Genomic DNA, 72,089 nt, shown 5'->3' on the forward strand with positions numbered 1-72,089 from the left:
GTGATCACAATGTTTAATAAAGCTTGAGAATCACTGATCTGAATTTTGGGGATAATGTTTGAAATCAGAGAGCTGATTCAATTTGAAAGCTTGGTTTGATTGTGACTTTTTTGTGGCCTTCTAATCCTGCCCTTGCCCTCCATAGTAGGCGTTGAATCCAGGGTCTGGAATACCTTAGGCAAGCGTTCTACCTGAGCTTCATCCCCAGCCCTTTCTATTTTGAAGCAGGGTTTCACTAATTTTCCCCAGGCTGGTCTCCAATTTGCAATCGTCCTGCCTCAGCCTCCCAAGTAGCTGGGATCACAGACACCGGGACTGGCTTGTTTGTGTGGACTTCCAAAAATTATTTTTGTTTTATTTTACAATTCTAGAGTTAGCATGGCAGTGAAAAATGGCTTACTCACAAAGGAAGCAGAAGCGAAAACTGTTAAAAGCTTCCTATTTCTTCTTAGCCAGAGCATAAAGACAGACCTTAATACTGACACACATCATAGAGGGTGCTGACACAGCTTAGAGGAAAACGCAAACCCCAGGATGCTGCTAGGGTTACCAGTTTACGTCGGTCCGTTAACGGTATAGAGACAGTAACTTTCTCATGATTGTCATGACATAACGTTAGACAAAAGCAAGGCAAATACTAGGGCTACATTTGAGGGAGGTCCAAGGAAATGTTGAAGGCTTTATTGTTTTGGGATCGGATTAGGTCAGGATGACTCTGCAGTTTGGAGATTCTCTCGTGTTTAGTTTAGTCACACTGGAAGGACGCAAAAGGCCAGACTTCACTTTTACACACCATCAATCCCCAACCTGTCAGCCCCCGGGCGTCAGGTCGCTGACCTGACTTCTGCGCACGCTCCGGCCAGGCCCCGGGGGCGTGGCGAGGGCCCGCGGGGCCTTGTGGGAAGGTCCAGGGAGGCGGGGTGGCGCGAGTGGCGGCGCGTCTGAGGGGCTGCTGTTAGGTGAGTACGGCCTGGCAGGTGAGCGGACACTGCTGTCACTGCGGGACCCTCTGGAATCTCCTAGCGCGAGGAGGGGCGCGCTGTGGGTCTGGGCGAGGCGAAGCGGCCGACCGCCGCGCGGCGTAGGGGCAGCGCGGCGCGGCGGTGTCCGGGGTAGCGGCGTCCCTGGGAGTGCGTTCCCGGGAGGGGCTCCTTGCGCGCGACCCGGGATGGGCGTTCCGTTTTGCTGCGGGTCCTGCCCAGCCCCGCCCCGGCATTGGGAGATTTGCAGGGGTCGGAACGTCAGGGGCATCCTCCCGACAAGACCACGGAGGGGCCTGACTTCTTTTGGCAGGTGTGCAGGGTTCGCCCAGTTACTAGGTGTGAAAGTGATACCCGGAGCGCTGGAAGTTTCTGGTTGCCTGCTGGAACCCAGCTCCGCCTCAGGTTCGGTGTGAGTAGTTGTGCTTGCGGAAGCAGCAAGGGCAGATAGGCCTCCCCTCTACAGCATCTCAGGGGCTTGCTGCGCTTGACATTTTTTGAGTCCCCAGCAAAATATTGTACTAGTTTGCTTTTGAGTGAGGTGCACCTGTATAACCAAACATGGACACTGCTTGAAAGTTTAGGCTTAGTTTAGTTGTTGAGGCTAGGGTCAGAAGACCCATCTGAATCTGTAACTCTTCCTCTTTCCCTATAAAGTGAAATATTTTTTTTAAGTGTTCAAAATTCCTTTCCAATCCCATTTTCTTTCTCCAACCTTAGTTCCTTCTCCTGCCCCTTAAGTTTTGACTCTCCCTTCACCTTTTGGAAGACTTTCCCTATCACTCATCCTCTCTCCTCTGTGTTCTTGTTCCTTGTACTTCCAGTGCCCGGATAGTACTTAAGAGCAGTTCTTCATTAAAGGCAAATTTACTCTAATCCCCAATAATCATTTATTTAACTCATTTCCACCCTTTAAAAATCCCATTAAAATTCTCAGCAATTTTATACAACTAACTGTAATGTACTTTCTTTTTCTTTGTATGCCTTTTGTACATTGGGCACTGCTAATCTCTTCCATTTTCTTGAGCTTATTTTCTTTGGTCTTCTGTGACAGTACTATTTTCCTTCCAGCTCTCCAGGTGCTCTACCTGGTTTTCCTATGTTGTCACCTCTTTCTCTGTTCCTTAGGGAACAGTCTCCTCCCAATCTCCTGGTTGTCACAGTGGCTAAATGTGTTCAAATCTATAATTCTAGTTTTCACCTTTGTGCTGGTGACATCCATATTTATCCCTAGTGCTTTATTGCTATCTACTGGATTTTTCTTTCTTTCTTTCTTTAATACCAGTGATTGAACTCAGGGGTACTCAACCACTGAGCCACACCCCCTGCCCTATTTTGTATTTTATTTAGAAACAAGGTTAGTGCCTAAGTTGCTGAGGCTGGCTTTGAACTAATGATCCTCCTGTCTCAGCTTCCTGCGCCACTGGGATTACAGGAGTGCGCCACCTCGCCTGGCTCATATCTACTGTGTATTTTCTTCTGATATCCTTTGAGCACTCAAAATTAGCGTATCTCAAACTGAAATAATCTTGGGGTCCATTGGCCCTCCAACTCTGAAATCCCTTTTCTTTTTCTTTTTTTTTTAAATTTATTTTTATTAGTTGTTCAAGACAATACAATGATCTTGACATATTGAAATCCCTTTTCTTTTTTAAAAATTGTGTTTTCTGGTCTGATGATAAACCCAGCCTAATTCCCTCTTAAGATTGGGAGCCATCTCACGCCACAGAGGCATGAAAAGCTAATTTCGGCTTTACTATAAATTATTGTGATTTCTAAACTTGCTTGGAATGCCCGCCTGTGCCTTGAACTCACCCATGACCAGATAACAGCCTTCTTTGAAGCTCTACTGACCCTCATAAATTCTGATGTCAGGGCCAGCTAAAATATTAACAAGCCTTTGTGCTATGTTTATCAAAATTTTGTTATCTGCAAGTTCTCAAACCCCCCTTTGTGTAACTTTCTGTGCTATAAAGCTGCACTCCTGGAGAGCTGTGGGACTGTCTTCTGTTCCCATGGTTTTTGGGAGAGGCAGCCCGGCCAGTTGAAATTATAAGCTTTCTTTAATTTGATTTTAGTTGGAGTTGGTGGTCTTTTCTTTGTGTCCTGGTCTAACATAGGCTGTAGCTCAGTGGTAAAGCGCTTATCTCGCATATGTGAGGCACTGGGTTCAATCCTCAGTACCACATATAAATAAATAAATGAATATATTGTGTCCATCTAGAACTTAAAAAAAAAAAAATTGTGTTTTCTGACTCAAAATGACTCCTAAGCCAGAAATCTAGGACATTTGAATCTTCTTTCCTCCCCAGTTTCCCAATCACCAGTCATCAATTCTTTTTTGTTTTACCATCTTAGTACCTTCATGGGGCTTTCAGAATATAGGTGAAATCTCATGGCCTGGCATTTCAAGATCTTTTCTACATATACCTCTTTAACCTTCGTTGTCCCTCATAGTTCCTTACTCTGCCATCCTATTCCTCCCTGTTAGCTGCTTGACTGGCCCTTTATGAAACAGATTAAGTTTTAAAGCCTCTGGACAAGACTCCTGTCTTGACTTTATCAGCCTACCATCTGTGTGTGTGTGTGTGTGTGTGTGTGTGTGTGTTTTGGTATCAGGGTTTGAACCCAAGAGGATCTTAACCACTGTGCCACATCCCCATCCCTTTTTCTTTACATATTTTATGTAGATAGTGTCTTTCTCTGTTGCTTAGGGCCTTACTGAATTTCTGAGGCTACCTTTGAACATGCAATCCTGCCTTAGCCTTCCATACCGCTGGGATTACAGGCATGTGCCATGGTGTCCAGCTTCAGCTTACCATCTGATTTTTAACCATCCATAACATCTGTACATGGTTCACCATAGAGGTTATTTTTGCCTCCTGTGGGCCTTTGGCAGTGTCTGGAAACAATCCAGAGGGCAGGGATGTTGCCAGCCTTTTTATGATGAACAGCACCCTCATGACAATGAATTTTCTGGTCCAAAATGTCAGTAGTCCCATGGTTGAGAATCCCTGTCTAACATAGTATTTTGTTCCTTAGTACTTTGATTTTTCCCCTTCACTAGACAAGACACCTTTTTGTGCTTGATTTTACATCCTTAAATCTCCATGTGGGATTTGTCACATAGTAGAAGTGCAGTAAATGTTGGAAGAAAAAGGTGTAAAGGAAATAATTGAGATATAATTAGAAACTAGCGATCAATAGCCAATATGCTACCATGGGCTACTTGCTAATTTCAGTGATTCCCCCCACCCCCATCACCTTTCATTGTTGTTTAAGGATGACCAAACTTCTCTTGTTTATTTATCAAACAGTTGATACATTATTTAAAAATGTTATACTGATACTTTATTCAACATCTCTTTAGACTGTTTTCTGTCCTAGTATGTTGGTCATTATGAAATAGTGGACAATCATGAACTAGTCAGGTTTTAGAAGAATAAACGAAATAGAGTCCCCAACTTATGATGGTTTGACTTAGGATTTCTCAACTTTATAATGTAGATGAAGGAATATGCATAGTTTGAATTTTTTTTTTTTTAAATGGTGTGGCATATGTGGTACAATATGGTGATACTGGGTGGTGACAGTGAGCTGTAACTCCCACTCAGCCATGGTATCAGATCAGTGAACAACCAGGAGAGTAAACAATCACCAGGAGGTTAAAGAATTGATACTTATTAATGTACTATGTTGCTAAGCTACTTTAGTAGGTTAGGTTTATTAACCTATGAAGTTCCACCATTGCAGATGTGGAATAACTATTAAAAAAAAAACTTAAATTGAGCAACAATTTTTGTGAAATTCTATTTTTTCAGAGTTCTGTTTTCAGAGAAAATAGGGGAATGATTAGAGTTTGAAAAAATATACATAAAAACATACAAAGGACATCTAAGCTCTTCTGATTATGGTTTCCAACTTATTTTAATATACTTGTGTCAGTTTCATGGAAATATTTGCAAAATTGAAAATTTGGAATTTAGAGGGTGAAGTACATTTGATTTAACAGTATTTTCAATTCATGATGGGTGTGGGGATGTAACCCTATTGTAAGTTGAGGTGCAACTGTCATAATGTATTATTTAATTCTTCTCAGAAGTTGGTTGTTCAAAGCTCTACAGGCCATAATGACTTCCAGTAAAGCAATTGAATTACAACTGCAAGTGAAACAAAATGCAGAAGAATTACAAGACTTTATGAGGGATTTAGAAAACTGGGAAAAAGACATTAAACAAAAGGATATGGAACTAAGAAGACAGAGTGGTATTCTTGAAGAGGTAAAGTAAGAATTCCTAATTTGGTATCTACTAAAACTTTATTTCTCAAATAAAGCATGGCTTTTTAAAATGTTTTGTGAAAATACTGAAATTGAAGTGATTTGCTTCATTATCAACATTTTCTTTTAGAAATCCTGTGTTTTTTAAAAAGTATTTGTAATTTGTATTACTGTTATATTTTAAATCTTAGTGAATAGTGACTGAAAGGATGACCATGTGATAATACTTAAAGAAATAGCATCATAAAATATGTAGGGATAGGTGTGTACACATATGAAAATGACATATAGGTTACATATTTAATGACATATTAGTATACATTATTGGCATAAAAATGAAGATATTACCTAGATAGTTAATTCTTAAGACAACGTATTTAAATATATTAGGTTTTTTTTATATTGCATATAATGAGGTGGAAAGACTTCAGTTTGCCTTTGAATGACTGCTCATTTAATGTCCTAAGTCTGGAGATCAGATAGTTTTTGAAGTCTGAATCTAGGATTATAAATTAAGGTATAATTAGGATATTCAGGTAATAATACTTTACTTGTAACTGAACAATGTTCAACATTCATCATAGGATGAATTAAACTTTTTAAGCATAATTATCATTATAAGTAAAGATGGTAAATTGGTATATTGAAGCACTTGAAATTAAATAGAAAAATTACTTCTTACATGAAAATATCATTTAATGAGAATTTTATATATTGCTAGTTGAGTTTAAAACTTATTTTTCTCCCTAGAATTTACCTCCTATTCGAAATGGGAATTTTAGGAAAAAGAAGAAAGGCAAAGCTAAAGAGTCTTCTAAAAAAACCAAGGAGGAAAACACAAAAAATAGGATAAAATCTTATGATTATGAGGCATGGGCAAAACTTGATGTGGTAAGTTAATTTAGTCATGTGCTTCTTGATATATTTGAATAAAATCTTGTTGGAGTTAGCTAACAGTTACAGATTAAATGAAAAAAAAATAGAGTCCTTGTGGCTTGTGTCTTCTATTATAGATTCTTTTATGTGGGAATTAAAATTTAATTACAAGTCTTTTTAGTTATGTAGATTAATTTTTCTTTTCTAATCCTCCTTTAGTGAATGGTGACTAAAACAGCCAGGATTCTTTTCTTTTTTTATGTTTTATCTTTTTGCAAAAATAGCATGTTGGGCTGGGGATGTGGCTCAGGCGGTAGTGCACTCACCTGGCATGCGCGAGGCGCTGGGTTCGATCCTCAGCACCAAATAAAAATAAAATAAAGATGTGTGTCCACCGAAAACTAAAAATAAATATTAAAAAATTCTCTCTCTTTAAGAAAAAAAAAAAAAAAAAAGCATGTAGAGGCCCACTGTATTCTTCACTCAGTTTTTTTCACTATTTACATTTTATTAACTATATATAAGTACAGAATCAAAACCAGGAAATCAACGTTGGTATAACGTGTAAATAGTTCTGTGACATTTTATTGTGTTTAGATCTAGGTGGCCTCCATTGCAACTAAGGTACAGAAATACCACCACAAAGATCTCCTTATACTACTTACTTCTTTATAGTTAGACCAGCTACCCATTCTTCCTGCCATCTCTAACTTCTGAACAGCCAGGATTCTAAGCTAGTGATACTTCCAGAAAAGAATGACTCTGGCAATACTTTTTTTTAATATACTGAAGGACCTGTAGAACACTGCTGAGAGATGCCTTTGTGTCTAGATTTAGAGCTGAGGTTGTGTGACAATAAAATCTAATCCCAAAAAGGTATATTTCACCCTTCTAATCCTAAGTGGGTTATATGTGCCTCCCATCTCCAACACATAACACACAGTGTAGTTGAGAATTATTACAAGTGTGTACTCTACCTAAGAACCTTCTGCTCAGAGCTCCAAGTAGCCACAGTCATGTCAGTCTGTGAAAGGAAAACTATTGGTTGGTCCACCTTATTCTGGACTCTTACTCACTTTAAGGGTTGATTTGGTTGGAGGCGTGTGTGGAAGGGAAGTGTGTGATAACCAAAAATACATTCCTTTTTGGTGTTTATTATGTGATACTTGATTATTATTTCATGTTCTGAAGCATAAAAAAAAATATGAGCTCATCATCTAAAAGATAATTTCCCCAGTACTGTTGAAGCTATAAATGTGCTCCTTCCCTATCCCATTTTCTTTTTTTACCATACCCCCAGAGACAATGACAGTTTTTATTCTTATGCTTATTATTTTTTCTGTACTTTCTGGTTTAACTTTTTTACTGAAGTATAATATACATGAATTCCTTAAATCGATATATATAGCCTCCTGAATTTTTAAAATTTTTTGGTACTGGAGATTGAACCCAGGGACACTTAACCACTGATTCACATTTGCCCTTTTTAATATTTTATTTAGAGACAGGGTCTTGCTGAGTTGCTTAGGGCTGGCTCAGCAGCAGCCTCAGCAACTGGGATTATAGAGCTGCTGGGATTATACGCCTGTGCCACTGTGCCCAGCTAGCCTCTTGAATTTTTACTTCTGTATACACATGTGAATCAGTGAGAGAGAGAGAGAGAGAGAGAGAGAGAGAGAGAGAGAGAGAGAGAAATATTTCTAGCATCCCAGAAGCCACCTTGTCAGTTGATAACCTCTCAAAAGCAGCCACTCTTCAGATATATTCTCATATTGTAGGTTAGTTTTGCCAGTTTTGGAATTTGATATAAATATAGTATACAATATGCACTCGTGTATTTGGCTGCTTTTGCATTTTCTGATATTGATCCATATTATGAGTAGTAGTTTTTTATTCTTTTACGTTGTTGATCTGAATTCTGTTTTGTGGATATTTTACTGTTTGTCCATGCTGTTGACACATTTGGGTTTCCAGTTTGGAGCCATTTTATATTAATAAACTATGAGCATTCTAGTACAGTTCATTTTATGGAGATAAGCACCAAGAGGGGATTTGCTCATTCATAGTTTATACATTTATTTAACTTTAGAAGATTTTGCTGAACTGTTTTCCAAATTAGTTGTGTTGTATTTTTGTTAATGAAATCAAGACTCATTGACCCATAAATATGTTAATTACTCTTAATTAACTACTTTGCCATCTGTTTCAGTATTGTCCAAATAAAAGAGAAATACAATTTTGGATCTTGTATTTATTACTGTTGGGAACAACATTTTCTAAACATATAATTTTTTTCTCATCTGAGTGACATATAGTCTGTGTCACTTTGCCCTTTATTATATAGCTGGTTCCTTTTCATAAGTCAATGTCTTCATATAATGCTCTTTCTTGAAAGGCATCTCAAAAGATTTCTTACAGAGATGCGTTCCACAGTCATTTACTTATTTAACGTTTTGAATAAGCTTTTGCTGTGTGTGGACAATGCCATTGTGATTGTACTGCATTGTTTGCAGTGTCATTTTAGTGAATCTATACAATATTTAGGTGATTACCCTTCTCTTCTAGTTTGTATCTGAGATGCTGCTTTAGTGTCCTGCTGCAATTTTGTTTTCTACATGTCATCATTGCAGGGGGTTGGGTAATCTTGGCTACAGTGTCAGTAGGCTGATGTTATTTCTAGAATCTTCATGCTAAAACACAGCTGAATTTTAATCTGTTTTAATGTTCTTTCAGTGTAATGTTCTTTCAGTGAAACCAAGCATTGATTTTGCTTTTCAATTTATTGACAATGTATTTTTTTACATATATAATTAAATAATATGTGTGTTAGATGCAAACAGGATTTTGTTTATATAATGGTTAACAAGTTTGCTTAAATGAACTTTAATGCTTATTGATTTAAGATATCTACTATTGTTTGGAGTATTATGCTACGTAGTCCAATTGGGTCATTACACATACTTGTATTGAAATATTACACTGTACCTCATAAATATGTACATTTATGATATGTCAAATAGAAGTAAAATTATTTAAAAATATTTTAGTAGAATTATTCTTTTAGCATAAATTATAAAAATGTGATTTTGAAAAATCCTAGGGGAGTCTTTGAAGTTATTTATTACCATAAAAAAGAGTGTATAATTATACTTGCTTTGGTAGAGTTAACTATATTTGGAATACATAGGTAAACTGTGTAACATAGGGAGTGAGATCTGGAGGAGGCAGGCAGCCTGAATTCAAATCTCTACTCAAGTCATTTATTAGCTGAATGACTTTGAGTAACTTGTGTTTTATTCCCTCAAATGAAAAACATGGCTAATTGAATTTACCTCAGGTTGTTATGAGGGTCAGGAGTTAATTGTGCTCTAAAAGTGGTTTTTGTTGTTGTAAAATAAGAATTTTTTTAACTCTTTCTCTCTGCTATTGGGTGTTATGTACATTAGTTTAGAGGTACTTGAGACTTCTCTTATGTTAAGTGATAATATCTCACTGTGACTTAGGGATAATTTGTAGATTCTGTTGACTTAGCTTTATGAATTAAAAGATTCTTTTTGGATCTTGATTTTCTAAACATGGGCACCTTTTTCTCTGGGTATAATGTGACATGAGAGGTTATTCAAATTGCTGCTTTTAGAGGCCTATTAGGTCTTTATATTGCAATAAGTTAAATTCTGTTAAGGATAATTTATTTCCCCTAGTGGATGTGGAGTTATGAGCACTTTTCTCCTTCTTACAATTTAAGGACAGTATCCTTGAAGAGCTTGATAAAGAAGATACTACCCATGATTCTGTGTCTCAAGAATCAGAGTCAGAAGAGGATGGGATTCATGTAGATGCACAAAAGGCTCTTGCTCTAAAAGAAAAGGTATGTTTTAGCTATAGGTTCCTTCAGTTAAGCAAGTTAAGTAGAAAATCATGTGAATTCTAAAACTTCTTCGACATGCTAAGGGATTTTGTTCTAACTTCAAATTGTTATTGGCTAGATCCCTGTTGGGAGGCAATGTGCATAATGGTTAGGAGTACATACCCTAGATCCAGATTAATTATTTGGTTAGATCTATGACAAGCTCTTTGAACTGCTTCTACCTCAGTTTTCTCAACTGTACAGTGAGATTAACATTTTAATTAAACTTCAATGGATTGTTGTAAGCAATAAATGAATTGTATAGAAAGTGCTTGGATCATATCTGAAGTTGTAACATGGTTCATAGTAGTAGGCAGAAATAACTTGAAGTCAGTGTGTGATTCTCAGCATAAATATTATATTACTCCTCCATTTCACAGCCATCTTTGTTTAATTTTTGCAGTGTCAAAATCCCTCTGAGAGATGCCTAATTTCTGTAAAACTGGTAATTTTGCTTTTCAAAGTGGTGGAATTCTTTTCAGATTAAATTCTGATGTCTTTCTTTTGTTAGTTTCTTTGGATCGATACTGTCAGTAAAAGTATACTAGGTATTTCATTTGTTTTTCTGCCAAGGCTCTTGGGTTGCCATACAATGACTATATAGTGAATGCACTCATACAAAGAACATTTTGCTTAATTTTTTCTTTTAGGGCAATAAATACTTCAAACAAGGGAAATATGATGAAGCAATTGAATGCTACACAAAAGGCATGGATGCTGATCCATATAATCCTGTGTTGCCAACAAATAGAGCATCAGCATACTTCAGATTGAAAAAGTAAGGACTTTCCATAAAGTGTGTGAATGGCTTATGTGTATGTGGAGACTGATTTTTTTAAAAAAAGTCTTTCACAGTAAATTGTATAGGACAGATTGAACATGTGTTATGTTTCTTTTCTACTGTGAACTCTTATGTTTTTACTCTCTTTTACTGACTTTATACCATTGTAAATATCTGGGTGCTCTAAACATGCTTCTATTGCTAACTTTACTAAGGTGGTTCTCTAAAAGTTGAGTAATCATGTTCTTTACCTAATTCATAAAAGAAAAAAAAATTGATTGGGTGACAATGTTTGATAATTAATTTCCCTCTATTTGAAAAACTACTTATCTATATTTAATCCAGAGAACTTTTATTATGATAAACTTAAAACATGTTCCAACATTTATCTATCTTTAAATCATATTCTTTAAGGACATATTTAATGTGGAGGAACATAAAATGTGTTATTGTCTTATGCAGGATACTGGCCTGTCACAAGAATTTTTAAAAAGACAAATACCATGAAGAAAGACATTCTTTTTTTCCCCCCCTGGCATTGGGGATTGAACCCGGGGTGCTTAACCACTGAGCTACATCCCCCTTATATTTTTTTTGATTTTGAGACAGAGTATCGCTAATGCAGAAGCCATCTTTGAACTTGTGATCCTTCTGCTTCAGCCTCCCAAATCAATGGGATTACAGGCGTGTGCTACTGTCACCTGGCACATCTCTATTCTTTACATTGGTCTGTTTCCTGTTTCTGTATCCATTCCATAGTACCTTTGATTATTATACGGTTATAAGTCTTGATGTTTGATGTAGGCTATATTCTCCTTCCTTATTCTTCAGCAATGTCCTAGGTATTCCTGGACTTGCTCAGTGGTTTAAATTTTAGAATCACTGCCTCAAATTCTTTGAAACATCCTATTTTTTTTGATTAGAATTGTGTTTTTTTTTTAGTGCTTGCAAACACGTGCTCAAAAGTGGGTGGACAAGAATTTACTCTCGCCAGAAAGGCTTGCTGTTGGAACATGGCCAACAAGCATGTCTGGGTGGGCTGTCTGCCTGCTTTTATCCTTAACGCCTTGATTGAAGGAGCTTGGGGTACAATCTATGCAATTAGCGAATTTTAAAATTGGAGTGGGCAAATGGTCAGGTTATAAGAAAAATGGCTACAACTGGATCAAATTAAGGCTAAATTCTTAATTATGATAATGGACCACTGGACTTCCTGTTTTTTCACACATTGAACCCAGAGCCTGGTGCATAATAGGCAGGCAAGTGCTCTGCTACTGAGTTTACGTCTCTGGCCTTAAGTCTTCTTTAATGTCTTTGAAGATGACCTTAAAATTTTCATTTCTGTCTTGTATGTCTTTGCTAGTTGTTTCATTGTTGTCGTAGTGGTGGTGGGCTATAATTAAGCAGCCACCTTGGTAAATTATTTTTAGCAATGTCTCTAGATTGTTTTGAGTTTTCTGTGTGGTCAATCATCTCATCTGAGAATACTGTCAGTTTTTCCCCCCTTCTTCCCAGTTTTCTCTTTTTTATTTTTCAGTTATAGATGGACACAATACCTTTATTTTATTTATTTATTTTTATGTGGTGCTGAGGATTGAACCCAGTGCCTTACACATGCTAGGCAAGCACTCTACTACTAAGCCACAATCCTAGCCCTCTTTCCCAGTTTTCTTACCTTGTATTTTTTTCTTGTGGAATTTCATTGAGGATGTCCAGTGAAATACTGGGGGAAGAGGGGGTAATATTGAACCTTCTTGTTTTCTTGCGTAAAAGAGTATGGTACTAAAGTTTTACCATTAAGAATTATTGCTCTTGCCAGGTGAAGTGGTGTGTATCTATAATCCTAGCTTCTGGGGAGGCTGAAGTAAGAGGATTGTAAATTTAAGGCCAGCCTTGGTAATTTAGTGAGACATGTCTTTAAAAAAGAAAAGAAAAGGACTGGTGTCGCTCAACAGTATGTTGCCCTTGGTTCAATCCTCAAATGCTCTCCACAAAAAAGAAAAAAGGACTAGTAATGTAAGTCAGTGGTTCAACATCCAGTACTCTGTGTCAGGGAGGGAAAGAGAATTACTGCTTTTAAGTAGTCTTAATTAAGTAAAAGGAGGCAGGAAATGTGAGTTTAATTGTGAAGAAAACCCTTTTTAGGTATTTCAAACACAGGCTTTGAAAGTGTTGGTTTAATAAATGATTTTTATTAACTTCACTTATTTTAATTTTTTAAATTGCAGATTTGCTGTTGCTGAGTCTGATTGTAATTTAGCAATTGCCTTAAGTAGAAGTTATACTAAGGCTTATGCTAGACGAGGTGCTGCTCGATTTGCTCTGCAAAAATTAGAGGATGCTAAAAAAGGTATTATTTTTCAGGTTGTCATTATCTAAAAACTCTTAAATAAAGAATGCTAAATAATTATAGTTAATTATCCAGAGAGCTTTCCATAAAATATTTGAACAAAGCCCTTTTTGTAATTTAAAAGGTGTCTTGTTTTGGGAAAGAGAACATTATTTGCCATCAGTCAGACTTTGGTTCAAATTCTCATTCTACCATGTACTGTCACACCATATATGACCAGTATCTTCTGTGATTTTCAGTTCCTTACCGGAAATAGATGATTGTTGGTTGTTGTGAGGCAAGAGATATTGCATATAAGGCTCTTAACATGTTTTAATTTATTTGTAAATCCTAAGTCTTCTGTTAGTCCATAAAAATAGATTTGCATAATATAAATAACAAAGTCTGAATAAAGATGATATCTAATAGATTTTGTTGCTTCTTGGTTTAATGATGTACATCTATTTATAATGGCAAATATTCTTGGAGCTGGTGGAAGATGATTTGTTCTATTAGAATTTCTATTCTAGGGAATAATGAAGAAAGTCCAGTAGCTTAATGTTAATATTTCTTAGTTCTGCTTTCATTTTGCTGTAGGGTAGTTATGTGTTACATGGCAACAAATAATTATTATATAGTTTTTTAAAAAAATTCTTTTACTTTCTCTTAAGATTATGAAAAAGTATTAGAATTGGAGCCAGATAACTTTGAAGCAATGAATGAACTCAGGAAAATTAATCAGGTAAATCACAGCTATTTAAGTGCATTATATATAACCTTTATTTGATGAAATTAAAGTTTTTTGCAGAGATTTTTTTTACTATTAACTTCTTTTTTTGTACTAATAGAATTTTACCAAATGTATTTGCAAGTTAGAGGTAGTGTAATGGTATTTCAAGATCCATATTTGATCATCACTTTTAAAAGCTGGCTGAGGTCTTTAGAACTACTGCTGCTTTACTTTTTTCCAAAAGGCAGGATTATTTTTTAATCTAATTGTTTTGTTTTTGGTGTGTCCTCTGATTTCTGTGCTAAACTTTTGCATATTTCTTTGATTTTAAGTTACTTCAGCTTTATAATTTGTATCTTAGCAAAAATAATACTAATTTTTAACAGGAAATAGTTTATTAAGTGTAACATTAGTAATTGTAATATTATTCAACTGATGTTTTATAGTATTGAGCATTTGTAAATTCCTTTCAGTTTGCCTTTGAATCAACCTTACAGTTGTTTTTGCCATCTTTGAAACATTGAGAAAAAAGTGATAATGATTGGGGAAAATCTGCTTTTAAATACTACCATTACTTATCACAAATAAAATCTACTGGTAAATATGTCAACTTCATTATAATTGTGAACTGTGTTATTGTGTATATTGTCTTAGGTCAAGTAATAATTGAATATTAAATTTGAAAAATTTGGTGGATTCTCCCCATCCCCCCAAGTACTAGGGTTTGAATCCATGGCCTGGTTCAGTCTGGGCAAGCATTATACCATTGAGCTATGCCTGCCTCCCTGCTTTATTAGTACCAGGGTTTCAGTAAGTTGTCCAGGGTGACCTCAAACTTGTGATGCTTCTGCCTCAGTGTCCTGAGTAACTGAGATTACAGTCATGCCACTGTACCCAGCTGATGTGGTCTTACTTGACTGCTTTGTGTTTGAAAACGACTCCTACAATAGTGCTTGACCAGTTTAGAAATTCAGAAAATGTTTGTTGAATAAATAGTTGAACAACTATCTTCAGTGGACACTATATATTTTAATTGGGAATAAGAAGCATTATACATGAGTGTGTGTATGTATGTGTATATATGTGTGTGTGTGTGTGTGTATATATATATATATATATATATATATATATACTTTTCATTTTTTAATTAGTAGAAAGAGAATTTGAGTAGAAAATATTTTGTCAATTATTTGAATATAATAGCAATTCTAATGTATATGAATAATTTACATTTTAAAACCAAGTACGTATGCTTTTTGTATTATTTGTTTTACTTCAGCTGACTGCTGTGTCTTCTAGGCTTTAACATTCAAAGAAAACTCATATCCAGAGGAAGCTGCTATAGTGACTGAGTCAACTGATGGAGAAAAAAAACATATTGAAGAACAGAAAAATAAGCAGCAGGCCATTACAGAAAAAGATCTGGTAATTCAAAGGGGTTCCAACACAAAAAGAATGTTTTGCTGAGTGTTTACTCTTAACATTTTTTTTTTTTTAGAGAGAGAGAGAGAATTTTTTTTAATATTTATTTTTTTAGTATTCGGCGGACACCTTTATTTGTATGTGGTGCTGAGGATCGAACCCGGGGCCGCACGCATGCCAGGCGAACGCGCTACTGCTTGAGCCACATCTCCAGCCCCTCTTAACATTTTTTTTGTGTGTATTTGGGGTGGGTACTAGGGATTGATCTCAGGGGCACTAACCACTGAGAATCACATCCTTAGCACTATTTTGTATTTTATTTAGAGGGTCTCACTGAGTTGCTTAGCACCTTGCTTTTGCTGAGGCTGGCTGTGAACTAGTGATCTTCCTACCTCAGGCTTCTGAGCTGCTGGGATTACGCATGTGCGCCATTATGCCTGGCTACTCTTATATTTTGTGTGTGTCAGTTGAGTTTCTGTTTTCTTTAATGTTATATTAGAATTCTTCTTGAGTAGGAACTGGAAATTAAATATACTAAAACCTCTGGAGCCTACTAATTCATAATTTGAGTAATTGATGACAATATGTAAATTTTAAAATAACTATAGAAACATTTAAGTTTAGGGAGCAAACTACTTATAAGGATTTTAACATAGATTTACATATAGGTAGTTATAAATGTAACAGAAATAAATTCAGCTCATTCTTGTAATGAACTTATTAATTTACATAGGGCCACTTCATAGTAAAATTCCTATACAAATCGTGAGTTGAGGAGATTTAATTTAATGCCTTTATAGCTTTTCATAGGCCCACAGAGGATTCCTAATAAGTATTTATGGAATGATTGATGATGATATTTGAATGATTATAAATAAATGTTACATTGCAATGAGGTTTAATTTATATTTAGGCATATTAATGTTACTGGAGAATGGGCTGTGCAATTCTGGTACAGTGTTCTTTCACAGAAATTGAGGATGAAATTCTTTCACATAGTTTCTGATATATCGAAGACAGTATAACATTTGGGCCTTTATTAAAATGTGTTTTTACATTTACATTTTGTATAATATTTAATTAGAATAATGGTGAATGCTGTAAAGTAATATAGTAGATACATTTTTCCCCTCCTTTTTCTGAAAAGAGAGTAACACCATTAAAAAAAATAAGCTCTACTGGTTTTCAGTGGCAGGGCTATGAGGCTTCAGAGCTTTAGGTCTGTACTGCATCTGCTGCCCGTGGCCTAGGGCCTGGCTGCTGTAGGGAGTTTATAGTTCGCTGTTGAAGTTTGATAATTTTAGCTTACACATTGAGCTGATAGTAGGCAACGAGGAAAAGGACACAAAGGTCACTGTGCAGCAGGCATGGGAATTCCAGACTGGCCTGTGGAGTGGGGGAGTGAAATGGCATACCTTGCCCAGCTCAATAGTTTGCTCACTAGAAGCTAAGCGCCTGTAAGGAGATGCTGGGGCTTTGGGAAGAAAGGTGACTGTGAACTTGCTCATGCTATGATCATTAGTCAGGATTACTGCCCATCCTCTGCAATCCCCTTGAGATTCAGAGAGGCCAGAAAGGATGTGACCCAACTTTACCCTGTGTGCCTGGAGGAGTGCTGCCCATGAACGTTTGTCCTTGTGCATTGCACAGGACTGTAGCTGCCCAGGGACTTTCTGGGATCACCTTTCTCTGCTGGGGGTTTTATGCTAGGAACTGCATGGCGGTTTTCTTTGTAATAGCCTCATTCTTAAATTGTTAATTGTATTTGAATTATCCTGGTTTGGGTTATTTTGCCCACGTGGGCAAAATATGTATAGGAGAAAAGAGTTGCTTTTAAATGAGGTTCAGTCGTTAGTACCAAGAACATTGGGATGTATGGTTGAAGTTTCAGAATTTCAATTGAAACAATAGCTGAACTTTTAAACAAAAGGTGTTGAAGTACATTAAAAGGTTTTGCTTAATGTGCAAAAGAAAACCTATACTAATTAGAGTCTAAAACAAGTCTCATGAATTTTATATATATATATATATATATTTTTTTTTTTGGGGGGGGGTATTGAACTCAGAGGATTGAACTCAGAGGCACTTGACCACTGAGTCACATTTCCAGCCCTGTTTTGTATAATTTTATTTAGAGACAGGATCTCACTGAATTGCTTAGCGCCTCGCTTTTGCTGAGGCTGGTTTGAATTTGCATTTCTCCTGTCTCAGCCTCCTGAGCCGTTGGGATTACAGTCCTGTGCCACTGTGCCCGGCATGAACTAGATTTTTTTTTTAATACTTTTATTTTATTTACTTATTTTTTATGTGGTGCTGAGGATTGAATCCAGCGCCTTGCATATGCTAGGCAAGAGCTCTAGCTGAGCCACAACCCTAGCCCATGAGCTAGGCTTTTAACAATTAAAATATACTTTAATTACTGACATAATATTGATGGATATCCTTAGAATGTTTCTTAAAATTTGAATTCAATTATTTTTTCTTGCATATTTTTTGATTCTTCTGTATACTTCTGTCCAAAATCATAGGGGAATGGATTTTTCAAAGAGGGGAAGTACGAAAGAGCAATCGAATGCTATACTCGAGGAATAGCAGCAGATGGTGCTAATGCCCTTCTTCCTGCTAACCGAGCAATGGCCTATCTGAAGATTCAGAAGTAAGTATTGGTTATATTTTAATGCTTTTCAGGATGAAAATATAATTTGGCGTGTTAGCTAACCAATAAATTAAGTTTAATTTATTTAATTTTGAGTGCTAAATGAGAGAAAAAAAGGGAGGGAAATTGTACATGTGGCATAGTACTAGGAACATAGTTCTATACAGTAAATGTTCTTATTAATATTTTTCTCACTTTTAATAGTCTCACATTACACAATTTAGTCTTACATTATGTAGTTTATGGATGTTCTTATGCATCATTGATTTTAAAATTATTCTTAACCTTAGAACCCTTATGACAAAGTCTTATTTGGAGGCGTTTTTGTATGCATATGCACATGTATAAGAAAAGGGAGCTGCTGTCATTGAAACAGCTAGTTGATAACATTAATAACTAAAACTTGGTCCTGTAATACTAACCATTTTTTTTAATGTGCGTGGGGTTCCAGGTTAAGTGCTCTGTAGAAAAATATCTGTAAGAAAGAAACTTACACTTTGTGTCTCTTGTAATAATACTTTATACACTAGTGCCAGAATTTATAAAAAGAGTCTATAAATGTTATAAGTAGAGATTAGAAATTTCCCCAGTACCATGGACTTCCTAGGCTGCATGTTATTCTCAGGATATGATTTTGAAGTGCATAATTATACAACTAGGATTACAAAGAACACCAATTATATTGAAATACAGTTTTAAGAGTATTAAAATTTGTGGTTATTAACTCACTACAGAATGAGAAATTGCACTTAAAATGTAGACAGATTAAAAATTATAAAAGGCATATATGTGCAGGTTTGAATAAGAATACTAGACTTTGGGTGATTTTTTTTGATACATAGTGATCATCAAAGAGGTGTGGATAAGGAATACCGAAAAGCAACATAGATGTTTAGGTTACTAGTGTGATAACTCATGACCTGACTCTTTGGCATCTATCTACTAGGGTCAGAGTTGCCCAGGAGTAGGCCGGCTATGTCACAGAAGTGTCTATAGACAGGGTAGTATAATCACAAACAAAATAGCAGGTCAGATTACTACTATGATTGTGAAATGGTGGTCAACATAAATAATATTTTCAGGTATCTATAACAGTTACAACAGGATATAAAAATATGTGATTAAATGTGACAAAGTTATAGTACTGCTTTTACTACTGTGCTTGGTTGTTTGTATTTATAATTGAAAGAAAGTTAAATTTTACTTAAAAAGTTTAATGAAAACAAGGTTGTCATTTTTTTTCCCATCCAAGTTTTTACCAAAGGATCTCAGGTTAGGAATCCTGTCACAGAGGTAATTTTGGTTATGTATTTAGTTTCATTTAAATTAAAACGAGATAGGTTGTTTTGTTGATTAGTCAAAGAGCATTATATCTCTTATTAGCTTATGAAAATTTGATAAAAATTGTGCATTGGTTTAAAAATTGTAAGGCCTGAATTCTTTGGTTTGATTATAATGCCAATAAAAATACCTTCTTGTAGCTGAGGGATTATATTTGCATTTATAAGAGCACTGTATTAGTTTTATTGCTTTAGTTGACAGTCATGTTAGTAGAATATACTATGACAAGCTAGAAAGAGTATAATTTTAAAAGAAAAGAATTACATTACTTTTATTTGTAAAGTCTATTAGATTCACACTTAATATTAGAAATTTTCTCTACTACAAGGAGTCTCTTGTATTATAGGCTAGATGAAGAACATCAAAAGGAAAAACTTTTCAAACTTTAATAATTCTTATTTTAGTTATCCAGCCTGTAGCTTGGGTTCCTACAAACTCTGTCAAAAAGACTGATAAGGTTGACTGGTAGTCGGAGGAGAGAACTAGTAGTGAAGTCAGTCTTATCTGCCAGCAGGGAGTAAGGAGAAATTCACCTAGGTAGGGCAGCCAAGGTTTCTAGAGAACATGGTTTCCAGAGGGTGCTAGACTACATGAGTAGGTGAATGGTGTTAAGGAGCTCAGCAAGACATCCTTGAGTTGCAGTGGTCGAGTGTCTGTGAGCTGGCAGGTTGTGAAATGGAGGTTGATGGATGGTGAGCTTCAGAAGCTCTGAAGAGATAGTAAAATAATCAGAAATGGGCTCAGAAGTTTGGGATAGGACGCTAGTGCTTGAAGATTTAACAAGAACCAGTGTAGGTCCTATTCTTAGAGGGAGCAAAATCTAAATTTAGAGATAGGATTAGAGGAAAAGGATCCAATAGTACTAGATACTTGCTATAGGAAATAGTGTTGAGGGTTGGTCACAGAAATAAGGTAGAATCATGGCTCTGTAACAGACTGGGCTAAGACATGGTTTAGCATAGAGTTCACCTACTGCTGATTAGGGATGGAGTTGAAATAGAGCAAGCAGAGTGAACACTTAGAACTTATGGTTAGAAGAGGTGTAGGGCTCAGGAACTAGGAAGGAAGTAGGAAACGACTGTTTTCTGAACTAATCATCTTTACTATTTCTGTTTTTGATTAGTTTATCTTCTCTGACATCTTCTAAAAGGTTTATAGATTGGATTTTTCTAAATCCAGGTTATACTTGGAGTGCACAAGTGATATTTAACAATTTTAAAAAAAGCTTAACATCAGTTCATTGTCAAAAAACAATTTACTTGTGTGGAAACTTTACAGTTTTAAAATATTTTTTGGATTTTCTTCAGCTGTATAATAGAACATACTTTTTGAATATGCAATTAAAATGGCTTCCTAAATATTTATCTTCTAAATTGTCTTTGCATTGGGCTGTTTGGAAGTTTTCTGATTTATTTAGCAAACAATTATTGAGCCAGAATCCGTCAGTTGTCCTGGTAGGTGCTATGGAAGATATTAAGTGTGCAGATATTAAATATACAGTTTTTTTTAAACAACTTGGAGTTTGGAGGAAGAGACAGGAAAAGTGACCATAATTATTAGAATATACTGTGTTAATGCTGTGAGGGACTTATTCTATGGGAGTTCATGGTGGACAAAACACTGGCACGAGTCTGCAGCAGCAGTGGGGCTTGGCATCTTCACCTCCTTGCGTCCTGTCATCAGTGATAAGATCTGCTACATAAACCCCATTGTGGCAGCTGGGAAGGAGTCTTGCTTCGTGATGTCTTACAGTCAAAAGTTGATTGGCATCTTGGCAGGTTATACCCATCTCTGAGAGGTTGTGTGGCTGCAGCAGCTTACCCCATCTCCAGTGCTGTGTGGGACCAGGTAGAGCTGAATAGAAATTCACATCTATTTGGACGATCTTAGCCTATGGGATTGCCACAGGAAGTTCCCAAATACCAAATTTTCCTATTCAAAGGCTACAATACTGGTATAGTCCACATATAGCACACGGATGGCTCTCAACAGGTCCAAGAATGCATGGGAAGAACTTAAGGAGCTCAAACCCAGCTGAGCTCTCAGAGTAGTATGGGTTAGTGAGGAGAATAAACAGGGTGAGTGTCCCAGTACAGATTCATCAAAGGTGTGGGAATGGGAAAGTTCATGACTGTTATGCAGGGGACAGTGTCAAAGAGAAGCCTAAGAATCAGGCCTCTGACTTTGTACTCTGCAAAGGAGTTTGACTTTATTCTTAAAAGTGGGGCCCAAAATAGAAATTCATATTTTATTCATGAATCTTGTTGTGAGGGTAAGATGGCATTTATTTAGGCCTTGGGAAGAATATAATCATAGGAATTTTTTTTTTTTTTAATGTGAAACTTTCCAGAGTGTCATGAAAATAATGTAAGTTCATGTATGCATTATCTACATTTCGTTTCTTTTTGTACTGGGGATTGAATTCAGGGCCATTTTACCACTGAGCTACATCCTTAGCCTTTTAAAATTTTGAGTTAGGGTCTGTCTTATTAAGTTGCTGAGGCTGGCCTTGAACTTGATCTTCCTGCCTCAGTCTTCTGAGTTGCTGGGATTATAGGTGTGCACCACAATACCTGGCTTCCTCATCTAGTTTTTAACAGGTCATATGTTCTATGTTGTATTTGTTTTAGCCTTCCTACCCACACCTAATTATTATATAGAAAATAACAGACATTGTGATATTTGTTCCAAAGAAAAGGATATTTCATACATAATCACAGTACTGTTATCATTTGTAATAAATTAATATTCATTAATGTCATTTGAATATATGGGAAGGTCTGAGGGTTTTTTGTTCTCTTTCTCTGTGTGTGTGTGTGTGTGTGTGAAGCTTTTTTTAGTTTTTTGTTACAGAACCAAACCCAATTTGAGTTGTTACTAGTTGCGTGGCTGAGTAGTATTTATGCAAAATATCAGATGATAGGCTATCATAATAGATCTTTACTTTTTTGTGGGTTGTTTTTCCTTAAGCGACTCAAATTATGGGTAAGGTTAGTGAAATTTTACGAGGAAACTAATGCCAATTATAACATAGTACCTGTGCATATTGAGGGTTGGAGAGGAGATGACCTGCCAGCAGTGATACTCTTTTGTTACTTCAGCTTATATTTTACCACTGTGAATTCCATCTTTCCAGCAGACTTTCTTCTAACTTTCCCTTAATTTGGTACCTTCTCCCTCCTTACCAGATGGTTACAAGATTTAGTGAGAATGAAAAATGTAAAAAATAGTCTTTCTCCTGAAATACAGATGTGGGAATTCGTAATTGAAATTAGATATGTGTTTTTTTTTTAAATTAGAAACTCAGTTTTATGAAAATTTTCTGTAAGCTGCATGTTTTCCAGTTGATAATTTTATTATGTTCAATAGATATGAAGAAGCTGAAAGAGACTGCACACAAGCCATTTTATTAGATGGCTCTTACTCCAAAGCTTTTGCTAGAAGAGGAACTGCAAGAACATTTTTGGGAAAGATAAATGAGGCCAAACAAGGTAAAACTTTATGTACACACTCATCCTGATGAGACTCCCAAAGTATAAAGCAGGGATTTTTGTTGCTTTCCCATGGTTCAAAGATGCTAAACTTAAGAAAGGTTTTTTTTTTTTTTCTGTACAGTTGTGCTTATGAGTAGGTTTGAAGGACCATACCTTCCATAGTGCACCCAATTAGTCTTTACTTTATACTACTCTCTTGGCTAATTACCAATCAATGTTATTGAAAATTTTGGATTATAAATGACAAGGAAAAGTAAAAATAAGGCAGGAATAATAATAATAAAAAAAGAATCAGTAGATAGGGGATGGAGGATAATGTGAGGGCTTTAGTGATATTCCTTTTTATTTTTTATGCTTTTTTCCTCTTATTTTTCTATAATCTTGTCTCAGATATTCATTTTATTAGTCTTTTCAAAGAATTGATTTGATTCCTTTGTGTTTATTTTTAAATTTTTTTATTTATACTCTTTATTTTTTGGGTTTAATTTGCTGTTTTTTTAGCTTCTTGAGGTCAATACTTTTGTAATTGATTTTCAGCCTTTTTTCAATTTTCTGATTTGTGCACTTTAATTGCAGTTCCTCTTCAAATCTGGCTTTTGCTGCAACCCATGAGTGTTTTCTGTTTTTTTTTTTTTTTAATAAATTATATATAAAACTGGATTTACTATTTTAACCATTTTAAGTGTATAGTTTGGCATCAAGTATTTATCAAGTATTATGCAACTAACACCATTGTCCATGTCTAGAACTTTTATCACCCCATTCTAAACTTCTGTACCCATTAAATAATAGCTCTTCATTCTCCTCACCCTCTATCTTTAGTAACCACTGTTCTATTTTCTCTATGAATTTAACTATTTTAAATTTCTGATAGTAGTAGAATTGTAATAGTATACGTCTCTTTTCATCTGGCTTATTTAACTTAACTCATCTTCATCTTTCATTCATGTTGTTGTTTGTATTAGAATTTCATTCCTTCTTAAGGCTGAGTGATAATCCAGGGTAGGGAATTTTCTTTCTTTGTTTCTTTTTTTCTGAAAGAAGCATTTAATTTAAAAATCAGAGAAGTCCATACTTGTTGAGAGACATTTTTTTTAAAGGTAATGATTTTGTGTTTGAAGAGTTTATCTGATGGAAGGTTGAGACAGAAATAAAATAATTGTCCCAAACTTTTATGTGCAGGTGTATTTTAGAAATCAGTGATAAAAGCAATTCATAGTTTTAGATGAACAGATGCAATATAGACACTTTCCCCACCACATACTATTTAAAAGAGCAATGGATGCTAATTTAAGAGAAAACAGTGGAGTTGCCTGAGAAGAACAGAAGTCACAATGCTGGAAGCTCCTTCTCATCCAAAGTATTCACCAAACATTGCTGACAAAATCTACTTTGCCAGTGTTAGTAATTCCTCCCACCCCCTTTGCTTTGGGAATATTGAAGTCCCTGGTGCTGAAAATGCAAATAGCGCTTTTTTTCTAACCAATGTCTTAACATGATCTATTTTTATCTTTTTTTTAATTTATATATGACAGTGGAATGCATTATAATTCTTATTGTACATGTAGAGCACAGTTTTTCATATCTCTGGTTGTATACAAAGTATATTCACACCAATTCGTGTCTTCATACATGTACTTTGGATAATAATGCCCATCATATTTCACCATCATTTCTAACCCCATGCCCCCTCCTTTTCCCTCCATCCCCTCTGCCCTATCTAGAGTTCGTCTATTCCTCCCATGTTCCCTCTCCCTATTTCACTATGAATCAGCCTCCTTATATCAGAGAAAACATTCGGCATTTGTTTATTTGGGATTGGCTAACTTCACTTAGCATTATCTTTTCTAACTGCATCCATTTCAGGGTAGGGAATTTTCTAATTCTGTTTTGTTTGGTAAGTTACTCTATCTTCTTTAGCAGCATGAGCTTTGGTAAATTCAATGTTGTCTAGGCCTCAGTTGTATTATCTGTAAAATGAAATTATAGTGAAGGTTACATGAAATTTCATATAAAATAAATAGAGCAGCACATAGTAAATATGTCTTTATTATTGCTCACCTGTTACCTAGTGTACTGAGTGAAAAAAACTTCTTGAGACAAAAATGGGATTACTAACTAAATGTATCATGTCTTGAACTTAATTAAATAGTTTTACTCCCTTGTTGTGTTTTTCTTTAATTCACTTTAGATTTTGAAACTGTGTTACTTCTGGAGCCTGGAAATAAGCAAGCAGTAACTGAACTTTCTAGAATTAAAAAGGTATTTCTTTCACCTCAGTATAGTCATATTTTCTGAAACACAAGTTCATATATTGGTTACATAATTAACTCAAAATTCAAATTTATTTTGAAGGAATTAATTGAGAAAGGACACTGGGATGATGTCTTTCTTGATTCCACACAAAGACAAAATGTGGTAAAACCCATTGATAATCCACCTCATCTTGGATCAGTTGTAAGTAAAGCACTTTTTTTCCTTGTCATTTAAATATCTGTGTTTTATTAATAGAATTAGAAGCAAACTATTGAAAAAACAAACTAAAAAAAAAAATGTTGAAAGCTTTTTCCTGAGTTATTTTTAGAATCTTAAAGAAATGCTTCCTAGGATTATTGGCATAATAAAATTAGAGAAAATTCAAATGTTTAGATTTCTAGAGTAACTTAATTTAGTATTTTATTTAAATATCTTTACACAATTTTCTTATAAAAATTTTACATATTTTCTTTTTCTCTTTGGTACTAAGGATGGAATCCAGGGGCGCTTAACCACTGAACCACATCTCCAGCCCATTTTTGTGTTTTATTTAGAGACAGGGTCTTGCTGAGTTGCTAAGGTTGGCTTTGAACTTGAGATCCTCCTGTGTCAACTTCCCCAGCCACTGGGATTACAGTGCACCTGGCCAGTTTCACATTTTGTAGCAATAAAATGTTTTTTATTTTATTACTCTTTTTTTCTGGGGTTGAGTTCTCATTGCAATAGCTTGCACATTATTTTGGGCATACTGTAGTTTATCATTAAGTCCAACAAGGCTAGTTTTTCCCTGTAATATTGGAACAGAAAGAGTAGCATGAATTTAGCAGGTCTATATTGAACCTCTAAAGTTGAATTCATTTAAGGCAAACATATATGTTATATATGTGTGATGTGACTCAGTGGTAATTTCTAACATTTATATAGTACTTTTAGTATATGTGTTTGTAAAATCAAAATTGTAAGATATAAAATACATACAAAAAACACACAACAAAAATTAAGACTCAATAATTATAAAGTGAACACACATAAAACCACCAACCAGATCAGGGAAATTGAAAGTTTCTTTACCCAAAAACCTTATTATGTGCCCATTACTGATAAAGATCCTTTCTCTGACCCACAGAAGTAACAGTTATTCATGGATGAGTCTTTGCTAGAAATAATAATTTTATAAGGAAGTTTGAGCAGGTATTTTTATCCCCCTTTTATAAAGGGACAGGAAGTTTGTTTTGCTATATTCATATCTTATATGAATATAGCAAAACAAACTTCAGATAGTTGATTTCTTAATTTAATACTTTCCCAGTGTTCCTGCTGTGTTTGCATTCATGTATTTTCTGGCTAATACTGGTTTCATGTGTTTCAAGTGCCAGGCATGATTCTTTGTTTCTGTGTATTATATTGTATTAATTGTTTCGTGTATTATATTCATTTGCTGCTATTCTGTTCTTTTTTAGTAAATATGATTTAAACTTTCACATCTTTTTTTCTTTTTGGTACTGGGGATTAAACCCAGGTGCTTTACCGCTGAGCTACATCCCCAGCTCTTTTTATTTTTTGAATTTTGAGACAGAGTTTTGCTAAGTTGTTGAGGGTCTCACTAAGTTGTTAAGGATGGCCTGAAACTTGTAATCTTCCTGCTTCAGCTTCCCAAGTTGTTGGGATTACAGGTGTGTGCCACCATTCCTGGAAACTTACATCTTTATAAGGCTTTTTCACGAAAATTAATTTGCACACTTAAAAAAGTCCTTTGATAGTATTGCTGTCCATAATTATAAAGATTTTGCCATAGGATAAATCAAGTATCAGTATATGTAATGTCTCATGACGATTATACCTGAATAACTTTCATTAATTTGTTAGGTTCTCCTCTCCTTGACTTTAAAAATCAGTTTATATTAATAATTATGAAAATGTAGCATGAATTTATTCTGTGACAGTATCTCAAAATCTTTATGAAATAAGAGAGCTGGTAGTAAAGTATTTTATAAATAATCTAACACAAAGAAAATTAGTATCCTACTGAGAAGGGAAATAATTGCCGTTTATTTTTATAATAGATCTCTACGATAATAAATGGGCAATGATTATTTAAAAAAACAGAAGTTAGAAGTTTGGTATAATACCTTTGAGACTTGATTTGAGCCCCACTTTATAAACTTTGAAATCTTAAACAAGTTATCTAAACCCTATTATTTTTGGGTTTTCTCCTTAAATGTAGAATAACTCAGATTAGTTTATACGAAGGGAAGTAGTGTGGGATGTTGGAGAGAGAGAGAGAGTGTGTGTGCCTTGGGTTATTCAAGTGAGAGGATAGGCCAGGAGAGTTTGCTTCAGGGCCTGGGAGCCTGGGAGTACTTTCAGCAAATCTCACCAGGGACCCACAGGAGCCTATTAGGTGGTAGTAAATCAAAGTTTTTCCTGATCTGCTAAACTATTTTTTTTTTTTAGTTATTTAAAAAACAAAAACAAAAACACTTTTGTTTCTCCACGTCAAAAGTTCACCTTTCTCCCTGGACCCATTATCTCTTTTTGACTTACAGTTTGTTCTTTATTTTCCCTTGAAATGGCCAAAATACAGAACTGAATAAATGTTACACTTCTGAGCCATAGTTTTTAAAAAGGAGTGGATTAAACCTTTTATATTTTCTTAGTTTTTTTTTTTTTTTTCTTTCAGTAAAAGTATCTTATGGTTTACAACTATAACCAGCATACTCTACCTGCAACCTCTGCCCCTGTCATCAGTGGCCCTCAGTGACTCTCAGAACCCATTGGTCTACATGGGTTAGAGACCATTAAGAAAAACATTAATTAGAATCATGTTTATACATGTCTTGTCAATGAAAGAATTTGGCTTTAAATGGACCACAATGACTTAATTCATACTGTTGCTTGTCAGAAATTATTGTCTAGTTTTTATTCTTTTATTTTTCAAAATCGACTTTTTTATTAGCATGTTATAATTATACATAGTAGAATTTATTGTATATTTATACATTTTTAATACTAACACATGTCCATTCTTGGTCAATGTCTTAATAGAAAACTGATTGATACAGTTATCATCAAGGAAAAGGCCTTAATATAATTGTCCTTTAAAACAGAATTGCCAAGAGGATTGTGTTTCAAATTTGCTTTTTAGCTTTTTTTTATGTAGAAACACTTAGTTGCTACCATTAGCTCTTAGCCATGCTAATGGAATGTCTAGTTTTGACATTGAATGTAATTTGTCAGAAGTTTTTAATACTCATAATTTATCATTTATAATTCAACTATGCATTTGAAATGAACAGTATGAGCATGTTAAGTTTTTCTCTTTAAAATCAGATTTGGAATTTATACAAAAATAGAGTAAACTATTTTACTATAGCTACAACTGTTTATCAATATTTGTCAATTTTAGAAGGAGCTTTCTTGCCTTTTTTATTTTCAAATACCCCTCGTGGTATAGTAGTAGCTCCTTAATGTCTGGTGTGATGATATAGTCAAGAATAGTGTTTTGTTTTACTAAATATAAAATAATACCATAAGTATAAGAGAAATTGAAAATATTTGATACTTGTAATGATCAAAGTAAATAGTGAATGCCATTTATTTTAAATTAGAAAACCATTATGGATAACACTGACCAATTTTGTAAGTATTATTTGGCAAATCTATAATCCAGGGCTGGTTTAATTCATCTACTACATATGCAGAGATTGTAGTTAGTCTGTTTCAGATACAATGTGTTATTGTCTTTCCTTGTTCTACTTGCCTCAAGTTAAACCGTGCTGGTGTTGTGTTAATATATTTTCTTTGCTCTATTGCCTCAAGGATCAAGTCCAAACTCCTTGACATGGCACATAGGTATCTGCATTAACTGTCCTTAAGCAGCCTCTCAGGCTTTTTTTTGTACCACCTCTGCCCTTGTGACAGCCACACTGGACTGCTTCCCTGCCCTTGGACTTGTAGCAGCCTTGCCCTTGGCCATTCCCCTGTGCTGTTTCCTTCTGTGAAGGCTTCCCTGATTCCACTGTTTACTTTTCCTTTCTGAATTCTCTTGGCATTTTGTGCTTTCTTCTTTTATGCACATCCATTCCCTCGGAATTACTTATGCATTTGTGTCTTTCTTTTCCATTTTAATCTTGTGTAGGAGAGGTGCATAGCTTTTTATTCTTTGTATTCTCAGAGTGTAATTCCTAAGTCTGTTTAGCCACCTAATTAAATTTACTTACAACTGGGATATTAGCTGTAAGAACACAGCATCTTTTAACTTGTGACCTTAAAATGGGAAACCGCTAATATGTTGATTTAAAGAATTGATTTTAATTGTTTTAGAAACCACTCAAGAAGGTTATTATTGAAGAAACTGGTAATTTGATACAGACTATTGATGTGCCAGATAGCACTACTGCTGCTGCTCCAGAGGGTAATCCTATTAATCTAGCAAACGTAATAGCAGCCACAGGCACTGCTGGTAAAAAGAATTCAAGCCAAGATGACCTTTTGCCCCCAAGTGATACTCCACTAGCAAAAGTTTTGAAAATAGAAGAAATCAATGATACTTCAGCCTTGCCGTGAGTAGAAGTACTGTTATTTGCTAATCATCTAGAATGACAGTAATTCCAGTAGAAAATTGATATTACTAAGAAGACTTTTGACTTACTGCAGTTTTTTGAACTGTCTCACTTTAGGTTCTAATTTTCTTTTATTTGTCTTTACAGTGAGAAAGATTTTGTTTAACAGTAATCACTTATTCCTTTATTGGAGCACAGTTTTCAGAGATAATGTAGATATAAGAAAGTGCCTTAATCAAATTGATTTTGTTGATTTTCTTTTCTAGAACTTCAGTGTATATATTTTACTATTTAATTGAACAAAAAATTTTAATTTTTTAAAGGAAGATCCATAAAAAAATGCAGAATTTAGATTCTACTTTTCTTTTTTTAAAAATATTTTTAGTTGTAGTTGGACATAATACCTTTATTTTGTTTACTTATTTTTTTATGTGGTACCGAAGTTCAAACCCAGTGCCTCACACGTGCTAGATAAGTGCAATACCACTGAGCCACAAAACTAGCCCAAGATATTACCTTTATTTTCTTTTTTTAAAAATATATATATTTTAATTGTAGTTGGACACAATACCTTTGTTTTTTATTTCTTTTTATGTGGTGCTGAGGATCGAACCCAGCGCCTCGCACATGCTAGGCGAGCCCTTTACCACTGAGCCCCAGTCTCAGCCCCTATTTTCTCTTTCTTTCTTTCTTTCAGCGGAATGCATTACAAATATTATTACATATAGAGAGCTCAATTTTTCTTATCTCTGGTTGTATACATAGTATACTCACACCAATTTGTGTCCTCATACATGTACTTTGGATAATAATGATCATCACATTCAACCATCATTAATTATCCCATGCCCCCTCCCACCCCTCTGCCTTACCTAGAGTTTTGTCTATTCCTCCCATGCTCCCCCTCCCTATCCCACTATGAATCAGCTTCCTTACATCAAAGAAAACATTCGGCATTAGGTTTTTTGGTATTGGCTAACTTCACTTAGCATTATCTTCTCTAACTCCATCCATTTACCTGCAAATGTCATGATTTTATTCTTTTTAATTGCTAATATTCCATTGTGTATATATGCCACAATTTTTTTTTATACATTCATCTAATGAAGGCCAGCCCCTATTTTCTATACCCATTAATATTGAAGACGGTTGGGCACTCTTTAAATTTTGGAATTAAATTTGGGATTAAATAATTCCATGAGTTTCCTGAATATAAAAATATAGATGATACAGACTGATTAGGTTTATTTTGGGTTACTGTTTAGTATTACATATAATTTTTTTTTTTTTAGTTGTTGATGTACCTTTATTTATTTATTTATATGTGGTGCTGAGGATCCTGGTGCTAGGCAAGTGCTCTGTCACAGAGCCATAATCCAAGCCCACATATAATCTTATAGATAGTCTTACATTGCCATTCAGCAAACCTGTGAATTTTCACTTTTTTGTTTTATTTTAAACTTTGAACGTTAGTGATACTTTTACTTGAAGAGATAATATGGATTGGTGGGAATATAGTAATTGGGTAGCTTTTGTAAAACAAAAGGAAGAAGCATTTTCTTCTTAGAAATGCTTGTATTTCTGAAAGGCTGAGTTGTGAGATTTTTTTTGATGCAGTCCTGCAGTAGAGATGGTGTTCTCAAAGGCTGACCAGGCTAGTGACCTAACAGATGAGAATAGTCATTGTATAGCTAGAATATGAAAATTTGCAAGGGCATAGTCTTTTTTTTTTCAAATCTATATATATATTATTAGTCAAAAGAATTTAATACCTGTAGAATACAAATAAATAACATTAATACATTAGAAACTTAAAAATATCTAGTGCAATTTTCTTTATTGAGCTTTGACTATTTATGATTCATTTCTAATTGTTTGATTGATGCCTCTGAAATATTTCAGACCTCGAGTCAGTTTGAAACAGGACATTAGCCAGTCTTTGAGTGAGAAGATTTCTATAAAGGGAGAACAAGTACCTGCTAAGTTTGTCACATCTGCTCTGCCTCCAGTTCCTGCCAACTCATTCCAGCTTGAATCTGATTTCAGACAACTGAAAGGTTCTCCAGATATGTTGTATCAGTATTTAAAGGTAAGAGAGAGGAAGCTAGTAATTCTTGGAAGTAAAAGGTCTAAGAACTTTATAATAGTGCTATAATATTTGCTTTATGAATGACATAATATTAGAAAATGCTTCTCCCCTTGCTTAATACATATCATCATCTTGCCAGAACATTTTAAAATATTTGCAACCAGGAAACCTTGGTTTTTAACTTTGGAAATAGGTTCTGTGTTAAATTCTAATGTCTAAAATAACTCAGTGTAATTTTATTTCTCATATAGCTTATGCTTAATCTTTCATCCTTCAAGCTGAAATACATTGAATGACTTCTGTGTGTCAAGTAATTCGCAATGTTTAGACAATTATTTTCCTGAAAACAAATGAGTTTTTATTTGCTCCAAGATACAGAATTGAATCATAAGAACTTTAGTTCTTATGATTAAAAAGCACTAAATAATAGATTAGAATAGAACTTAATAATAATAGAACTGAATAATAGATTAACATAGTGTTTTTCAAGTATAATGATAGTATCTAGCTCCCTTAGAATTAGGTAATAAACTGTCATTTCAAATTTGTTATCTCATTTAATTTTCCTTTTAAATATTTCTAGTTCTATCTAGTTCTTCCTCTTTGAAAGTACAGGTTGTTCCTTGTAGAGTGGTGTCTGTATGTTCATTTGATTATTTTTTTTCCCCTTACTGAAACAGATTATCGTTTGTTGTTCTCTCAGAATTGCATTTAAATGTGGTCCCATTTATATTTATTAGATATTAATGCATTATAATTATTCTTTTTTTAATATTTATTTTTTAGTTGTACATAATACTTTTATTTTGTTTATTTTTATGTGGTGCTGAGGATCGAACCCAAGGCCTCGCACATGTTAGGCAAGCGCTCTACCGCTGAGCCACAACCCCAGCCCTATAATTATTCTAACTACTTTTATTTAAACAGTTTATAAATAATTTGTGCAATGTGAATGTTGCCACAATTTAATTTTCTGTTTTTCCCAAGCAAATTGAACCATCATTGTATCCTAAGTTGTTTCAGAAGAATCTAGATCCAGATATATTCAACCAAATCATTAAAATTCTGCATGACTTTTACATTAAGTAAGTTGAATATTTTAATTATGCTCTCATATTGTAGTACTGTGATTTGGAAAATTCATTCTTTGACATTAATATTTTATACATAGCAAAATTAACTTTCTAGTAAATTTTAACATTACAGAAGTTATAAAGATATGACAAGTATAGACAAAAGGGTGAAAGCTTAAGTGGGAGGAAAATGTGTTTTTTTTTGTTTTTTCTGTTTTTTTAGTTGTAGTTGCGCACAATACCTTTATTTTATTTATTTTTATATGGTACTGAAGATCAAACCCAGGGTGCCTTGCACATGCTAGGTGAGCACTTTACTGCTGAACCACAACTCCAGCCATGGATTTAATTTTTTTTGTAGAGAAGTAGGATGTGGAAATGACCAGCGTTAGAATAATGGTTTCTCTCTACTAAGCTCTCATTTAAGAATATTATAATTTCTTTGGCTGATTTTGAGAAATTTTATCATTTGGGGACTTAAAATATAAACAGTATCCAGGGAAAATATAAAAAGTGACAATCTTATTTGTGTATAATTAGAAATATTGTATTAGTAAACAGAATTAAATGAGTTACTTTTAACTGATTATTGGTTTTTATTTTTTGGATTATTTCAGGAAAGAAAAGCCATCACTTATTTTTGAAATCTTACAAAGACTTTCTGAACTAAAAAGGTTTGATATGGCAGTAATGTTTATGTCAGAATCTGAGAAAAAGAGTAAGTTCTAAAAGGTTTTTCTGTTTCTAGTTATTCTTATATGTTCCTTTACTGTTCAAAGAATGACAACAGACTTTATTTACAAGGTATATGCAATTACATGTAAGTTAATTATAATTACATTAAGTTGTTAATTGAAGTGCAGTTAAATTAAGTACAATTAAAATTGTATTTTTAATCCTGACAGTAGTAGCAAGTGTAGGTACTATTATTGCTATTTCTCTCTGGTGTTTTTTCTTTTTTCTTTTTTTTTTTGTACTAGAGATTGAACCCAAGGGTGCTTAACCACCAAACCACCTCCCCAGACCTTTTTATTTTTTATTTTGAGACAGGGCTTAGCCAAGTTGCTGAGGTTGGCCTTGAAGTTGTGATCCTCCTGCCTTAGTCTCCCGGATTGCTGGGATTACAGGCAACTAATTTTTAAAAATTATATTGTTAGTTTTTAATTTTAATTAAAAATTTAATTAATTTTCATTTTTAAAATTATAATTTTAATTAATGGGCCAGGCATTTGTTCTTTCTTTTCTTTAAGAATAAATATATAAGTGTTTATATATACAAGTAATGAAAATATTAAGTCAAATGATTTTACATTTGTCAAAATAGTCAAATCTATTTTACATTTTTTTACATGAGCTCTCTTATTATTATTTTTTGCATTACAATTCTTAATACACCTTTATACCACAATTTATCATATGTCTGTATATAAGATATGCCATTTGTTCTTTATAGAAGAAAAAACTGTCCAGTAGAGAGGTTAAGGAATTTGACCAAGGTCACTTAGTTAAAGAAACACCCAGGATTTGAACCCTGACCGTCCACTTCTGGGCTCTTCTTAGAAGTGTGGTATGTGGCATAATAGTTGAATTCTTGCCATCATGGAACATGTAACTGTTGGGCCAGTATGGGCCTAATGTCTAATCCATTTTGAGGGAGATAATTTATTTTCTTGAGTTTGTTTCAGCTGAATTTTCAAAGAAGTTCAGGAGTCAGTTAGATGAAGGAGTAGGGAAGAGTTCTTGACTAAGTGAATGATGCATGCTAGAAGTACTGAGGCAGGAAAGAGCAAAGTTCAGAGAAATAAAAATGTATTGTGACTGGATTATAGATTTGAGGGGTAAAGAATGGCAGGTAATGAGCTTGAAGAATTTATGTCCCTTTTGTATTTTCACATCTCTTATTTATTTTCACATGTCAGTCTTTGGCATGAAGGGTCAGTTTTGGGAAATCTTAATTAAAGTAAAATCGAACTGTGAAAACTTCATTTTTGGGCTATATACTGGTTTCAGGGAAAAGCAAAATCAAATATAGGACTAATCAGTTTTTTTTTTTTTAATTTTAAAAATTAGCAAAAGCTCAGTGTATCATTTTTAGATAACTCCTATATTAAACATACTTGATTCCTTTTCTTACTCTTTATTTCTAGAAATGAATAAATGATTCTTTTTTTTCCTTTTTAATTTTTATTGTTGGTTGTTCAAAACATTACATAGTTCTTGATATATCATATTTCACACTTTGATTCAAGTGGGTTATGAACTCCCATTTTTACCCCGAAATAAATGATTCTTAATAAGAAAAATACTCTTGTACTTTGGAAAGTGGACATGTAATTTAGAGATTTTTTAAAAATAGAATTTAATCCTAAAGCTTCTGCTTTATTTTTAGTTAACCAAAACCATTCCGTGAAATCCCAGATAATGTCACTATTATTGCTGTTCTGACCTCATCATCTGCCATTTGTTCTTTTTTTTTTTTGGCGAGGGGTGGGCAGGTGGAGACCAGGGATTGAACTTAGGGGCACTCAACCACTGAGCCACATCCCCAGCCCTATTTTGTGTTTTATTGAGACAGGGTCTCACTGAGTTGCTTAGTGCCTTGTGATTGCTGAGGCTGGCTTTGAACTCCTCTTATCTCAGCCTGGGAGCCAATGGGATAACAGGCGTGTACCACAGTGCCGGGCTGCCATGTTTTTTTTTTTTTTATTACTCCACCCCCAACTTGCTGGCTTTACATCTTTTAATATGTTAAACTGCCAAACTTACTTTAATCTCAGGGACTTTATATTCGTTCCCTCAGCCTAGAATTTACACTTTCCTACGTGTCTTTTTCACCTTGGTGCTTCCTGGCTTCTTTGAGTTTCACCTCACAGACACTTTCTTCACCAACTCTGGTTAAAATGACTGTCCACCTCCCATCATTGCCCCTCACTTTGTTTTCTAATCCTGCTTGATTTTTTTTTTTTCCTAACACATAACTGAGAGTGTTTCATGTATATGTTTATTATTTCTTTTTCCCTAACAGAACAAAAGCTCCATGAGAGCAGGAACTTTGTTTACCTTGGTCAGTAGGCCTCAGTGCTAGTACATAATAGCCTTTCAATATAGAAGTGTTGAATGATTTCTTGTCCCTCTAATGTGATATTATGTTCAGAGTGTACTTGAAGAATGTAAGCTTGCTCTTTAGACCAACCTACCAACTGTGTCTTGGTTGGGTCACAACTGTGTGCTAAGTTAAACATGAGAAGCATTTGGAATGGTTCTGGCGTGTAATTAAGCATTCCGTGAAGATAGCTGCTGTTATCCATATTTATATTGCCATTATCATTAATAGCTGTTCATAGTTCTCACATGAACTGTGTTTTCCAAAGTTGAGTATAGACCACTCAGGTAAGAATGATGATTTTATGATTCATAGACAAATCTTTTTTTTTTTTTTTAAACCTTTAGTATTTATGTATTTTATTATTTAATCTAAAAATGTATTACTAGCCTATCAAATGTGATTTCATAGATATTATTGCTGATTTTCAATTTATAGTAATGATATAAAGTTTTAAAAAGATCTAAAATTGAAATAAAAATATTAAGTAAATAAAAGTATACTTGTGGGGCTGAGGTTGTGGCTCAGTGGCAGAGTGCTTGCCTAGCATGTGTGAAGCACTGGTTCGATTCTTAGCACCACATATAAATAAATAAAATATCCATCAACAACTAAAAAAAATATTTTAAAAAGTATATTTGTTAGGGCAAAAACTTTTTAGGCTGTTATAGAATAAATTAAGTTTATTCTGTAAAGTTAATATCATTAACGATATAAGGGAAATTTTGTACTGTTAAAACAAAATATTTTGGAAAGAAACATTGTTGAATTATTGTAATTTTCATTCTCAGGTTGGCTTTTTAAATATGTGAGTTGGAATTTATAAGTAATTTTAATTATTGCTTTTAAAATATAAAAAACTTTTATTTGACAGATCAGATTACTTCTTGTAGTTCACATTTTGCTTAGTTTTTTTGAAAATGAGATTAAAATGGATTTTTTTTCTCTTTCAGTTGCACATGTATTGTTCAATCACATAGACAAATCAGGATTGAAAGATAATTCTGTTGAAGAACTCAAGAAAAGATATGGTGGTTGACATCTATTTTTACTAAAAGTATTGTTTTTGACTTCCACATGTAAATTTTTTTCTACTGAAAATATAAAGTGTTTTGCTTTTTCAGAAACCATATAGAAAAGGACTCACTTTGGACATAAATTAATTAACTGTAAAGTGAAATGTGAGAATTGTATTCTGGTGAACTATTTGTAAGTCTTTCTAAAAATAAAAATATAAATAATGGCACATTTGTAAGAATCAGCATTTTGTTTTATAAATCATTTAAAATGTTACATTTTGGTATATTCTTTAGTGTTCATAAATATTACGTTTTTGTATTTTCATGAATTTTTGTAACTGTGACAAAGCTGCTTCATACAGCTATATACAGGGAATTAGGTAGATAAAAAGATAGTTGCCCTTTTTTTTGCCTAAATTAAAGAATTCCTTCATCCACTGGTGGGAACCAAGCCGGGTTTCTCAGCTTCTCTGAAGGACTTTACCATTTTTATCTCCCCAAATCTTATTTTATGATGCTTGTAGTTTATAAGACTTTCAAATCACAATTCAGCTATCACTTCAGAATCAGATCTGGTTGAGCATAGAGCAGTAACTGATCATGAGTCCTTGAGCAAGCCCCACACATTCTCTAACTCTCATCCTGTTTTCCAAACCTTTTCTGCTTGTGAGGTTCTGGGTTCAAGTGTTGACTCTGATGTTGGAAGTTAATGCTTGGGGCAGTTACTTGACAGCTCTAAACCTCTTATTTCCTATAAGGCATCATGTGAGTATTAAAAGTGCTTAGGAAAGTTCCTAGGGCCAATAGTAGTAACTAGCAAGTATTAAGACTCTCTGTGGTCTTTTCTTGGGGGAGATGCTTTTTGTTTAATCCTCACAGCAACTCTACCTGGTAGGTTCTTTCTATTTCCATTTTACAGGTAGCAAACAGGAAGCCAAGAGAAGCAAACTAATCCCTCAGGGTCATGTTACCTGTAAATGATATAGCTAGGATTTAAACTGAGGCCTTCGTTTCACTTGAGGCCATGATGTAACCATGGAAGAGGTGACATCTAGGTTCAGAGATGAAGGATTAGAAAGAATAATCCAGGTGACCAAGCAGAAATCATGGTCTTGATAGAACAGCCTGGAATGGAGGGCTGTGAGAATAGGACACATTGAGGGATTTGTAGGCAGTAGAGAGTCTGGGGCTTGGCTGTAAGCAGAGGGGCGAGGGAATTGGAGCCAAATCATGAAGGGCTTTCTTAAAGTGACAAAAGAGGTCAGTTTTCTGAAAGTGATAGGGAACCAGGGGCTTCATTTTACAAATAAGGAAATTGAGGCATATGTGGGTTATATAATTTGCTCATTATCACTTTACTAACAAGTAATGGAACAAAGTTACTATATCAGTCTGATTTCAGAGGCTAAATACTCAGTGACCATTCTATACTGTATTGTCTCCTTGGAGGTATAGAGAAAAGGCAGATTTAAAATAAAGTTAAAATTTATGTTTAGGAGGGAAGATCAGGATTGGCATTTATTCATCAATTCGGACATTTCTTGAGCGTATAATGTGCCCATTGGGGACTAAACACAGGAGAAAACAGTTTTGCTCCCCAGTAATTCACAGTGCAGTCAGGAGTCACATGAGCAATTGTGGAACAGTGTCACGAGTGCCCTGATAAGGTTTGGAGAGGGCACCCCTGGAGTACAGAATGGCAATTCTGAGTCAGACTGGATGGGACAGGGAAGAGGAGGCAGCAATTGATATGAAATTGGAGATAGATGATGCAGGAACACAAAAAGGCACAGGTGAAGCTCGTGTAGTTAAGGGCTCCTTGACTAGCCATAGTTGTGGGCAGTTACACGCTGGAGGGTCATGTGTGGAGTAGGGTTTGAGTTGACTGGCTACATTCTCTTTCCATTTGCTTTTCATTTGTTTATTTTTCTTGTGTATATGCCCTGACTACCTAATTAGATTTTAAGTTCCTGAAGGGTTGTGAAATTATCTTATATACTATTAGTGTAAATATTGGCCTTGGCCACAACAGAGGCTCAGCTAAGTTTATTGATTAACCTATTTAGATTACCACCATTTTCCCTAGATTAGGTGACAATCTAGCCTAATCATTTATTGTGGGTATTTAATACAGGATCCTCAACTCAAATTTGCAGGAGAATTTTACCTCTCATAACTTTTTCAGTGTAATCACTTAAAGATGAGGTTACACATGGTATAGATTATCTTGATTGACTTGATGACATTTTGTTGAATAATTTGGGGTAGTAGGAAGGCTTAGCCAAAAATCATTTTAACATGATTGTTAATAAGTTTGAAACAACCCCTGCCCTAACCCTTAACCGTGAGAATGAATAACCTCACTTCAGCTTAGTCCCAATAGCAGCCCATCTAGCTTCAAGGCTTTTAACAAGGCAGGTGATACCTTTTAATTTCAGGGAGCAGTCCAAATGCTGTCCTCATTTTAGCCTAGTAGCAGCAAGGAGTCAGAATTCCTCACATCCCTCCTCTCTGAAAAAGGCTGTTGTCTAACATAGGAACAGCTGAAGTATCTGGGAATCTGATGCTGATGCTGACTGTGGAGTTTGAAATTAGCAAAAAAGGCCTCTAGATAATTTTATTTAATAAATGTTCATATCTATCTGCTCGCCATAGTCAGACTTTGTCTCCCCAAAGTCTGTATGTTGAAATCTAATTACCACTGTAATGGTATTAGAAGTGGGGCCTTTTTTGATTAGATCATGAGGGCTCAGGATTTGTGCGCTTATAAAGAGGCCCCAGAGAGCTGCCCTACCCCCATGTGTTATGTAAGGTTGTAACCAGATACCTAATCTGCCTTGATCTTGGACTTCCCATTCTCCAGAACTGGGAAATAAACTTCTGTTGTTTATAAACTACCCAGTTTATGATATTTTGTTATAGCAGCCTGATCAGATTAAGGCTTTAGTATATCCATATTTTGTAGTAGGCTAATCAACAAAGGCAGGATTTGTATGGGTAGGCAGCTTTGGAGGAGGCCCTGGTTAGTGCTGCAGGGGACCTCCCAAGGGTTGGTCTTTTGGGTTCATTGGAGACTTCTCTCTCTTTTTTTTTTTTTTTAGAGAGAATGAGAGTGAGAGAGAGAGAATTTTTTTTTTTTTTTTTTAATATTTATTTTTTAGTTCTCGGCGGACACAACATCTTTGTATGTGGTGCTGAGGATAGAACCCGGGCCGCACGCATGCCAGGCGAGCGCGCTACCGCTTGAGCCACATCCCAAGCCCCTGGAGACTTCTCTTACCAAAATCCTGGAATGTGTCTAGGAAGTGTATTTAGTATTAATTTACATGACAGTGCTCCTTCAGTTTATTTGACTTCTGTGATCATAACATGCCAATCAAACAAATAGGAGGTAGGACAATCAATTCCCTGGGGCGTACATAATTGGTCCATGTGCTTGGGCAGTGACTGGCACTGTACTGATCACTGCAAAGGAGCCAGATGGTGATTGATGAAAGACTTTATGGAGGGATTTGGAAGATTATCCTGGAGCTGGTGATTAGGGGAAGAGACTGGAGATGACTTGGAAGAGGTAGGGTCTGAGCAGGCCTAGCAGGATAGATAGGATCGGGGTAGGTGGAGGAAAGTAAGGCTTCTCTATCAAGAGATTTACCTTAACTGCCAGGCGGCACAGATGTGTGGCAAAATGGTGGGGTGGAAATTGCTGTGACAGCAGTTCCCAAGTGGCACATATAAGGCCCAGATCTATTCGCTCTGGAGACATCTTGGGGAGGAGAACTGTGGTCATTTGGTTTGTCTCCTGGTGTATCTTATATTTTGTATGAGGACATTTCAGTATTTAACCTTTGTGCTTTGAAATATTGACCTGAGAAGTCAGGTGGGAGAAAAGGGATCAGACACTCTAGAAATTGACATAGATTAAAACTAACTGTTTAGGCCTCATTAGATTCTTTTGCATTTACTCTTTCTTTAGCAGAGAGTGTAAATAAGGAACATACAGCTGAGTTCTAGGGGTTTTGTTAATCTACTTGTGGTTTGCTTTACTGACTGATTTTAAATCACCCCAACTAGTGAACATACTAGTCATGACCCTGAGGCCGATGGTGGGGGAAAATGTCATTTTATAAAACTAGGGGCAACCCTTGGGTGGGTAAAACAGATGAAATTGGGAAAAAAATGAACAGATTAGGGTAGAGCCATAAGAAATATTGGAAAGCATGTACAATGTCATGAATTCAAAGTTTCTCAGCTGCTAAAAGTGACTGAACTATATTAAATGCTTTTCCAACCCCTGGCCAGGTTCTCTTTTGGTAACGAGTCTTGCTGCAGTCCCTTCTTCCCTCAGGAGGTAGACCAGTTTGCACAGGGCAGAGTCTGGAATAGGCATTCTAGATGATGTGTACACTCATGAGAGGTGAGTACAGTGTCATTATCTCAGTCATGGTAGTGATTTGAACTTGAACATCACGCAAAAGTAATTCTCAGTTTGATTTTAACTAAAGAGAATTAAAAAAAAAGCTATTCTCGGCCTGAAAAAATAATGAAATTATGGCATTTGTAGGTAGATGGATGGAGCTGGAGACTATCATGTGAAATAAGCCAATCCCAAAAAACCAAAGGCCAAATATTTTCTCTGATATGTGGATGGTGATTCACAATAAAGTGTGCGGGGTGGTGGTGGGGTTTGGAAAAATAGAGGTACTTTGGATTAGGCAGAAGGGCGTGAATGGAGGGAGGGGGCATGGGGTTAGTAAAAATAGAATGAATCAGACATTATTACCCTATGTGCATATATGATTACACGATTGGTATGAGTTTACAACAAGTACAACCAAAAGAATGAGAAGTTATACTTCATTTATGTATGATGTGTCAAAATGCATTCTACTGTCACACATATAACTAATTAGAACAAATTTAAAAAATACCATTTGTGAATAGTGAAGGTTAAAAAAAAAGCCGTTCTATAGCCAGAGTGGTGGAAATACATGAGGGCAGATGGCTGAGTCATTCCACCAATCATGCATGTACTAGAATTTTGCAATACCATTGAGAATACATTTGAAACTGTCCCAAAGAATCTGGGCCATAGTAAAAGAGTTTTGTTGCAATAATATCCTCTGTGTTATATTGACATTTTTACTCAGTTTATCTTATTTGCCCCTGGTAACCATCCAGTGAGATATTTAATGCAGTTATTACTTGGACTGGGAGAGACTAAGTTACTTGCTAGAGAGACACGTGAAAGTGACATAACTCAAAACTCTGGTGGTTCCAGAAACCTGTCAGGTCTCCTTATGAAAATTGTGGACTTTATTCAGTTGACTTTTTAGGATTGTGGATTCAGTGGTACTGTGGACTGAATGAATATATGTTCCCCAGATTCATGTGTTGAAACTCTAGGCCCCAGTGTGATGGATTGGCAATGATAATAGAGCCCTCATGAAGTTAGTGCCCCTGGGAGAAGAAACAGGAGAGAGCTTTCTCTCTCCCTCTCATTCTCAGTCTGGAGCTTGCTCTTTACCATGTGAGAATACAAGAGAAGATGGCCATCTGCAAACTAAGAAGAGAGCTCTCACCAGACACTGAGTCTCCTGGTATCCTAATCTTGGACTTCTCAGTGTCCAGGACTGAGAGAAATAAATGTTTTATAAGCCACCCAGTCTTTTTTTTTTTCTTTAAACAAACAAACAAGTTTAATAGACCTCTTCATGTTGTAGATTTTTATTTCCCAAACACTTCATTTCAGAGAGAATCTGAAGCCTTACATCCTTCTTTGGACATTTTCAGGGACTAAAATTATTGTAACATTGTTTATGTCATCTTTTAAAATGAGCTTTTTATTAAAAATATTAAAGCAGTAAAAAATACACAATACATTTGATTTTCTTAAAAAAAATGCAATTTCAACTAAGACAAAGAATGTAGGACACATTCTTCCTTTTCCCAGTACTTTAGTACATGAGCCCTAGAGGTTAAAAAAATACCAGATTGAACTTTGAAGGGGAAGAACTGTCACAAAAATGCAGTTAGAAGGGGGCGTTTTTAGGGCCAGGAAGTATGTGTGGTGGGAAATGGGTTTGATACTTAGGTCTGTTCTAAACACCAACACCCACAGACACCAGTTTCTGCTGTACTTCCTTTTCTTTTTAGTTTTCAACATCAGTAAACTGTTTTGATATTTACTTTGTGGAATCCATTTAAGTAATAAAATATGGTGAGTTTGGTATTTACTCTCACTGGGATTATTGAATATGCATTTCCCTAACATCAGATCAAAGTCCAGGTAGCTCAGAATTATGATGAAGTAAATTTTCAATGGCAAAAAGGCAGGTTGACCAAGATGTCATAGTTTTGTGGTCATTGGTTTTGATTTCTATGCTCAATTCTGTCCTTTCTACTCTTTGAACCAACCCTTGTGAATGCCGATCATCCGCGCATCCTTTATGAGTAGTTACTGCTGGTGGGACAGGTATTAACGTATTAGGATGGTGAGAAGCTAAAGTCAAAGATATCCATAATTGTGCCCACCAGTAAGTAGCAATGGCAGAGATGCCAATCTGTTTTCCCGCCAAAGTTGCCAATGACCTGATTTTAACCTTAATAGCCTACAGTTCAAGACCTAGGGCAATGAGTCTGGCAATGTGGAAGCTCTCCTTGGCTATAGACTTGATTGTGTTCTCAGCTCTGACTCCAGATTAGCCATCTTGAAGTGCCAGAGGTCCTTTGGCCAGATACATTTCCCTACTTGTTGCTGGACTGCCTGAAGATTCTATCCTAGACTTCTTAGAGACACAAACATTTTTAAGTTGACCCAGGCATTACTATAATTCAAAAAATGAGCAGAGTTGATTTATCTGATCCAGCTTTTTCACCCTCATGTTTTGGAAAGTAGGATCCTGAAGGAGTCTAAAGACAGCCTTGGGAGACCAAAGCAAAGAAGGATTTGAGGCAATCCAGAAGTGAGAAGGGTGGGTGTTTCACTGGGGAAATGGAGAAGGAGAAGAAAAAGGGAGACAAATCTGCCTGCCTCCTGAATTTTGCCAGAGCAGGGGCTAAGAGAGGCTGAAGCCCCAGGCTCACAACCTTGACAGTATTTTTGAGTCTCCAGGCTGTGCATTTTCCTGAATTAATTCAATACTAGATACTCATAACTAACTTATAGGTCTGGTTATTATTACTTCAATAATAAATAGATTGAGGCTAGAGGAGCCTATGATGCTATAAGAAAATCCCCATCTGCAATAGCAAGGTCATCCGAAGCCCTCAATATGTTGGAAAGGCAGAAACAAAATCCAGAGAGAGAGAGAAGCAGATTCAAATTCCTTTCTACAGCCATGACCAGCATATCCTCAAAGGCTCCAGTCTGAGGGAGTCATCCTTCCCGGTGATGTTCTTTCCTGGATCACTAGAAGACCTTAGTCTTTTGTTGAATTATAGGACACACAAATCTGCCCTGACCATTTTTTTTGCCAGTCCTGCCTAGGGCCTCTCCAGTCTCCCTGCTGTGGTCATCCTGTGGTTTCTTCTTAGGCTGCTCCTCCCAGACCTGCTTAACATCAGGCCCTGGCCCCTCTCACTTCTCCAGCACAGCTGATACAAAAAGGCAGCGTTGAACAGCCTTTACTCAACACTTGGAGGTGCCATCCAGTCATTATGGGACATAAAAGAACTTTAGAGCTAGGCACTGCTGCTCCTGGAGTCCACTGGCTGCTGCTTTTCACTCCACCTCAAGACCAGACTTCCCAGTCAATGGGCCTAGGCTAAATAAAATGAAACCCCCTCCCTCTCAACACTTCCCCTCCCTTCTCCTCTTCTCCCCTCCATTTTATAGTCTCTGCAGAAGTTCCCCTGCTCTCCTTGAAGACTGGCTTCATGTTTAAAGGCTCAACATCATTTTGTAGCTTCCCTGCTGGGATTGCACCTGGTTTCAGCTGAAAATGGATAGGCATTTACTTTAGATCTGCTTGACCAAACCGTGTTTCCCAGGATGAGGGGAGAATCTTAACAAAGGAGAAAGAAAATCTGGTGCACATAGAATGTAGAAAATGCTTCTGATTCCCCAAGCACTATGTTAATGCTTTCGTTTTGTTTCACACATGCTGTTACAGTGGGCATCTAGGAATTGATCTTGCTTCTCTCCCTTTTTACTCATCCTATCACCACCTTTTCCACCTAAGAAAGCCTGATTTGGATAATCAGAGTCTCTGTCAAATCAGGTCTCTGGTATCTTGAGTAAATCAGCCTTTGCAGTCTTGAGATATTAAGTGGTATTGATGTTTGCCATTTTATTTTTCAACACTTGATTTGTCACTGCATTTGATAGAACAAAGCTGCATAAAGTTTTCACTAGCCAACCACATGACAGCGTTAGCCACTGGAGAATTTTGATCTCAACCTGGAAGATCCATTAACAGGTCAACCTAAGATTTCCTTTTTTTGTGTGTGGTGCTGGGATTGAACCTAGGGCCTTGGGCATTTGAGACAAGCACTCTACCAACTGAGCTATATCCTCAGCTCAGCTGTAGATGATCTGAATTCAGAACTAAGATTTTTCATCACTATTGTGATTGACATTGATTAACTATATCACCCTTGATACACAAGGTCATAAGGAAAGCAAAGAGTCAATTTCATGTCTTAATTCCTCTTCATAGACCTGGCATTGCTATTTATTTAGATTGGAGCTGGATTATTTTTAAAGGGCCGTATTTTTAGCTTTGATCCAGGAGATGGCACTGTGCTTTTCATTTTGAGACTTTGCTGTGAATTTTCACACTGCTGACTCCCAGAAGCTGCTGTATAGAATAAGGCGGTGCATTGTGAATTTCATGATGTAATGTGTTTATTGGCCCACTACATCAGAACATTAACAAAAATCGAATTTTTGAATTATAGTAAGGTGGTTGTATAAATTATAGTAAGGTGGTTGTATAATAGATTTATACATATAAAGTTACTTATTTTTATCAAATAGTGAATATGATATTTAGGAGGTAAAATAGAAATAAAAAACGTCATCATTACTTAAAATCTATATGTGGACTTGAAGGGATAATAAAAGTTAAAAAAAAAGAGAAATATGTCAAAAGAATCAGGAGTTAGGAGAAAGGAGTGATTACTGTGGTCTGACATCAGCAAGATTTCTGAGCTGCAGGTGGCATTTAAGAGGATTGGTAAGGACTCCTTCACAGAAGATGGTGAAGTAAGCATATCCATTTTCCTCCTCCTGTTTCCTCAGATCCTATTAAATTAATAGAAATGATTACAAAAGGATAAATCATAAACAGCAAAAAGAGAACATAGGAAATAAGACAGTGGCAAACTTTAAAATGATGAGGTGAAGGAGTTGTAGAAAGGATTTGCATGAAAGAGTGTAATGAAGGTGTTATGGGGTGAAACGTATTCGCCGCAGATTCATATGTTGAGGTCCTCACCCTCAGGACCCCAGGATGTGGTTTTATTTGTAGATGGAGTCTTTTTTTAATCTCAGAAAATTTTTTAGTTGTTGATGGACCTTTATTAATTTATGTGTGGTGCTGATAATCAAACCCAGTGCCTCACACATGCTAGGTAAGTGCTCTACCACTGAGCTACAACCTCACCCCCTGTATATGGAGTCTTTAAATAGTAATGAAGTTAAAATGAGGTTGTTGGTGGGTGAACCCTAATATGATTATTGTACTTGAAAGAAGGAGACTAGGACACCCATGTTTAGAGGGAAGACCATGTGAAGATATAGACAGAAAACAGCCATCTGTAAACTGAGGAGAGAGGCGTTGAGAAGAAATTGACCTGCTGACACCTTGATCTCAGACTACTTCTTCCCCTTCTCCTTTTTTTTTGGTACCAGGGATTGAACCCATGGGCACTCAACCACTGAGCCATACTCTATCCCTTTTTACATTTTATTTTGAAGCAGGATCTCATTAAGTCGCTTATGGCCTTGCTAAGTTGCTGAGATTGGCTTTGAACTTGTGATCCTCTTGCCTCAGCTTCCTGAGTTGCTAAATTACAGGTATGCGCCACTTTGCTTGACAATCTCAGACTTATAACTTCCAGAATTTTGAGAAAATAAATGTCTGTTCTTTAGGCCACCAAGCCTGGGGTACTATAGCAGCCCTAGCAGATGAATGCAGAGGGTACTCTACATTCCAGACTCTGGTTAGGGAACACCAGGTGCAGTAAAGGGTGTCTACCATTAATTTTGGGAAATTCCCAGTAATTATTGCTTTGAATATTTCCTCTGCTCCTATATCTCTTTCTTGTATTTCTTAGGTGTATGCCATTATCTGTTTGAATTGTTCCACAGTTCTTCAATATTTTGTCTTTTTCATTCTTTTTTTTCTTTGAATTTCAGCTTGGGAAGTTTTGTGTCCTACATTTAGGTCTGTGATCCATTTTGAGTTAATTCTAGTGAAAACCTCTCTGGCTCTATCTTCTAGCATTTTGTTTAGTAAGAGTGGTGAGGGTAGATATCCTGCCTTGTGCTCTGCCACAGTCTGGCTGGGCAAAATAACCGGGGGTGGGGGGGTGGGGGGTGTGACAAGCAATTTGTGAAGGTTGATACAGCAGGAGCCGCTTTATTGTAGGACAGCAGAGGTATATATACATAACTGAATACACAGCTTGACTCAATTTAGCATCATCCAGTTACAGCAATCAGTCATTAAGGAATCCTCATCATCTTAATAATTATACACAGCTTAACTTAATTGACATAATCTAGACACAGCAGTCAGTTATTAAGGAATCTCCATCATCTTAATGGCTCGCTGGCGTTACTTCTCAAACCACTCCTCCTGGCAAAGTGCCAGGCGCCATCTTGACATGTCTGTGGCCCTCAACAGTGCCCCATCTTAGAGGGAGGAAGCATTCATTCTTTCACCATTGAGTATAATGCTAGATATAGTTTTTTGCAGATACTCTTTATCAGGTTGAGGTGAGACCTATTTCTATTATTCTGAGACTTTATTATTTTTAATTATTTTTAAGAATAAGCATTGTTTCAAAGGCTTTTCCTGAAATTGTTATATCAGTTGATTTTTAAAATTAGCCTTTACTATATGGATTACATTGATTTTCAGATACTGAATTAGCCTTGCATTTCTGGAATAAACCCAACTGGGTCATGGTTTATACTTCATTTTATAATGCTGAATTTCATTTGCTAATTTTTTAAAAGGAATATTTTAAAATTTATTTATTTTTATTTCTTATATACATCAAGGAATATTTTAAAAGGAATATGAAGGATATTGGTCTGTAGTTTTTTTGGGGGGTGGATTTGTTTTTGATGTCAGAGTAAAATAATCTTCAAAAATGAATTGGGAGTCAAGTGTGGTAACTGGTGGCACATGTCTGTAATTCCAGCTATTTGGGAGGCCAAGACAGGAGGATGGTGAGTTTGAGGCTCACCTGAGTAACTTGGCAAGACTATTGTCTCAAAACAAAATAAAATAAGAAGGGTGGCAGATGTCACTCTGTGGTAGAGTGTTTACCTACCATATATGAAGCCATGGGTTCAATCTCCAGTATTTAAAAAAAAAAAAGGAAATATTCTCTATATTTTGGTAGAGATTATGTAGAATTGATGCCAATTCTTCTTCTTCTTTGGTATTGAGGATTGAACCCAGGGTGCTTGACCACTGAGCAACATTCTCAGCCCTTTTTTATATTTTATTTAAAGACAAGATCTTGCTGAGTTGCCAAGTGCCTCTCTGACTTTCTGAGGCTGGCTTTGTACTCGAGAGCCTCCTGTCTCAGCCTCCTGAGCAGCTGGGATTGCAGGTGAGTGTGCCTATCGATGCCAATTTGTATCTAAGCATTAGGTCAAATCTCTAGTGAAATAATTTAGGCCTATAGATTTTTGTTTTTGAGTTTTAAAATTGCAATTTCAATTTTCTTGATATTATAGGGTTATTCAAATTATCTGTTTCATATGAGGTGATGTATGATAGTTTACATTTCTTGAGATTTTGAGCCTTTAATCTAAATTTGATCTAGTTGTCAAGTTTGTGTGTGTAGAATTGTTTTTGCTATCCCCTTATTATCCTTTAATGTAGAGTCTGTAGGGATAGACTGCTTCATTCCCGATACTGGCAAATTGTGTCTTTTCTTTTCCTTTGTATAATTTAAATTCTTTTAAGTTTGTTGAGGTTTTATGTCAATCCTAAAACACATTTTTATGGGGCATAGAATTCTTGGTTGACAGTTCTTTCATTTCAATATGGAAGAGTATTTTGCTACTTCCTTCTGGCTTCCATGGTTTCTGGTGAGAAATCTATCATTTTTTTTTTTCCTATAGGTAAGTTGTCATTTTTCTCTGGCTGGTTTTAAGACTTTTATTTTTTATTTAGTTTTAAGATATTGTGCTGTGAGGTGGCATGGATTTTTTTTTTTTTGCTTGTCCTGTTTTGGGGTTGCTCGGCCCCTTGAGTTTGTAGGTCTTAGTCTCCTGTCAAATTTGGGGATTTTCCAGACATATTTAAAGAAAAAAAATTTTTTCAGGCTTGCCATCTTTTCCCTCTCCTGAAACTCTGAACAAATTAATTTAGTTTTCTTTTAAATAGTCCCACAGGCCCTTGAGACTGTTCATTTTCTTCAATCTATTTTCTGTGTATTTTTCAGATTAATTTGTATTTGTATCTTTCAATTCACTGTCTCCCCTCCCTATGTTTCTTCCTCTTCCATTCACTGAGATTTTTATTTCAGTTATTTTATTTTTCAGTTTTGAAATTTCTATTTGGTTCTTTGTTATGGCTTCTATTTCCTATTTTTATCTGTTTCAAGCAGATTTGTTGAAGCATTTTTGTCCAAGCTGCTTTAAATTCTTTGTGAGATCATTCTAACATCTCTATCATCTCAGAGTTTATATCTATTGTCTTTTTATCATATAGTTTGAAAATTTCCTATTTCTTTATATAGTGAGCGATTTAAAAAATTGGAACCTGGACCTTTTCATATTATATATGATATTTGGATCTTAAATATTATTTTAAAAGCTGATTTAAAGTGACACTTCTTTGGTAGGGGAGACACCACCCTGTTTTTATTGCCAAGCAAGGGTAGATGTCCATGGCCTCTATTCAGTCTGTGTTGACATCCAGCAGGGAAAGGGCTGGAGTCTCCTTCCTACTGATTATTTCCCTGTGTGGTCTCCACTGATGCTGTGGTGAAAGTCTCGACTCCATTAGGCCTCCTTGGATACCATTCCATGTGGGAGTGGAATGGGCACTTCATTACTGCTGGGAAGGAGTAGAAGTCCACGTGCCCCACGTGGTCTCCACTGATACCATGAGGGGTGAGGTGCTTGTTATTTACCAGCAGGGATAAATTTGGTGCTTCTAACTTGGTGTTCTTTTATACCAACCCCCTTAGGTATTGGAGTTCTTCATTAGAAACTTGTGAGGGTGGGAGCCCATAAACTTTTGCTAATGTGAATGACAGTAGAGCCACAGATGTTTCTGTGATGTTTGTTTGGAGGAGAGAAGTTATTACTTGAAAGTTTCTGTCATGATAGGCTGATCCTTTATCTAGAGAGAGAAGGCTTTGGTGGGGCTTCTTTTGAAGAAGATGCCCATTGGTGTTTCAAAGTTGCTGGTCTCTATTATAGATCTGTTTGTGATGAGAGGCAAAAAGAAAGTCCAAGGAATTCAGTTCTTTGTGTTCCACATTCCCTGGTCAGTCTGGCTTCTTCCTTCTGCTTTTCAGAATCTTCTTATATTTGACTTATACATAATATCCAGGTTTTTAAAATTGTATTTAGCAGGGAAATGGGGAAAAGTATATCTTTGCTAATAATTGTTTTATGTACTTTATTTTTAAACTTTGTACTATCTTTTGAATGTTCCCCCTCCCCCCCATTCTTATGTTGAGTCACCAAGGTCATAGCATTAGGAGGTAGTTTGGGAGATGGTTGGATCATAATGGCAGACCACTCATGAATGGGATTAATGCCCTTAGAAAGAGGCCCTGGAGAGTCACTTCACTTTGCTCCTTTCACCATGTGAGAGGCAGTGAGAAGGAACCATCTCTGAGAGAATGGGCTCTCACCAAACATGGAATCTACCAGCACTTCTATAATGGACTTTGTAGCTTCCAGAACTATGAGAAATACATTCCTGTTGTTTATAAGTCACTCAGTTTATAGTGACTAAGACACTCTGCATTGTCTTCGATTCCTTACTTTCCCTCCTTCCCCATTGCTAAGTTCTCTTGTATCATTGAAACATTTTCAAATGTTTTCTTCTTCATCTTCACTTCCATCAACCTAGGTCAAGTCATCATAGTCTACTTCAGGATCCTCCTAATTGGTCTCTCTGCTTCCTCTCTTGTCCCCACAAACCATTCTCTGCATCATGGCCATAGTAAACTTTTAAAAACATAAATCAATCCTTGTTACCACCCTTATCAAGAACCCCTAAAACGGGGTTTCCTTACACTTTGGATAAAATATGAACTCTTTATCACAGTCCATTAAATCTTCATATGATCTACCCCCAATTTCTGCCACTCCTCCCCTAAGTAACATTCCCATCACTCCTGCCTCATTTTTCTCTGGAGTACTTCAATCTTATACTTGCTTCAGGGTCTTTGCACTCAAAATGGTAGAGCCTAGTCCGTTCTCTTCCTAGATCTTCACATAAGGTTACTTCTAGTCATATAGACGAAACGGCTTACACTTCACCTCCCTTACCCAAGTAACTTTCTTTATCAATAACATGTCTAACTTCTTTAAAGTCTTCATTGCTAATATTTTCTGGTGTAGTTATCGTTTACTAGCTATTAGCTATTTTTTTTTTCTCTCTGAGTCACAAACTCCATGAGATCAAGAGTCAAGGATGGTGAATCAAGGGTGCTGAAAAACAACTTAGTTCCTTTGGGTGGCTATAACAAATTACTATAAACAAGGGACTTATACGCAACAGATCAAGATCATTACCTATGTTGTTTATTGGGATGCACTGAGAAATGCTTGGAAATAATCTAACTTAATAGATGAGTATAATCAACTCCTAATGAGCTAATTATATACAAAGGTCTACATTGTGTGCAAGACAGTATTTCACATTTGACATACCCTTAAATATGGACACTGACTTTTGTTGTAGATACCTTTGTCACTTTTTATAAGAAGGGAACTGAGGTTGGGAAGATTAAGTATTTCCCCAAGGTAATGAGTTCAATTCCACCAACTTGACTGAGGTCATATGTATGCTGGGCGCAGTGCAGAACAGCAGGACCACAGATTGAATGAAGTAGGGCTCTTGTCTTCCTATGGATCACAGTCTACTATGAGAGACACAGCATAAACCACCAGCTGAATTACAGCATGTGTGAATCAACTGTTGCAAGCTTTGTTCCAAAGGTAGGAAACAAAACAGGAACAGATAAAGAATTATGTGACTAATTTTGCTGAATGGTAGGATGGAGATTCTGAGAAGCTTTATGAAGAAGTGACATTTGACTTGGCCTTCAATGAATAGGATTTTTTCCAGGTGCTGAAGAGGTGATAAGAGCTTTCCAGACATAGAGAAAAGGATGTGAAAACAGAGAAGCTGGAAAGAACACATCCTGGGTTGTTAGCTGTCTGAGAGCAGGCTGGGCTTTCACAGCATTTATTAAAATCAGTATGAAAGTGAATCTGGCTGCAGAACTGTATGAATAGACTTAATTTTCTAAGTAAATAAATTTTTGATCTATCTCCAAGAGTCAGTAAAAGTTCGCTTTGATTAATATTTGTACTTCCTGATCTTCATGTGCTTTCCCTCAATTAACCTCTGTATTTGAATAAACTGTGATGGCAGCTTTGTGAAGTGGGGGTACTGGCAAGTGGACCCACACATGGCCCAAGTTTACTTGTGCTGTATTTGGACAAGCCTTTCTTTTTCTGTGCCAATATGACCACCTGGCATGAAATCCCTGAATGAGGCCTTCTTTACTGTGGATTAAACCTGACTTTTTGGAACACAAATATCACTGGGAAGGGAAGCACATATAATTGTTATTGGAGGTTAACATCTTTATAAAAAATAATTTGTGTTGATAGGCGCATGCCTATAATCCCAGTGACTCAGGAGACTGAGGCAAGAGAATCACAAGTTCAAAGCTAGCCTCAACAATTTAGTGAGGTCCTGTCTCAAAATAAAATGCAAAAAGGATGGGGATGTGGCTTAAATGCTACTTAAATGGTTAAGTGCCCCTGGATTCAATCCCTGGTAACAAAAAAAAAGAAAGAAAGAAAGAAAGAATTTTTGTCTTCCCTCTGTGCTGCCCAGCATCCACAGGACCTTTGGTTGTAGGGAAAAAGATGGGAAGGAGAGGGATGAGTGCCAAATAGATGCCAGATTTGGACCTGGGTGCTCTGGTGCTTGTGAACTTCAATCTTCTCAAGGCAAGTCTTTTATTTTACAGATTGGCTCACTGAGGCACACTGCTAATAGTAGAAAAACTGGAATTCAAAAGCATGTCTGCTTCTGAAGCTACATTACCTCTCTTCATCCACCTCTTGCAGCAGCATGGGGTCACTTGGAAGGTGGAGTGGGAGCAAAGCAGGAAAAAAAAAAATGGAAAATATGTAGGGCATGGAGGTCACACTTCAACCCTGAGAACAGAACTGTCTTTCTTGCCCAGGCATTGCATGTTTGACCTTGCCTCTCTCTACAGCACTTGGAGGGGAGAAATGTTGTCTAGATAGGCTGATAGAAATAAGAAAAATAAGAATGTGCCTGACAACTATTTGAAGTGGCCTGCATGCTTGCTTCCTATGGTGAATCCATGGCTTGAAGATAATCCAAAAAATTTTTTTAAAAAATTAATTAATTAGTTAGTTAATTAATTAAAATTAGGTATATATGACAGCAGAATGCATTTTGATTCATTGTACACAGTTGCAGCACAACTTTTCATTTCTCTGGTTGAACATGATATAGTGTTGCACCACATGTGCAGTCATATGTGTGCTTAGGGTAATGATGTCCATCTCATTCCACCATCTTTCCTGTTAGAGTCTGTAAACAAGTCAGGATGGCGCCTGGCATTTTGCCAGAGAAATGTTAGGGTCTGTAAACAAGTCTGGATGGCGCCTGGCATTTTGCCAGAGGGAGTGGTTAATGTTAAGGTCTGTAAACAAGTCTGGATGGTGCCTGGCATTTTGCCAGAGGGAGTGGTTTGTGAAGTAACGCCAGCGAGCCATTAAGTGTGGAGATTCCTTATTGGTTGACTGCTGTATGGAGTTTATGTTAATTAGATAAGCTGTGTGGAATGTATAAATACCTCTGTTGTCCTACAATAAACGGCTCCCACTCCTACTGTATCAATGTACACAAGTTCTTCGTCACCCCCCCCCCCCCGGGTTATTTTGCTGCAGCTGTACTCCGGCACTTTCCTGTCCCCATGTCCCCTCCTTACCCTCTCTCCCCTTTGCCCCATCAAAGTTTCTCCATTTTCCCCATGCCCTCCCTGCCCTCATTATGGATCAGTATCCACTTATCAGAGAGAACATTTGGCCTTTGGTTTTTTGGGATTGGTTTACTTCGCTTAGCATGATATTCTCCAACTCCACCCATTTACCTGTAAATGCTACAATTTTATTAACTTTTAATGCTTGAATAATATTCCATTGTGTAAATATACCACAGTTTCTTTATCCATTCATCTATTGAAGGGCATCTAGGTTGCTTCCACAGTTTAGCTATTGTGAATTGAGCTGCTATAAACATTGATTTACTGTGTTACTGTAGTCTGCTGATTTTAAGTGTTTTGGGTAGAGACCAAGGAGTGAGATAGCTGGGTCAAATGGTGGTTCCATTACAAGTTTTCTGAGGAATCTCTATGCTGCTTTAACAGATTGGTTGCCCCAGTTTGCAATCCCATCAACAATGTATGAGTGTGCCTTTTCCTCCACATTCTCACCAACATTTATTGTTGTCTGTATTCTTGATAACTGCCATTCTGACTGGTGTGAGGTGAAATCTTATAGTAGTTTTGATTTGCATTTCTCTAATTACTAGAGATGTTGAACATTTTTTCATATATTTATTGATCGAAATTGAAATATCTTCTTCTGAGAAGTGTCTGTTCAACTCCTTAGCCCATTTATTGATTGGGTTGTATGTTTTTTGGTGCTAAGTGTTTTGAGTTCTTTATATATCCTGGAGATTAGTGCTCTATCTAATGTGCGTGTGGCACATTTGCTCCCCAAATGTAGGTCCTCTCATCACCTCATTGTTTCTTTTGCTGAGAAGAAGCTTTTTAGTGTGAGTCCATCTCATTTATTAATTCTTGATTTTATCTCTTGTGCTTTAGGAGTCTTGTTAAGAAAGTCAGGGCCTAATTTGACGTAATGAAGATTTGGGCCTACTTTTTCCTCCATTAGGTGCAGTGTCTCTGCACTAATTCCTAGGTCCTTGATCCACTTTGAGTGAGTTTTGTGCATGGTGAGAAACAGGGGTTTATTTTCATTTTGATGCATATGGATTTCTAGTTCTCCTACTGCCATTTGTTAAAGAGGCTATCTTTTCTCCAATATATGTTTTTGGTGGCTTTGTCTAGTATGAGATAACTGTTATTATGGGGTTTGTCTCTGTGTCTTCCATTCTGTACCATTTGCCTACATGTCTATTTTGGTGCCAATACCATGCTGGTTTTATTTATTTTTTTCCCTTTTTACTATTGCTTTGTAGTATAGTTTAAGTTCTGGTGTTGTGATGTCTCCTGTTTCACTCTTTTTGCTAAGGATTGCTTTGGTGATTCTGGGTCTCTTACTTTTCCAAATGAATTCCATGGTTGCTTTTTCTATTTCTATAAGAAATGACAGTGGGATTTTAATTGGAATTGCATTGAATCTGTATAGTGCTTTGGGTAGATGGCCATTTTGACAATATTAATTTTGCCTATCCAAGAGCATGAGAGACTTTCCATCTTCTAAGGTCTTCTTCAATTTCTTTCTTTAGTGTTCTGTAGTTTTCATTGTAGAGTCTTTCACCTCTTTTGTTAAGTTGATTCCTAAGTATTTAATTTTTTTTCAAGGCTATTGTGCATGGGGTAGTTTTTCCAATTTCTCTTTCAGAAGATTCATCACTAATGTATAGAAAAACATTTGGTTCATGGGTATTCATTTTATATCCTGCTACTTTGCTGAATTCATTCATTAATTCTTGAAGTTTCTGGTGGAGTTTTTTGAATCCTCTAAGTATAGAATCAGCAAATAATGATAATGAGGAAAAAGTAGGCCCAAATCTTCATCATGTCAAATTAGGCCCTGACTTTCTTAACAAGACTCCTAAAGCACAAGAAATAAAACCAAGAATTAATAAATGAGATGGACTCACACTAAAAAGCTTCTTCTCAGCAAATAATGATAGCTGGAGTTTTTCTTTTCCTATCCTTATCCCTTTAGTTTCTTTTGTCTGTCTAATTGCTCTGGCTAGAGTTTCAATGACTATGTTGACTAGAAGTGGTGAAAGAGTGCATCCCTGTCTTGTTCCAGTTTTTAGAGGGAATGCTTCTAACTTTTCTCCATTTAGAATGATATTGGCGTTGGGCTTAGCATAGATAGCTTTTACAATGTTGAGGTATGTTCCTAGTATCCCTAGTTTTTATAGTGTTTTGAACATGAAAGAGTGCTGCATTTTGTCAAATGCTTTCTCTGCATCAATTGATATGATCATATGATTCTTATCTTTAAGTCTATTGATGTAATGAATTATATTTATTGATTTCCATATGTTGAACTAAACTTGCATCTCTGGAATGAACCCTGTTGGTCATGGTGCACTATTTTTTAAGTATGTTTTTGTATGCAATTTGTCAGAATTTTACTGAGAATTTTTGCATCAATGTTCATCAGGGATATTGGTCTGAAATTTTCTTTCCTTGATTTGTCTCTACCTGGTTTTGGTATCAAGGATGATACTAGCTTCATAGAATGAGTTTGGAAGGGTTCCCTCCTTTTCTATTTCATGGAATAATTTGAGAAGTATTGGTATTAATTCTTCTTTGTAGGTCATAGAACTCAATTGTGAATCTGTCTGGTTCTAGATTTTCTTGGTTGTTAGACTTTTGATGGCATCTTCAATTTCCTTGCTTGAAATTGATTTGTTTAAATTGTGTATGTCCTCTTGACTCAGTTTGGGTTGATCAGATGCCTCTAGAAATTTGTTGGTGTCTTTGAGTTTCTCTATTTTACTGGAGTAGAAATTTTCAAAATAGTTTCTAATTGTCTTCTGTTATTTCAATAGTGTCTGTCATGATATTTCCATTTTCATCACAAATTTTAGTAATTTGTGTTTTCTCCTTCCTTCTTTTCATTAGGGTGGCTAAGAGTTTGTCAATTTTATTTATTTTTTCAAAGAACCAGCTTTTTGCTTTGTCAGTTTTTTGAATTGTTTCAATTTCATTGATTTCTGCCCTGATTTGAATTAGTTCTTGTTTTCTACTACTTTTGGTGTTGGTTTGTTCTTCTTTTTCTAGGGCTGTAATGTCAGGTTGTTTATTTGTTGACTTTCTTCTTTTAATGAATGAGCTTAATGCAAGGAAATTTACTCTTAGCACTGCCTTCTCAGTGTCCCAGAGATTTGATAAGTTGTATTGGAGTTCTCATTTACCTCTAAGAATTGTTTTTATCTCCTCCCTGATGTCTTCTGTTATCCATGTGTCCTTCAATAGTGTATTGTTTAGTCTCCAAGTGTTGGAGTAGCTTCTCTTTTTAATTTTATCATTGATTTCTAATTTCATTCTATTATGGTCAGATAGAATGCAGGGTAGTATCTCTATTTTTTTTTTGTATTTGCCAAGACTTGCTTTGTGGCATAACATATGCTCAATTTTGGAGAAAGATCCATGTGCTGCTTAGAAGAATGTATATTTGCTCGTTGATGGATGGAATATTCTATATATGTCTGTTAAATCCAAATTATTGATTGTATTATTGAGTTCTATAGTTTCTTTGTTTAGTTTTTGTTTGGAAGATCTATTAAGTGGTGAGAGAGGTGTATTAAAATCACCCAGTATTATTTTGTTGTGATCTATTTGGTTCTTGTATTTGAGAAGGGTTTTGTTTGACATACATAGATGCCCCATTGTTTGGGCCATAGATATTTATGATTATTATATCTTGTTGATGTATAAATACTTTAAACAGTATAAAATGTCCTTCTTTATCCCTTTACACTAGCTTTGGTTTGAAGTCCACTTTATCTGATATGAGGATGGAAACCCCTGTTTGTTTATGTAGTCCATGTGAATGGTATGTTTTTTCCCAGCCTTTCACCTTCATTTTGTAGATGTCTTTTCCTGTGAGATGAGTCTCTTGAAAGCAACATATTGTTGAGTCTTTTTTTTAATCCAATCTGTTAGTCTATGTCTTTAATTGATGAATTTAAGCCATTCACAGTCTGGGTTATTATTGAAATATGATTTGTATTCCCGGATATCTTGGTTTATTTTTGGTTTTTAACTTAGCTTGGTTTCTCCTTTGATTGGCCTTTCCTATAGTGTAGTTCTTCCCTTTGCTGATTTTTGTTGTTTTTAATTTCCTTCTCCTGGAATATTTAGCTGAGGATGCTCTGTAGCACAGGCTTTCCCACTCTAAATTCTTTTAACTTTTGTTAAAAAAGTTTTTATTTCATCATCAAATCTGAAGCTGAATTTTGCTGGATATAAGATTCTTGGTTGGCATCCATTTTCTTTCAGAGCTTGGTATATGTTGTTCCAGGATCTCCTGGCTTTGAGGGTCTGGGTTGAAAAATCTGCTGAGATCTGCTCCCCCTATAAGTGATCTGATTTCTTTATCCCGCAGCCTTTAAGAGTCTATCCTTATTCTGTATGCCAGTCATTTTCATTATAATGTGCCTTGGTGTAGATCTGTTGTAATTTTGCACATTTGGTTTCCTATAAGCCTCTTGTATTTGATTTTCCAATTCATTCTTCATGTTTAGGAAACTTTCTGATATTATCTCATTGAAGAAAATATGCATTCTTTTGGTTTGAATCTTTGTGCTTTCCTCTATCCCAATAGATCTTAGATTTGTTCTTTTGATGCCATACAATAATTCCTGAGCAACTTTACACAGTTGCTCCCTTATCATTCTAAAAAAAAAAGAAAGAAAGAAAGAAAGAAAGAAAGAAAGAAAGAAAGAAAGAAAGAAAAAGGAATCTGTCACCCAGGAATGAGAACTTTAGTCTGCAAGGATGTAGCCTCCTCCTGTGTGCTATCTGTTTTGTCCTTTGTTCATGGTTTCTTACCATCTTCGCAGTGTGGTCAACTGTATTTTCCAGATTGTATACTTTGTCTTCATTATCTGACATTCTGTCTTCCAAGTGATCTAGTCTGTTGGTGATGCTTTCTATTGAGTTTTTTATTTGGTTTATTGTTTCCTTCATTTTAAGGATTTCTGATTTTTTTTCCAGAATCTCTATCTCTTTCTTAAAGTAATCTTTTGCTACCTGTATTTGCTCCCTTATCTCTTTGTTGGAGTGATCAATATTTGCTTGCATTTGCTCATTTAGGTCATTCTTTAATTCATATATCATTTTAATTATGTACATTCTGAACTCCTTCTCTGACATTTCATCAACTGCTCTGTCCATGGATTCTATTATTGTAGTATCCTGGTTTGTTTAGAGCACTTTCTTCCCTTGTTTTTTCATGTTGTCTACGTGTCTTCCTTTCTTGCAGTGCAGATCTAAGATATTATAATTTCTACTCTATAATCTTGTAGTGTCCGTGCAGATTATCTTTACCTCACTTTGGTGTTGGGCTTCCAGACCCTTCGGGTGTCCTGTGATGGATGCTGCTACAACTAAAGGTAGTGGCAGCACTAGCAGAGGTAACTTAAGATAGCAGTGGGGTGTCCCAAGATGGATGCTGCTGCAGTCTGGCTGGCTGGGCAAAGTAACAGGGTGTGTGTGTGTGTGTGTGTGTGTGTGACAAGCAACTTGTGAAGGTTGAAACAGCAGGAGCCGTTTTATTGCCAGACAGTAGAGTTATATATACACTTAACTGATTATACACAGCTTGTTTCAATTAACATCATCCAGATACATCAATTGGTCATTAAGGAATCCTCATCATCTTAATAATTACACACAGCTTAACTTAATTAACATCATTAGATACAGCAGTCAGTTATTAAGGAATCTCCATCATCTTAATGGCTTGCTGGCGTTACTTCTCAAACAACTCCTTTTGGCAAAGTGCCAGGCACCACCTTGACTTGTCTGTGGCTCTCAACAGGATGCAACCTCTTTCAGAGATGGGCTGAAAGGGTGGGCCTTACACTGGCTTTGGGGTGCCTGTCCCGAGATGCAGTTGCTTTTACGCCATCTGTTTTTGCAAGGTGGAAGTTACTACGTGGGGAAGGCTATGGCGGTGGTCTGGGCCTGAGCTCTTGTGTGGGTCTACTAATGGTGGGGTGGACCTGGGCCTAAATTGGGCCTGGGCTCCAACGCAGTTGGGTGGAGGTGGTCCTAGGCCTGAGCCTGAGCTCTGTTCTGGTATGGCTCTCCTGAAAACTTTTTTTTTCATTTGCTATCATAAGCAGCAGGAGGGACAGCAAAATATGAACCAGGTGAACAGTGTTAGATATACACTGGCATAAGACTATCGTCCATCATCCTTGGGAAAACTGCTGTGATTCTTTGCCAAGTTGTCTCCTTACTCATACCTGGGTCCCCTGGAAGCAACTAGCATGACTCTTTAGAATCCATTACCCAAGACGGGTGTGGTAGTACGTGCCTGTAATCCCAGTGACTGGGGAGGATGAGACAGGAGGATCACAAGTTCAAAGCCAGCCTCAACAATTCAGTGAGGCCTTATGCAACTTAGTAAGACTCTCTCTCAAAAAATAAAAAGGGCTGGGATATGGTTCAGTGGTAGAGCACCCCTGGGTTCTTTCCCCGATACAAAAAAAAAAAAAAAAAAAGGAAAGAAAGAAAAAGGAATCTGTCACCCAGGAATGAGAACTTTAGACTGCAAGGATGTGGCCTCCTCCTGTGTGCTGTTTGTTTTGTCCTCTAGAGACTGAAGAGGATCATGCATTCAGCCAAGCAAGGAAGCTACTGTGCACATGGTGAGTCGGGACACCCTGCACACCCCCAGCAGTGGCAATGGCCATCCACTGCTTGTGTTGCAGGGCTGCAGCCTCATGACGAGGCCTCTGATCTGCAGATCTCCAGAGTCCTGGCTGCCCAGTCAGGCTCTCACAGAGCACAGAAGAGGCGAAGGCAGAACTCTGAGCCGTGGCCCAGTGTCAGGGTCTCATTTTTCTCTGGGACACCCCTTCTCTCCTTCTTCCCTAGAGCTGGAAGCTGCATTGTTTACTCCTTCATGCAATAGACATCTTATTCAGTGACTAGTAACATGAGCCTTGGACGCATCACCAAGGCTGCAGATGCAGCGATTACGGAGGCAAACGCTACTCACTGCTGCTCGGAAAATCAAACCTCCCAGCCAGCGTCTGGTGAAATCGCTCTTTATTTGCTGCAGTCACAGGCCTCAGGTTCTAGCCTGGGACTCTCTTTCCTCAGACCTTTACACAGTTGCTCCCTTATCATTCTACAAGTCTCAGCCCAAATGGTCTCCAAAGAGAGGTCTTTCCTGAAGCTGTGCTCACCCTCTCAGCCACACACTGCCACCTGGTCACTCTCCAGTCAGCATGTCTGTCCACTTGTCTGATTACAATCAGTATTTATCATTAGCTGGTATGTCTTTTTCATTTATTGGGTTACTTGTTTCTGTTCTGTTTTCCCACCTCTAGAATGTTAGCTTCTTACAAACAGCAATAATGTCTGTTTCCTGTACTCCTAACCCTTTAGCTTAGAATAGTCTCTAGTGATTGTTGATTGCATATTTGTTGAATGGATGGATGAACCACAAGCCTTTGTGTTTACAGTCTAGAGAGGTGGTACAGTGCCAGAGCTTACATGGAAGAATCAGACACTGGGGGTTTAAGTCCCAGCTCTGCAGCTAAAGACTCAAAGTCCCCAAACTTTAAATCAGTCATCTTTAAAATAAGTATATCACCTACTTCACAGAGAGAAGATTAGGTAATTTATCTGAAGTGTTTGGGTCAGGTTTGCAACATAGTGACAATAAATGTTGTCTTTTGTTATTCCTGAGCATACAATATGAACATAATATACTGTGTGAAGGAATGCAGTAAAATATAAGTGGGATCAGAGGGGAAGTGGAGCATCAGCTGCTCCAGAAGAAGTGACATCCATTTCAGACTAATTTCATTAAGGAGCCAGACCCATCCATTTAAGTCCATGACCCAAATCAACAAGCCAATTTGAAGGGAGGATATTGGTGCCAGGGGTCCTTGAACCAGGAGGATCATACCCAGATTTGCCTTGGCCCAGCAGCTCTTGTCTACTCCCCTGCAGCCTAGAATTAGGCTCTTGGATATGGTGGAGGCAGCAGCTGTGTGGCAGTGAGCCCACTGTGGTTAGGGATACTGATGAGTGGCTTCAATAAATCTGATATGGTAGAGAATCATTTTCTCTTGTTCAGAGTCTGGGTCACATATTGGAGGAAATATCCTAGCCCTTTATCTGCTGTCAGTTCCGATTTCATGCTTCTTTTTTGCATGCTCTATCTAAATTAAATCTCCACTCCACTTGGGAGCCCTCTGGCTTTAAGTCCTATTTTTGGAATAGTCAAGACTTGGATCTACTGAAAAAGGGCCTCTGTGGACTGGACTCCTCCTGGCATGGCCTGCTCTGCATACTCACTCAGACCTCCATGGCTCTGAGGGGGCCTTCTTCTTTCTCTTGCCACTGGGAAATTGCTCAGCCAGTGACACCAGTGGTGTCTTCAAGCCAAGCCTTTATCCACCAGGGCTGTCAGACCTCCCCTACAGGCTCTGAAGCCTGAGTCCCAAAGATGGCATTGAGTTTCAGCCTTTCGTGACTGTTTGGCTCTATTTTTGTATAAGTAGATTGATTTTCAGCAAAGAATGACATGCAATAGCAAGCTTGGGGTCTGCAAGCGGAGGAAATGGATTAGAAGCTCAGATTTATTTGCACATGGATTAAGAGACTGTTGGGAAGGTCAGAGGTTAACTGTCCAGGACCCTGGTGCCATTTTCAGCAGAGTTGGGGGTTCTGGGAGAAATGATGGTGCTCCTGTGGGCAGAGTGCAGAGCCTCTCCTGTAGGGCTCAAGGGACCTGACAGATGGGGACATGTGGTGGGACCAACGACTTGTGACCTTGTTTTCCCTTAAAGCACTGGCTGTGCCACCAGTGAGTCTGATTCTTAGGGTAGGGGGATCGAACTTTGGAAATACAGTTCCGTGAGTGGACTCAAACCTCTTCCTTTTGTTTCCTTCAAAAGAGCTTGGAAAGCTGGTGTTTCCAAGAGTACTTTTCCAAATTTCAAGAGCAACATAGACTATAAATGAAGAAGGTACTAGAGGCACAAGAAGTTCAATGTACACAATCCAGGTCTTTGATGCCAATTCCAAGTAGCTCCCTCCCAGGACTCCCGGTCCTGCACCATCTTGCTGTGTCCCTGTCTTAGTCTGTTTTGTACGCGGTTCTGGGAGCCTTTCTGCTGCGTCATAATATGGCAGAAGGCATCATATGGCCAGAGAGGGTACAAGATGCTCTTACATTTAGTCTGTTTGTGATGGTGGAGTCCTTACGACCTTAACGTCTCCTATTAAGTCTCAGCTCCTAACCCTCGTGCATGGGGGACTGTTTCCAATGCATGCTTTTTTGGGGACTCATCCAAACCATAGGTCTCCCTGGTCTCAGTTCCCACACAGCCTCCATGTTGAAGGCACTTTATTCCCTGATGCCAGAACCATTTGTCCTGCTGTCTGGTTTCCTGGATACTTTCGGTACTTCCTAGTCAAGGTCAGGGAAAAAATGCTAATTCTGCCTCTTGCCTAGAACTTCCCACTCAGTTCTAGATTCTGGTGTGAAGATGGGCCTTCCTCCAGCCACCCAAGGAGATTTTTCTCTATGTAGAGGCAGCTTTGCTCTCAACATGTCCAAGAATAAAACCATACACAAAAAATTGCCCATGAGAACTATTCATTTTGGCTTTTTAGAGAAATTCACTGATAGATGGTATTCTAGTAGGGGAAATTTAGAATGAAAGCCTAGAAAGACATAATTTTGAAACTTTTCCCTCTTCTTCAACTTCTTTCTCAGAATGTCTGTATTTTTTGGTGTCATTCATCATATCCATGCATTTATTGAGTGTTGCTGATTATGCCTGTAGGTAGCATTTGTAAAATTTCTCAGCAAGTAGGTAGCTTACTGTTTGGGCTATAACAGAATAGCAAGATACCATAAACTGGGCAGCTTATAGATAACAGAAATTTATTTCTCATGGTTCAGGAGGCCGGAAGTCCAAGATCAGGGCACCAGCAGATTTGGTATCTAATGAGGGCCTGCTTTCTGGTTCATAGCCATCTTCTCCCCACATCCTCACATGACCTCAGGCAAAGGAGCTTGCTGGACTCCTTTATAAGGGCTCTAATCCCATTCATGTGCCCTCAAGGGTTCCACTGTCAAGATCTAATCTCCTCCAAATACCATCACATGGGGGGGTATTAGGATTTAATATATAAATGTTAGGGGGGAACCCAAACATTTGGCCTGTAGCAGGGGACTTCCCACACTGGATTGAGTGTGAAGAATATAATCTTTTTTCCACCTATTGGATGAAGTGGAAGGTATTTCCTCAATGTATGCTGAAGGAGTGGAGTGTTCAGATGGGTTGATTTTCACCTTTTAACTCTAAAAATCAACTTTGATATCTTTTATATCTCAGTGGGCCTCTTATTGTTCTAGCAAAAAACATTAAAACAACAACAACAACAGACCCCAAAACACTGCTTTCTTGCTTTTCCTTGACCCAGGGGTTGGTCAGCCATCCGTCATTGTGACATAACCAGCATTATGTCAGAGGTGCTACAACTCCAACATCAAGCAAAGAAATGTGGACATATTAGTTAACTTATGCTCTCCTTGCACATGTGATTTTTTTTCATGTTTTAAGTAGTAGTGAGTCCTTCCTGGAGATCCAAAAGGACACTCAGTAAGGTGCTTGGAGGAGGCCATGGTTGACATGAGCGGAAATGGGTTGGTACAGGCTGGCGTGGCTGGGGGATGGATGGTGGCACATGAAATCAACAGCTATGGCAAGAGTTGGGCAATTTTGGAGCAGGATGGGGAGGAAGGAAGGCTTTGCAGGCAAGGCAGTTTGTGGGAGTGACTGCCCATGTGAAGAAATTGTGGAAGATGGAGTTGGAAACAGAATGGCAGGGAAACTATGAACACTCTCAAGCATCAGGCTGAGGGGGCTACACTGTTTTCTGGAGCAATGGGAAGACTTTAGAGGGATTTGAGCTAAGAAGTAATGTGATGAGCCTACCTTTGGGACATTGGTCTGGCCACAGTGTGTAGGATGATTGTATTAATTTTAATTGCAGAATTGTAGACCGCAGTATGTTTAATGGAGAGGCTGCAACACATCAACATTTGTTTGCACAAGCATGACTCTTCTGTGGTGGCAGGAGAATACTTTAGGATATTAATGTAATTTTTTTTCTCTGTCTCTGAATTTCCTTCTGTCTCTTATGCATTCAAGCAATTAGTTGGTGCTGTACTCCTTATCCCAGGGAAGGGAATGTGGTAGAGAGGTTTAAGTGTGGGAATCCTCCTGGCTTTTATTTTAGAAAATCCAAACTTTGAGGGACAGAGAAAAAGATCCTGAAGAATTAATGGCATTTCCTGAAACTGAAGGGAAGTGTGATTTCTTAGCAGGGCTATGGCGCAAGCTTGTAATCCCAGTGACTAGGGAGGCTGAGGAGGGAGCACGGCATTTTAAGGCCAGCCTCAGCAATTTAGTAAGACCCTTTATACATATTTTTATCTATCTATCTATCTATCTATCTATCTATCTATCTATATCTCAGTAGTATAGAAACCCTGGTTTAATCCCGAATGTTGTGCCCTGACACCCCCCTACCCCCTAAAAAAAAGTGTGGTTTCTCAAGGACTGGTTAAAAAAAAAAAAGAATTCTAATCAGCATGTATGGCCTGAGAGTCATACCTGTTATACGATTGATTTAGCTAAGATGAAAAATATTGGTTTACATGACTATTTGAGTATCTGATTAGAGGCAGTTTTCAACATTCCATTTGTAAATCTGGGTAGAGAGGTTAGGCTTCTTAATCTGATGTGATGGAAAAACACTTGGGCTTAGAGGAGAAAACTTGTCTTAAAGTCCCAACATTGTCTCATACCAATAGTGTGACTTCAGGATAAGGTTGTCATATAAATATAGGCTATTCATTTAGATTAGAATTTCAGATAATAAAAATAATTGGGACATATTTATACTAAAATATTATTTGGTACTTACCATCAATTTTAGATTACTTATTCAATTTCAGATAAGCAATGCAGACTTTTTAGTATAAGTATGTCCCACATGTGTTTTGCTATCTGAAATTTCAAATTGAACTGGGTGTCCTCTGTTTTCCCCTTAAATCTGGCAACCATACTTTGGAAAAGTCATCCAAACTTTTGAACCTTGAATTCTTTTATCTGAAGGATAGAACATGATGATATTTACTTTGGAGTGCTGAAGAACAGATCAGATGAGATCACGATGGTTAAAGTGATTTAGAATCTGTAGTCCTGTTACTCCTAGAACAGCGCTATAATAGTAAAGTCTATGTGGAGCAAGGTCAACCAAATTGTTCTACTTCATAGAGATTTCTTAGATAATGGTAGAATGGAACAACAATGCTGTCTATCTCATAGCATACTTGTGACGCTTACACGAGTTAATGAATGCAAAGGGCTGAGCACTGAGCATGGTTCATATAGATGCTCCATAAATAATAGCTTAGTTATCACTGCCATTGTGCAAATATGATGTAATATTCTTACATAGGCATTCCACAAAACTGAGGCAATGAGAAGGCCCCCTTCACATCCTGATTCTTGAAATCATGCCAGAAAGATTTCAGATATGTCACTGAGAGTAACAGGCATGAGTTTCTTAGAAGGGATAGAAAAGGGGCAAAAGGGGACACTTTCAAGGGAGAGAGAGTGGGTTCTTTCAGAGAGGAGAGAGATGGCACACTCCTCCTGCCTTCCAGTTTTATTGGGGGTCCCAGGAAAGTTTCCAGAGAGTCTTTCCCATGTCTACCTCTTGACTTTTTTTTTGGTACCAGGGATTGAACTCAGCGGTGCTTAACCGCTGAGCCACATCCCTAGCCCTTTTAAAATATTTTTTTTAATTTTGAGATAGAGTCTTGCTAAATTGCTTAGGGCCTCACTAATTTGCTGAGGCTGGTTTTGAACTTGTGATCCTCCTGCCTCAGCCTCCTAAACTGCTGGGATTACAGGTGTGTGCCTCTGCGCCGGGCTCCACCTCTTGACTTTTGACTGACAGCAGGATGACATCAGACTTTCAAGTCCCCACTGAGCATGACAACTCTAGGTCACTGGCCCACGTAGACCAGTTCTAACTGGAATCTGATCCTATAGATTTTATAATTAGGGGGAATTATCCTTGTCTCTCTGAGTTCTAGGGTCCGTTTCAGGGTCAGAAAAGTCCTCCCCTGCAGGGTAACTTGTTTTCTTTTTATGGCATTTAGGGCCTGCATTTCTCCTGCACATAACAGGTAGTTTACTGAGGAACATGACATATCCTGTGGAAGGCATGTAGGGGTCAGTACAGTGGGCACAGTTTGTAGAATTATTCTCTTAACGGCATGTTCCCTCCACTCAGTCTGTCCCCCATCAACATTATCAAAATGAATCAAAGATATTTGGAAATGATTCACTGAACCAAGAATGATTTAGGGAGAGCTATCTTGATGTAATATCTTTTTCTTCCAGTTGTCAGAAGGGGACAGGGACTGCCAAGTTTATCTAGGGAAGAAATTTACAAATATTTCTGAGTATGTAAAAAGACAGAAATAGCACCTTTGTGAGCATTTTTGAAGAGTCTAAAAAATTTGCCCAGATCTCGGCCCAATTTTGTGAACTCAGAAGAAATCAACAGTTGATGCCTATGTTTTACTTCAGGCAAAAACATCCCTCATAAACAAACTGTGGGCCCAGTGCAACCTTAGATGTATTGACAGCCTGGGGCTAAAACTCTCCCTGTTTATTAAATGAAACAGACCCAATCTAGGTCACAGCATTAGCAAATGGTGAGCTGGCCTTGCCAGATCTCTCAAGATCCCTGAGCACAGAGGGAGAAAAAAGAATTAATCAAACAAAGCCCGGCAGGGGAGTTTCAGGGGCAGCTCTGATACCTTTTAAAATAGGAAAACATTAAGATGTAACCCCACAGAAAGGTATAAACAGGAGCTAGAAATGAGTAGTGCCAGCAGCGATCTTTAAACAATTTTTGAATTTGTTGAAAAAATATGATTTTTTTTTGTTAAACTGCATCTCATGGACTATCAGTGTTGATTTTTTCAGAGACCTCAGGTTTGATAGAAAAGCAAACTGGTAAAGAGTGAGGAGGGGCTGTCAGCCTCTCCAGCCAGCAGGTTCCTCCAAAGTCCCTCCTCTCTGTGGTCCTGGAAACCACCCTGGCTTGTATCACAAGTTTCTTTATGCTGCTTTCTCTTGTTTTTATGTTTTTATTTTTTTTTTTTCAATTTTTCTCTGTTTTCTTTACCAAGTCATTCCATCCTAAAGACTTCAAAAATTCAATTTCCATGTGGCTGTCTTGTTAGTTACTTTTAGTATTTGGTAGGCTTAATTGCTGAAATAATTATGCCTTTTCCTGAACAGAACTACTATGCCAGAGTATGGAGTGGAGAAGTAAATATCTGTTGATAGCACTTGAAGGGTGATAAAAAGATTTACATCAATCAAGCTGCAGAGTTTGAACCGACGTGTAAGATGCCCCTGGGAGTGACTGATTATTATTTTTTTTCCAGCTTGAAGAATTTGTCATTTCTTTTTCTTTTATATTTGTTCAGAGGCAATCAAGGCATATCAGGGAATTTAAAATGCGCTAGTCAATCATTTCTTTAAAAAGCAGTTGTTTTGAAGGAGTATAGTCCACAGAAGCCAGATTTATTTTCTTAACTAATGATAAATATTTTCTAATGTAGGAAGCCTATTATGTAAACCCTTCTGCATATGTAATGTGTTATGGACTGAATGTTTGTATCACTGCCTCTAAATTCATATGCTGAAATATTAACCCTAATATGATAGCATTAGGAGATGGGGTTTGAGGGAGGTCACTGTCACAAGGTGGAGCCCTCATGAATGGAATTAGTGTTCTTTTTTTGGGAGGGGGAGAAGGGATACTGGAGATTGAACTCAGGGGCACTTGACCACTGAGCCACACCCCCAGCCCTATTTTGTATTTTATTTAGAGACAGGGTCTCACTGAGTTGCTTAGCACCCCCCCCCACCCCCACCCATTGCTGAGGCTGGCTTTGAGCTCATGATCCTCCTGCCTCAGCCTCTCAAATCCCTGGGATTACAGGTGTGTGCCTGGTGGAATTAGTGCCCTTATAAGAACAGACACCAGAGCCTACTCTCTGTCTGCTCTTCCCCAGATGAGGACATAACCAGTTGACCATCTTCAAAGCAGAAAAAGTGCTCTCTCTACCAGACACTGACCTGTTGGTGTTCTGATCTTGAACTTTGTTTGCAGGAACTTGAGAAATAAATTTCTATGTTTTAAGCCACTCAGTCTATGGCAATTTGTTATAGCAGCTCAAACTAGCTAAAATAGAAATTGGTACTGGGGGTGAAGTGCCATTTTAATTAATACAAACATGGAGTGGCCTTGGAACTGGTTATAGGGTAGAGGCTGGATGGGTTTTGAGGGGCAAAGGAGGAAATGCTGATGTTGTTGTGAAGGGATTTTTAAAGGTGATTTCGGGGGATGGAAGGAAAATAGGAGAGAAGGAGAGAAAGTTTCCTTTGTCTTAGAGAACCATTAAATAAATATAAACAGAATGTTGGTAGACATAGGGGTCGTAAGGACCATTCTGACAATGTCTTAGAAGGGAATTAGGAATGTACTGTAATCTGAATATATCCCCCCAAATTCATGTGCCAGAAACATAATCCTCAGTGCCACAGTGTTGGGTGTGGCCTTTGGGGAGGTGCATATTAATACTGCTATTAGAGGGGCTTATATGGGGGGGGGTGTTCTCTTCTACCTGACTATTCTGCCCTGGGAGGACACAGTGTTCCTAGCTTCAGAGGACACAGTGTTCCAGGCACCATCTTGCAAGGAGAGAGCCCAGGCTTTACCCTGCATGTGTTTTGACTCTGGAATCCCCAGGCTCCAGAACTATGAGAAATAAATTTCTGTTCTGCAAGAATTACCCAGGTATCCTGTTATAGCACCATAAAATGGACTGAGATAAGGCTAGTGAGTGTGGACACTAGCTCAGAATGGAAAGTCCCTTTCCATTCTACATTCCAGACTCCACTTAGGTTTTATTCTTTGTTTAAAAAATGTAATAAACTCCCACCTAGGATTTTTAGGATCTCAATGAAATGTTGGTCTCACTAGGGTAAATTCACTTAAGTCAGAATCAGTAGTGATTAATTTCATTTGGAAAGGAGAAGAGAAATTGGGCACCATTTATTTCATTTTTAACAAGAAGAAGCACAATTTAAAACAAAAACAAAACAAAACATTTCAGAGAAGGGTAGAATTAATCACAGGCATAGATTGCTCTTTCAAAAGCAGTTCTTATCAATGAGCTCTTTGGAAACCTGAACAGCCTGGTAATAAAACCTGCAGGAGGAGGTCCTCGGCAGGTCTCTCAGCAGAAGGGAAGATGTTCCCAGACAAAGCATCATAGGTGAAAAATTACAGTGGAAGTGGATTAGAAATTCATAGGAGAAAGTTGGTTAGGGAGAAAAGAGAAAGGCAAAGTGAGCTTTGTCTTTTTTTTTTTTTCTGGAGTCATGCATCAGTTGCCAGACATTTAAATGACACATTTGTTTGCCAGATCCTGAACTAGGCCCTGGAAATGCAGAGAAGTGACTCACAGTTCCTGACTATAGCATGGACTTCAGAGAAGGAGTCTGACAGGTGGTGACAATTGCACCGACTGCAACTGCACCGTGGTGAAGGTGTGCTGTGTAAGCCGAAAAGGCTGACTGCTGTGAAGGACCCTCTCCGGAGCCCACGGCTTGGGTTACAGATATTTGTTTCCTTCCTGTATTAACGTGGTGCAGGTGCTTGGCAGGTCATCTTGGGTGGCTCCAACAATCTCTAGGGCCTCAGGGTTCTCTTCTGGATCCTCTGTACTCTGTCAGCGGATGGAAGAAAGAGGAAAATGGAGTGTTGCATAGGAAGATATTTTGGACCGGGTTTAGAAGAGGTGTCCATAATTTATTTTCAGGACTTAATAATATTAGCCCCAGTCATGGTGTGGCTAAGGCAGCCAGTTTCTGGCAACAGCTCTGAACTATGGAAAGGAAACATTAGTCTTTGATGGACAGCCAGTTGTCTCTAAAACTCATGTATGAGACACGGCTATAATGAGAGTTTGTGTGTGTGTATATATGTATGTGTGTGTACGCGCACACATGTGTGCTGTGTGCAGTGTGTATGTGGGTAGTGAGTGTAGGTGGGTGATAGGACAAGAAAGGGAAATTATAGTGAGACTTCCCAGAAAATGAAAGGCAGTGGGGAAGAACATTTAAATAGAAATTAAAAGCAGCATTTACGGTAAAGGCCATGAGGCATTTGTTCACTCATTCATTCATCTGTTCAACAAATTCTTACAAAAGTGCCTTTCCGATGTTGAGGAATTCTTCCAAATGTTGGCAATACCACTCTATACAAGAAAAACAAGTTGCTTACTCTCATTGCCCTGTCTGATACTAAGGGAAAAAATAGTCAGCAAATATGGAACTCAAAAAAACTCAAATGATATGTTATGTGTGGGGCAACTGCACTTATCTTTAAATTTGAGGCAAGGATGCATGTTCAGGGAGGGAGTGAGAAATAAGACTGAAGAAGGCAGAAAAGGTTGGTCAGAAAAAGGCCTTTCATACATTATGGGGCATTGGGAAGAGGACATGGGCCTCACTCATATTTTGATATGTCAAAGACAAAATTACAGCAAATTTAGTTAAAGGTCTTAATTACATTCATCTGCAATCTAGAATTGAGCAACACTGCATTACATGAAGTGGCAAAACTGTTCTGAT

The 72,089-nt window shown here is 37.0% G+C and overlaps 1 protein-coding gene across 4 annotated transcripts; it reads left to right on the forward strand.

Annotated features, from left to right (window-relative positions):
• Positions 1-881: 881 nt before the first annotated feature.
• Positions 882-37,124, forward strand: Rpap3 (RNA polymerase II associated protein 3). 4 transcript variants are annotated; one of them, XM_027950054.2, is made up of 18 exons: positions 905-959; positions 1,294-1,385; positions 5,080-5,260; positions 6,010-6,150; positions 9,881-10,003; positions 10,693-10,820; positions 13,052-13,173; positions 13,824-13,894; positions 15,182-15,307; positions 17,833-17,960; positions 22,671-22,792; positions 24,987-25,057; positions 25,151-25,252; positions 29,375-29,613; positions 31,516-31,702; positions 32,690-32,787; positions 33,393-33,493; positions 36,832-37,124. In XM_027950054.2, the coding sequence occupies exons 3-18, from the start codon at positions 5,111-5,113 to the stop codon at positions 36,915-36,917; spliced, it is 1,995 nt and encodes a 664-aa protein (XP_027805855.2). In that variant the 5' UTR covers positions 905-959; positions 1,294-1,385; positions 5,080-5,110; the 3' UTR covers positions 36,918-37,124. The 4 variants fall into 4 exon arrangements, with proteins under 4 accessions (XP_027805854.2, XP_027805857.2, XP_027805855.2 ...); XM_027950055.2 differs by having other exon boundaries at positions 5,083-5,260; XM_027950053.2 differs by lacking the exon at positions 1,294-1,385 and having other exon boundaries at positions 882-959.
• Positions 37,125-72,089: the final 34,965 nt, after the last annotated feature.

The sequence above is a fragment of the Marmota flaviventris genome, chromosome 3 (genome assembly GCF_047511675.1).
Source record: "Marmota flaviventris isolate mMarFla1 chromosome 3, mMarFla1.hap1, whole genome shotgun sequence".
Lineage (NCBI taxonomy): Eukaryota > Metazoa > Chordata > Mammalia > Rodentia > Sciuridae > Marmota > Marmota flaviventris.

What these genes read in the sequence shown, in the direction of transcription:
- Rpap3 (XM_027950053.2), top strand. Translation starts at nt 5,111, where the DNA reads ATGACTTCCAGTAAAGCAATTGAATTACAACTGCAAGTGAAACAAAAT. An exon ending in ATTAGAGGATGCTAAAAAAG is followed by an intron (nt 13,174 to 13,823) that starts GTATTATTTTTC and finishes CTTTCTCTTAAG; the next exon opens with ATTATGAAAAAGTATTAGAA. An exon ending in GTCAGAATCTGAGAAAAAGA is followed by an intron (nt 33,494 to 36,831) that starts GTAAGTTCTAAA and finishes TTTCTCTTTCAG; the next exon opens with TTGCACATGTATTGTTCAAT.